Consider the following 72,089-nt stretch of genomic DNA (forward strand, 5'->3'; position numbering starts at 1 on the left):
GCCACAGCTCTTCCAATCAGGGTCTTCCCCGATCCCGGAGGACCATACAGGAGAATACCTTTTGGTGGTTTCACACCAATTGACTTGAATAGCTGAGGATGCCTCAGAGGGAGTTCAACGAGCTCACGAATCTGAGCCATCTGCTTCCTCACACCCCCAACATCATCATATCCAACTTCATTTAGTCTCTCCTCATCCTCACGCTTGATGGGTTCTCCCTCACAAAAGATCTCTGTATCAGGTGCAACAACACAATATTCTCCAGGCTCCGTCTCAACCACTTTAAATTCAACACTGCGCATACCACCTCTGACTACGAAGAGATCGCCCTTCCTGACAGGACGGTAAGACTCCAAGAAGTATGCTGGTGTGTCAAGAACGACAAATGCAAACAGATTTTATGACAGTGTTAACCAATAACTGAAATAATCTAGAGAATGAAAATGACAAGGATATTGAGTATAGAAGAGATTGCGGCCTTACGCTTCAAGTACGCATCAAACAGGTTGCCAGTCATACCCTCAATAGTGTCATCAATAGGAAGAATGTGAACACGCTTCGCATACTTAACATCAGGACACTGATATACAGATACAACATCCCCAAGACGAATCTTGAGATTAGCTCGAACTACTTTGTTCATTCTGATCTTAGGTTCTTCACATTGGTCATCCACAAGGACAACGCAAACAGTGTCCTTCCGTTTTTTACCCTACAATACAAGTTTCTCTTAGTTTTTTCACAAAGGTTGACGAAGAAGAAGGGGAATGATATACTAAACTTATCAGAGTGAAACAGAACAAATATATAAAGGAAAGACCAGAACTCAACAAAACCTTTAGCAAGACAGTATCTCCTCGAAATAGTTGCAGCTCTTCCATTTTAGCAGGGTGCATAGATACCACTGAATTGTCATCATTTAAGGCCTCATCAACAATAAGTCGGTTAGGGGATTTCTTCCTCTCCAAAATTGCAGTTGAAAAATCATTTTTACTACTTGTCCTACATTTTCACGTTATAGAAGATTTGAAACAGTTAGAAAATAGAAGCTCATTAAATAATAGAAACTTCAGAACCCACTAATTACTCCATTCATTGGCCACAAACACCAATGCACTGCTGTAGTTCTGGCATACAATTCATGACCCAAAAATGATCACAAATACTATATGAAATTGACATTAAAGAATAAGCAATATTGATTTCATGAAGTAAGAAAACTGGAAGCAAGGGTGAGGAATTCAAAAGCAACAATAAATCCAGATTTTGCATAGACCGACTCTAAATTTCCATCCCATCTCTTGTCAATTTTGCCTAAGACTGAAGGAGGGGTGGTGGAGGACTAAGAAAATGGTGCTTACAAATGAAATGCTAACAAAATTTGAAACATGTTTATGTTTTTTTACTTTATTTGATATTCCCTCCGTCCCAATTTATCTATACTTAAGCTTCTGGAGAGCAATTTGACTAATCTTCTAAGCTAAATTGGATTAAATCAAACTCATATTTTAATATAAAAATTTAAATATTAAACAATTATATAAAAGTACTACAAGTTACAATTTCTCGTGTCAATATAATGAGAAAATATATTTTAAAATATTGATCAAAGTTAACATAATTTAAATTTTGAGAAACAAAAAGTCTCACATAAATAAATTTGGAACGGAGGGAGTATTTAAAACCAGCTGCCAGAAACCTCCTTCAGTAAAACCTTTTCAACTGCTATACTAGCACGATCAGCAAACAAAACATAATATTTCACAAGTACAAATTATAAGTACAATAAGATATGCAACTACTTGGTATGAAGATGAGAGGGAACTAAGAAAAAGAAAACATACGGGTCGGAAGTGGAAGAAGTTGGATCCGCCATGTTCGTAAGTAAGTTGCGAAGAGGAAGAAAACTACTCTTACAAATATACTAATATAGATAGATACAAATAGCAGCAGTAGAAGAAGGGACAAAGTTGCAAACTTTCCAAAGTGTTGGATACTTGTCGTTTCAACAGACACTTTACCTGTCCTCTGATTTCCCGCGCGGGTCCCCTTATTTTCATTTTTTTTCATTTGATTCCTAGGACACGTCTATGTATTAGGATATTTTTTAATGGATAAGTATTTAGGGTAGCTTGGTTGCCGGTTAGAGTTATGCAGGTATTAGTTATACATATATTAGTTACGCAGATATTAGTTATATATGTACTAGTTACGCAAAAAAAAAAAAAATTAATTTGTTGTATTAGAAATTGATATACATTATATAAATTTTAAAGTAAAATACTTATTTACTGATTTTGTCTCTGATAGATTGAGAAGAGGAAGAGCCTAGTAGTGAGCCACCAGTATCTCTATGCTTGTTCTCCAAAGGGTTTGATACAAATCAATCTATAAAAGGAAGCCTTTATGTGTAAAATAATAGGGGTAAATTTATCATTTTAATATTTTATCCATATATTACTAATACATGTATTAGTTATTCTATCTTCTACCCCACATAAAATAATACACAGATTGACTCATAACTTATACATGTATTATTTATATAGAATTGTAAAATGACAACCAAACATGGTATTAGTTTTGCTGAATTTTGTACGAAGTAACTAATGGCTACCAAACATTGCATAAGTGATGTTACCCCCAATACATAGATATATTTTCTCCTAACTAAATACCAAACGACCACTAAGGTTATATGTTGTTGACAGTTGAGGGTTATGTATTGTTGATAGTTGACGCACCTCACATAATCATATTTATACTAACTCAATAAATATATGAGTATTTATAGTTAAATTATAATTAATTAATATATGTTTATATCAATTTATCACTTAACTTTTAAAATTATTGTAAATTGATATAAATACAGAGTGTGAATATATATTTTTTCATTTATATACTTTGATGATGGGATATGTTATGTAAAATAGTTTTTATGGTTGGGGTTTAACTAAACGCTAGGAAGTTTCGGAGAAAATAAAAAAGGAAAACAAACCATGAAGGTTTAGACGTATACAGAATTTCTTTATGCAAATCTTTCTTAAATGTTTGAGAAATATGGGGAGCTAGGTCTGCAATCACACAATTAAAATATCACGTCTTTGGGCGGTAAATGTTTTTTTGCAAAAAAAATTAAAAAAATAGATTAATCTAAATAGCCATTCATCTAATTTCTCAAACTAAAAATAGCCAGCAAATGTATATATATATATATATATATATATATATATATATATATATATATATATATATATATATATATATATATATATAATTTATGCACACTGGCTAGAAAAAATAAACAGTAAATCTGGCTGACGCTATTTGTGTAACAAAAAAAACTCGTTTGGGCAAAAATAATACCTTTTTATGAAAACAATGAAACTGAAGAAGATAGAAAAAATATTTATTCGACTATCTAAACAAGCCAATAATAGTTTATTCTCGAACAAATGTCAGTTTGAATAAAATACTAATTAATCTAATATTCTATCAATAAATTATATATTTTTAAAAATATCGTAATTAGTGATGGTGATGGCTAAGGATGGTACTTGTGAATGCCAACTAGAGGCGGTGGTTGGTGATGGTGGTTCTGAGTAGTAGCTAGTGGTAATTGGTAGTGATTGCGATTATGGTCGAGAATGGTGGTGGTAGGTGGTAATAATTAATAATGGTGGGTAGTGGTGGTGTGTCACGACCCAAACCGATGGGCCGTGACGAGTGCCCGAGTTCCACTTATCGAACACCCCTAAGCATTCGTCTAAGATATAAACATGAAATAAGTATAGGTCATGCATAAAGTCTAGAAATAAACTACTAATTTATATGAACAACCTACGTGAGAAAACATGCCCAAAAAACATATATACATACATATATATATATATATATATATATATATATATATATATATATATATATATATATATATAGAGAGAGAGAGAGAGAGAGAGAATACGGTAGGGCTAGCCGACAAGGCCACATACTATCTAACTATACATGACTGTCTACAGGCCTTTATTAGAGTGTACAACTGTATAAAGGACGACTGGGGCCCGTCGTACCCATATATATATGTAAACACATCGTATCAAAACTCAAAGCAATTCCGGATCAAATGGAGCACACCAACTCTCGCTGATCAAGGATCCTAAGAAGGGGGACCGTCAACCTGTCTACCTGCACCTGCGGGCATGAAACGCAGCGTCCCCAAGTAAAAAGGGACGTCGGTACGAATAATGTACTGAGTATGTAAAGCATGAAAATCAGTACATAAAAGACATAGATGAAACATGGGGTAAAGAATTCCACTTGTGAGTCTAAATAACTTTGTGAATCCTCAAATATTTATAATATCATGCACGTGCGTGTAAATGTCGTATCATACATAAGTATAGGTGTACATAACATCATCAAGCCTCTGAGCATGAAATATATCCCATCATATCATCTCGGCCACTGTGGGCAAAATCATCAACATATACCAGCTGATCAGGTGGTGGTATGTATATAACGCATTAACCTTTTTTTCATATCCCATATACATATAATATACGTGTATATAACACCTTCTAGTCATGGGTCAATGTACATGTATAAATGCATGAAATGCATAAGAAATACGTTAATAAGATTTCTCGAATATCATAAAATCAATATGCCTTTCGGACAAACTTTATCAAATACGTATTTTTCTGAGACCCATGAACAGAGGATATAATAATAATTCACATGGGGAATCAAGAATATAGACACCTCTAGTATTTCTATGAATAGAGTCATTTATGAACGTTGCATATTTTGCTCGTTTCGTTTGTATCATTTGGATCATGCCAAAAGGAAAAAAGGGATAGCCTTAACATACCTCAAGTCGTCAATGCAACTCAACAACAAGCTTATGACAACTAGCGCGCCAACCCTATAGCAAAAGAAATAAGTGTACAATTTAGATGGCGGTAGTATATTATGTATCTCAAACGATAACTCGATTCTAAAATAAAACGGGCAGCATTTCCCCTGATTTTACTGCTCCCTCAATCCTACTATAGGCGAGATACAAAAATAATACAATCAGCAACTCAAAACCAACCTAATTACAATCCGGGACCTTCAATATAACAAAAACCCCAAATATACCATAATACACCCAATCAACAAATTATCAATTAGCCTGCAACTACAACGATGAGCAACCAACCTACTACCCTACAATATGTGCCATTTCTCCACGCCATTTTTATCCTTCCAAACTCCATAAATCATCAGCACAATAGATATCCCAAAAGTAACACAAAACAGCCCACAAAATAGTCCATTACAAATCAAATAACTCGAACTCACGGCTTTCGATCACCGTCCCGTGAGGCCTAACTATTAGGAAACGAATTTATCAACTTTTCTTGATATTTTAAAGCTTAAATACAGAAATTAGGAATTTTTATTAACTATTAAATACATTCCAAAACTCAAACTACAAAGAAAAAGAGAGGCGATATAGCGATACTTACGTCGTAGGGATCGTTTTAATGTTATCGCTTCTTGATTTCGTGTCCGAGATGATAGTCTTGTTTGAAGAAATATTAGAGAGCACAAGGACCGTTTATGGTGTCCTCTGGTCATATGCTATGTAAAAATGAAGAGAGAGAGAGAGAGAGAGAGAGAGAGAGAGAGAGAGACGATTTAAAGAAAATATATCAACTTTTGAAAAGTCAAAAGGTGCTAGCTTGGCACCCTCTGATTCTCCCATCTTCCGACGCTTATATCTTTTTATAAAGATATCGTATGAACAAACGGTTAAGAGAGTTAGAAATTACATTTCAAGACCTTTAATTTTGTATATATATGTCCCAAAAAGACCTCATATAGCACACAAAATTTATTTCTCAAAAAGCTCTGTTATAGGGCAAATTCTTAGTTATTTTTTCGCAACTTTAATCCGATTTTTTCCAAACTTTATGTGTTTTATCCAAACATCATATATAGTCATATTATGACTTTAAACTCATTTAAATCATGATTAACAAGTCTCATATTCATTATACATCACCTTGGGACGTACAAGGTGTAACAATCTTCCCCTCTTAGAAACATTCATCCTCGAATGTTAAACTCCTAGAGATTTATAGAAATTTTGGCAGGGTCTCCTCTATAATGGTACCACTGCCAATCTGTCAGACAGAAAACCCCAATAATATAAAGCCACATAGGTCCACAAATATCAATAACACCAATTGTCTCACATTACCAATGATAATAACTAACATAAGAATCAAGTACCATATACGTACCTAAGGCTGTGATGTCTCAGTACGATCCTCCTCCGAAAGCGAAAAAAAGTGAGGATACCTAGACTTCATGTCTTTTTCATCTTCCCAAGTCATCTCCTCCACATTATTGTTCCTCTAAAGTACTTTAACCGAAGATACCTCTTTAGTTCTCAATCTCCGAACTTGTCTATCTAGTATAGCAATGGGAGCTTCCTCATATGATAGATGTTCTGTGACCTGAATATCGTCAACTGGAACGACTCTAGAAATATCTCCAATACACTTGCAGAGCATAGACACGTGAAAAACTGGATGTACTGACTCCAAGTTGGAAGGCAAGTCTAACTCATATGCTACATGGCCTACTCTGCGTATGATCTTATAAGGTTCAATGTACCGAGGGCTAAGCTTTCCTTTCTTACCGAATCTCATAACGCCTTTTATCGGTGATACCTTTAGGAATACCCAGTCATCTACCTGAAACTCCAAGTCTCGTCATCGATTATCTGCATATGACTTCTGATGACTCTGAGCTGCTAATAGCCTTTCCCGTATAAGCTTAATCTTCTCAACTGCCTGTTGTACCAACTCTGGTCCTACTAACTTAGTTTCCCCAACCTCGAACCATCCGATAGGTGACCTACACTTTCGTCCGTAAAGAGCTTCGTATGGAGCCATCTGAATGCTGGAATGATAACTATTATTATATACGAACTCAATAAGTGGAAGATGATCATCCCAGTTACCCGTGAAGTCCATCACACAAGCCCGTAGCATATCCTCCAGGGTCTGAATAGTACGCTCAGCCTGACCGTCTGTTTGGGGATGAAATGTTGTACTAAGACTTATTTGAGTCCCCAATCCTTTTTGGAAGGACCTCTAAAAATTAGCTATAAATTGGGCACCTCTATATGAGATAATAGATATATGGACACCATGAAGTCGTATTATCTCCTTAATGTAAATTCTTGCATAATCATTTGTTGAATACGTAGTCCTGACAGGCAGAAAATGGGCTGATTTTGTGAGTCTATCAATAATAACCCATATAGAATCGAACTTACGCTGGGTATGAGGTAAGCCTATGATGAAATCCATGTTAATCACTTCCCATTTCCAAGTCGGAATCTATATAGCCTGCAATAATCCACCGGGTTTCTAATGCTCAATCTTAACTTGCTGACAATTTGGGCACTAAGCAACAAACTATGCTATATCCTTCTTCATTCCATCCCACCAGTATATTACCCTGATATCATGATACATCTTCGTCGCTCCTGGATGAATGGAATAATGAGAATAGTGAGCTTCTCCCATAACCTGCTGGCTCAACCCTACTACATTAGGAACACATAATCGACCTCGATACCTGAGGACTCCATCTCCTGTAATCTCCAATGATGTCTTCTCCTTTTGAGGGGTTATATCTCTGTAGTGAGCTAGCATAGGATCTTCATACTGGCATTCCTTCACTTCAGTTACTAGAGAGGATGTTGTCGTGTCCTGAATAGTAACTCCGGCACCACCTGAATCTAATAATCGAACTCCAAGATTAGCTAGCTGATGAATATCATAAGTTATCTCACTCTTCTTTGGCTGTAAATATGATAAGCTACCCATAGATCTACGGCTGAAGGCGTCGGCTACTACATTCGCCTTTCCTGGATGGTATAAAATATCAATATCATAGTCTTTTAGTAGCTCCAACCATCGCCTCTAACGTAAATTCAATTCCTTTTTCTTGAATATATACTGAAGGCTCTTATGGTCCGTATAGATATCAACATGAATACCCTACAAATAGTGCCTCCACATCTTTAGTGCATGAATCACCGCGGCTAACTCTAAATCGTTGGTGGGGTAATTCTTCTCATGGTTTCTTAGTTGTCTAGAAGCATAAGCAATAACCTTACCATGCTGCATCAATACACAACCCAATCCAATGCCCGAAGCGTCACAATAGATAACATAACCATCGGTCCCTTCTGGAAGTGTCAGAACCAGTGCTGAAGTCAATATCTCCTTCAATGCCTGGAAACTCCGCTCACAAGCATCAGTCCACTGAAACATAGTTGCCTTCTGAGTCAACTTTGTCAATGGTGCTGAAAGGGAAGAAAACCCCTCTACAAATCTCCTGTAATAACTGCCAAACCCAGAAAGCTACGAACCTCTGTCGGTGTCGTGGGTCTAGGCCAAGTCTTCACTGCCTCAATCTTCTGTGTATCGACCCGAATACCCTCACCTGAAATAATATGACCAAGGAAGGCTACAAAATTCAACCAGAATTCACATTTAGAGAATTTTACATACAACTTCCTTTCTTGTAGATCTTTGAGTACAGTACGCAAATGATCTGCATGCTCAGCCTCTGAACGAGAATAAACCAAAATATCATCTATAAATATAATCACGAACAGATCTAGAAAGGGTCTAAACACACGGTTCATCAAGTCCATGAATACCGCTGGGGCATTAGTCAAACCGAATGACATAACACGAAACTCAAAGTGTCCGTATCTGGTCCTGAATGTTGTCTTCGGAATATCCTTTTCTCTAACCCTTACCTGATGGTACCCCGACTTCAAGTCTATCTTTGAGAAACACCTGGCACCCTGCAACTGATCAAATAAATCATCAATCCTCTGGAGTGGGTACTTATTCTTGATCGTCGCCTTATTCAACTGTCTGTAATCAATACACATCCGCAAGGAACCATCTTTCTTTCTCACAAATAACACAGGTGCTCCCCACGGTGATGTACTGGGTCTGATAAAGCCTTTTTCAAGCAAATCCCTCAGTTGTTCTTTCAACTCTCTCAGCTCACAGGTGCCATTCTATAAGGAGGAATAAATATCGGTTGAGTATCTGGTAATGTGTCAATAGCAAACTCAATCTACCGCTCTGGCGGAAGGCCTAGAAGCTCATCGGGAAACTCATTAACCACCGAAATAGATTGAAGGGTCGGTGACTCTGCTTTCACATCATGTACCCGAACTAAGTGATAAATATAGCCCTTTCTGATCATCTTCCTTGCCTTGAGATAGGAAATAAACCTACCTCTCAGCGATGCAGTATTACCTTTCCACTCTAGAATTGGCTCCCTTGGAAACTGGATCTACAATCAACGTTAGCATAACAAGAAGCCAACCAATCCATACCCATTATAACATCAAATTCTACCATATCTAGCTCAATCAAGTTTGTTACTGTAGAACGACTAAGAACTCCTACTATACAATCTTTATATACCCGTCTAGCTATCACTGGATCCCCAATAGGTGTAGACACCTCAAAAGATTTAATCAACTCAGGTTCTATCCCAAACTTGCTAGTAACCAACGGAGTGACATACGATAAAGTGGAACCTGGATCAATCAATGCATATACATCATATGAAGAGACTGATAATATACCTGTAACAACATCAAGTGACGACTCTTGATCTTGTCGACCCGCTAATGCATAAATGCGGTTCTGAGGATCGCTCGAGCTAGATGCTCCACTTCTGCCTCTACCACGACCAACGGGTGCCTGTGATCCTTGCCTAGGGGGCGTACTGATGATGACGAACCAGTTATACATCCCACTGACTGAACTATACTTGCACGACCTCTCGTCAGACAATCTCTCATAACGTGGCCTAGATAACCACAAGTATAACAAACACCCAACCCCACGAGATACTACCCGACATGATGCTTACCACACTGAGCACATCGTCGCAAGGGTGGCCTTATATGACTTGACTCACCCCTATACTGAGAATGAGAGGCCCTGGAACTCTAACTGGGCCCTGAATATGTGGAACGATCAAATCTCCTACCGAAAAACTGAGGGGGTGCACTAGCTGATGGCTGAGTTGTATACCTCGGGTACTACCGTCTCTAACCACCTCGAAACTCACTAGAAGGATCTGAAGATCTCGCTCTCTTACTCTGGCCCCTATCATGCTCACGATCGGCCCTGAGTGTATGCCTGAATACGAGAAATATCAATACATGGATGAAGTGAGACCGACATACAGTCATTGAGCAGGTGCGACTCCAACCCCATCACGAACCGGTGAACCCGATCCTCCATCTTAGCTACAATAGTGGGAGCATACCTCGCCAAAGAATCAAACTGAAGGTTGTACTCCCGAACACTCATATTACCCTGTCAAAGGGTCAAGAACCTATCAAATCTAGCCCGTCTAAGCTCTTGTGGCAAATAATGATGAAGAAAAGCCTCTGTAAAATCCTGTCATACTACTGTAAGGGTATCCTCACCTCTGGACAACTCCCAAGACTCGTACCAATTAATTGCAATATCCCGAAGTCTATAGGAAGCTAGCTCATCTGACTCAGTCGCAGTGGCCTTCATTACCCTCAAAGTCATCTGCATCCTATCGATAAATACCTGAGGGTCCTCATTTGGATCTGCTCCAGTGAATATCGGAGGGTCCAAATTAATGAAATCACAAACCCTCGCACTAATGGCCCTATCTGCATGACCAATACCAACCTCCTGACATCGAGCTTGTGCGGCCACTAACCGAGTTAATAACTGAATAGCATCTCTCATCTCCTGATCCGGTGCATCTGGATGAGGAGCTGGGGGTACTGGAGCGAGTGCTGGAGCTGGTACCCCTCGGATCTCCTCTGGAAAGGGTAGGGTATGTGAAGACTAAGATGGAGTCTCACTATGCGACTCTCCCCGAGATCAGGTAACTTGTGGCGCTCTACTTGTAGTCTCATCATCCATGGACTTGCCCTTCTGGGCAGCTGTAGCCTTCTTGGGCATCACTGAAAACATAACATGTCGTTAGGAAAATGAATTCTTATATCACACGATCTAAGATAAAAAAGAAGAGTAACCATCCTAAATATCTTGTAGCCTCATGTCTATAAGTGTGGTGCACAACACACCCATAAACAAGACTCTATTAGATATGGTCTGTAGACAACCTTAGGACAGAACTGCTCTGATACCACTTTTGTCACGACCCAAACCGATGGGCCGTGACGAGTGCCCGAGTTTTACCTATCGAACACCCCTAAGCATTCGTCTAAGATATAAGCATGAAATAAGTGTAGGTCATACATAAAGTCTGGAAATAAACTACTAATTCATATGAATAACCTACGTGAGAAAACATGCCCAAAAGACATATATATATATATATATATATATATATATATATATATATATATATATATATATGAAATACGGTAGGGCTAGCCGACAAGGCCACATACTATCTAACTATACATGACTGTCTACAGACCTCTATTAGAGTGTACAACTGTATAAAGGATGGGACTGGGGCCCGTCGTACCCATATATATATATATATATATATATATATGTAAACATATCGTACCAAAACTCAAAGCAGCTCCGGATTAAATGGATCACACCAACTCTCGTTGATCAAGGATCCTAAGAAGGGGGACCGCCAGCCTGTCTACCTGCACCTACGGGCATGAAATGCAGCGTCCCCAGGCAAAAGGGGACATCAGTACGAATAATGTACTGAGTATGTAAAGCATAAAAATCAGTACATAAAAGACATAGATGAAACATGGGGTAAAGAATTCCACCTGTGAGTCTAAATAACTTTGTGAATCCTGAAACATTTATAATATCATGCACGTGCGTGTAAATGTCATATCATGCATAGGTATAGGTGTACATAACATCATCAAGCCTCTGAGGGCATCCCATCATATCATCTCGGCCATTGTGGGCAAAATCATCAACATACACTAGTTGATCAGGTGGTGGTGCGTATATAATGCCTTAACCTTTTTCCATATCCCATATACATATAATATACGCGTATATAACGCCTTCAGGTCATGGGTCAAGGTACATATATAAATGCATGAAATTCATAAGAAATACGTTAATAAGATTTCTCGAATATCATAAAATCAATATACATTTCGGACAAACTTTATCAAATACGTATTTTTCTGAGACCCATGAACAGAGGATATAATAATAATTCACATGGGGAATCAAAAATATAGACACCTCTAGTATTTCTATGAATAGAGTTATTTATGAACGTTGCATATTTTGCTCGTTTTGTTTGTATCATTTGGATCATGCTAAAAAAAAAAGGGATAGCTTTAACATACCTCAAGTCTTCAATGCAACTAAACAACAAGCTTATGACAACTAGCGCGCCAACCCTATAGCAAAGAAAAACGTGTACAATTTATATGGCGGTAGTATATTACGTATCTCAAACGATAACTCGATTCTAAAATAAAACGGGCAGCATTTCCCCTGATTTTACTGCTACCTCAAGCCTACTATAGGTGAGATACAAACATAATACAATTAGCAACCCAAAACCAACCTAATTACAATCCGGGACCTTCAATACAACAAAACCCCCAAATATACCATAATACACCCAATCAACAAATTATCAACTAGCCTGCAACTATAACGACGATCGACCAACCTACTACTCTACCACATGTGGTATTTCTCTACGCCATTTTTATCCTTCCAAACTCCATAAATCAGCAGCACAATAGACAGCCCAAAAGCAACACAAAACAACCCACAAAACAGTCCATTACAAATCAAATAACTCGAACTCACGGCTTCCGATCACCGTCCCGTGAGGTCTAACTATTTGGAAACGAATTTATCAACCTTTTGTCACGACCCAAATCGATGGGCCATGACGGGCACCCGGTACCTTACTCAACCGAGTACCAACGTAACGTATCTCTCGTATCATACTATCATAGGTAAATGAGCCCGAGAGGCTGTTGTGAAATAACAAGAAATACCAACTTGGGCCTATAAGACCAAAATGATCACTCGTACACTAAACATAGGCCGACAAGGCCATACAATTTTTTACGTACGTGGCATATGTCTACAAGCCTCTAAGAGTAGATAAATACCATAAAGGTCGGAACAGGACCCCGCCATATTAAAAAATACACGTCTGAATCATACTGACCAAATAAGCAACTCCGGATTAAATGAAGCGCACCAACATCTTTCGCTAAGCTGATAGCCTACTTGGGTAACTCTCAACCTGTCTATCGGGACCTGCGGGCATGAAACGCAGCGTTCCCAGGCAAAAGGGACGTAAGTTCAAATAAAGTACCGAGTATGTTAAGGATATCCCTTCTTTCTTTTAGGCATAATCCAAATGATACAAACGAAACGAATAAAATACGCAACTTTCATAAATGACTTTATTCATAGAAATACTAGGGGTGGATTTGCCCTGTAATAGAGCTTTTTGAGAAATAAATTTTGTATGCTATATGAGGTCTTTTGGGACATATTATATACCAAATTAAAGGTCTTGGAATGTAGTTTATAACGTTACTAATCGTTTATTCATACGATATCCGGATAAAAAGATATAAGCGACGGAAGATGGGCGAATGAGAGGGTGCCAAGCTAGCACCTTTTGACTTTTCAAAAGTTGATATATATGTCTTAACTCGTCTCTTTATTCATTTCTACATATAACTTGACCAGAGAACACCATAAAAATAGTCCTTAAGCTCTCTAATAGTGTTTCAAAGAATAGTATCATCCCGGGCACGGAATCAAGAAGCGATAATATTAAAACGATCCCTACGATGTAAGTATCGCTATATCGCCTCTCTTTTTCTTTGTAGTTTGAGTTTTGGAATGTATTTAATAGTTAATAAAATTCCTAATTTCTGTATTTAAGTATTTAAATATCAAGGAATTTTGATAAATTTATTTTCTAATAGTTAGAACTCACGGAACGGTGATCGAAAGCCGTGAGTTCGAGTTATTTGACTTGTAGTGGACTGTTTTGTGTTGCCTTTGGGCTGTATATTTTTTCACTGTTTAATGGAGTTTTGGAGGATAAATAATGTGGAGAAATACCACATAATGACAGAATGGTGGGCTGGTGGTTCGTCATTACATTGTTTAAGTTGTTTGACACTACTTTGGTTGTCGTTTTACGTATGAAGTGATTAGGGTGTGTGGGCTATTTTGTGGTATATTGTGATAGAGATAAGGTTGAAAAATGATGCTTATATATTGGTATTGTTGTGATCTTGTTGTTGTTAGTATATGGTATTCGAGGAGGGCCTAGTTACAGGGGAGATGCTGCCCAAATTTACGTAAACGAGCTACTAGTTTAAGTTGCGGACTTAGCCTTTACTCAACACTGATTTTAAATCTCTTTATGCTATGGTAGATTGAGTTGAGTTGTTTGAAGAATTTATTAGAAGGTATTAAGGATTCAATGGAGTTAAGGTATGTTAAGGCTATCCCTTTTTTCTGTTTGGCATGATCCAAATGATATAAACGAAATGAGAGAAATACGCAACTTTCATAAATGACTCTATTCATAGAAATACTAGGGGTGTCTATATTCTTGATTCCCCGTATGAATTTTTATTATATCCTCTATTCATGGGTCTCAGAAAAATACGTATTTGATAAAGTTTGTTCGAAAGGCATATTGATTTTATGATATTTGAGAAATCTTATTAACGTATTTCTTATTCATTTCATGCATTTATACATGTACATTGACCCATGACCAGAAGACGTTATATACCCGTATATTATATGTATATGGGATATAAAAAAAGGTTACGGCGTTATATACGCACCACCACTTGATCATCTGGTATACGTTGATGATTTTGCCTATAGTGGCTGAGATGATACGATGGGATGCCCTCAGAGGCTTGATGATGTTATGTACGCATATACCTATGCATGGTATGGCATTTATATGCACATGCATGATATTATAAATTTTCATGATTCACAAAGCTATTCAGAATTACAGGTTGAGTTCTTTACTCCATGTTTCTTTCATGTCTTTTATATACTATTGTCATGCCTTACATACTCGGTACTTTATTTGTACTGACGTCCCTTTTGCCTGGGGACGCTGCGTTTTATGCCCGCAGGTTCCAATAGACAGGTCGAGAGTTACCCAAATAGGTTATCAACTCAGCGAAAGATGTTGGTGCGCTCCATTTGTTCCGAAGTTGCTTATTTGGTCAGTATGATTCAGACGTGTATTATCTAATATGGCAGGGCCATGTCCTGGCCTTTATGGTATTTATCTACTCTTAGAGCCTTGTAGACATATGCCATGTACGTAAAAAATTGTATGCCCTTGTCGGCCTATGTTTAGTGTACAAGTGATCATTTTGGTCTTATAGGCCCAAGTTGGTATTTCATGTTTTATTCTACTTATCTCACGACAGCCTCTCATACTCATTTACCTATGATAGTATGATACGAGAGATACGTTACATTGGTACTCGGTTGAGTAAAGTACCGGGTGCCCGTCGTGGCCCATCGGTTTGGGTCGTGACACTTTTTTTGATATTTTAAAGCTTAAATATAGAAATTAAATTTTTTTATTAATTGTTAAATACATTCCAAAACTCAAACTACAAAGAAAAAGAGAGACGATATAGCGATACTTACGTCGTAGGGATCGTTTTAATGTTATCGCTTCTTGATTTCGTGTCCGAGATAATAGTCTTGTTTGAAGCAATATTAGAGAGCTCAAGGACCGTTTATGGTGTACTCTGGTCATATGCTATGTAAAAATGAAGAGAGAGATATGAGTTAAAGAAAATATATCAACTTTTGAAAAGTCAAAAGGTGCTAGCTTGGCACCCTCTGATTTACCCATCTTCCGATGCTTATATCTTTTTATCCGAATATCGTATGAACAAACGGTTAAGAGCTTTGGAAACTACATTCCAAGACCTTCAATTTGGTATATAATATGTCCCAAAAAAACCTCATATAGCATACGAAATTTATTTATCAAAATACTCTATTATAGGGCAACTTTAATTCGATTTTTCCCAAACTTTATGTGTTTTATCCAAACATCATATATAGTCATATTATGACTTTAACCTCATTTAAATAATGATTAATAAGTCTCATATTCATTATACGTCACCTTGGGACGTACAAGGTGTAACATGGTGGTTGTGGTTGTGATTGAGGAAGGTGATAGTAGTTTATAATGGTGGGCAGTGCCAGCTATGGTCGTTGATGGTGATGGGGTGGTTAGTTGTGATAGTTGAGGTGGATCAGTTTGTGGTTGTGGTTGAGAATATGGTGGTGGGGGTAGTAGGGATTCTAGGTGGTGGTTGTCCATAATGGTGACGGCATTAAGAAGGTGGTAGTGGTGGTGGAGGTGGTAGTGAGTGGTATGGTAGTTGATAATAATAGACGGTGGTGACAATTTATATATATAATAAAGATGGAAAAATAAAAGATGATGTGACATGTTTCTTTGGCCAAGGTTCACATTTATCTTTTTTTCTTAGATTTTATACCTTTTCCCTTATTTTTACATTTAAATTTTGTTAACAATTAAGCATGCCTTATTCATTTCTTTCATCATTAATATACTACTAATCTTTTTTCCTAAAACGTTTTCTATTCCTTTTTTCCGTTATAATTTTTCCTCCACTTAAACATCATCATTGTTGCTATTTATTTATTTCCTTTAAATTTTCCTGCTTTCTTTCTATGCTTTAGTTTTTTCCCCATAATTCAAAAATAATTCCAATGCTCGAGGAGTGTTCCGATAGAAGTATTTTGCTCTCCAGATATCCAATTCTAATCCTATATTATTTTGTAACTTTGTTTGCTTTACTTGATAGCGTCTGAGATTATAGTTTGTGCAACGTTTTTATTCATGTTTGATTTCCTCAATTGAATTTGAATTTCGAAATAGTAGCTTCATGCTTTCTTTGTTTTACTGCCCTCCCTATGAGTGAAAATGAAAATGGAGAAGTATGGACTATGGCTAGCAAGAAATTGGTAGAAGAATACCAGGTATGTCACTATTTGTTTTTTTAAAACATGTCAGTTTCATGGACTCTGTTGAAATAGAGTTATAACTTGGGGTTTTTATGAAAATCCGAAAAATCGAACTAAACCGACCAAAAAAATCAATACTTTTTAGGTTTGGTTTGATTTTGGTTTTGAATTTTAAAAACCGATCAAATTTGATTTGGTTTTGGTTTTAATAAAAAAATAACCGAAAAAAATCAAACCAAACCAACTATAGAAGTAGGTATTTAAATTTGTTATTACACTTATATATATATGTATATTTTTATATAAAGTTTCTAAAATGTTATGGTACATATTAGTCGTTTGTATTTTAAGTATAGTTCTTTGGTATTACAATAATCTAATTCTTTGCCTTTACATTCTAGTTTGATTGATAGTTTGTTTTTGCTAAGTACAAGAATTATTTCATGTTAAAAATAATTAATTTTTAATTGAGTACTTAAATTATTCATCACTATTTGATTCAATTATCATCAATATATCATGGTAAATGATAGATTTCTCAAAGAGCAATTGGTTTGATAGTGTTACGTTGAAAATGTAGTCATCGGAATATGTGTTTGGTAGTGTATGTCTCATAATAAGAAAAAAACTGATAAATAACCGAAAAAATCGAAAAACCGATAAAAACCGACAAAAATCGAATCGCTAAAAAACCGACTTAATTGGTTTGGTTCCAACATTTTAAGAACCGACTTACGTGGTTTGGTTTCTTTTTAGAGAAAAATCGATCTAAACCGAACCATGAACACCCCTAGTTATAACTATGCACCAATAAATCGACTTCTTTACCATTCTTCTACTCTGAATTTTAATTCTAACTTCTCACAAGTTTTTTATCATATAATCCTTGAAGTTTATTGAAAGAATTAAAAGTTTCAACGGCACTTTATTTTTATCTTCCTTTCTACTGATTTACTTTTGATTGTTATAATGTAAGAAAATTACTACATAATTGAACATTGATATGATCTGCAAATTGCTTGGATGGAAATTTTGTTAATGTATAATCTTCAGAGGAGAATTGGAGTAGCATCAAGTAATTGACTTTATAGCTTGTGGTAAATTGTTCGGTAATTCCTTTTGAATTTCTCCATGGGAAGGGAGAAGCAAAAAAGATTTTGTAATTATGTAATAACATAAAAAAGTAATTACATGTGCTTCTTTGCTTTTTCTATCCAGTGTAATAGGTTTTTGAAGTTTTGTAAATGCCTATTTTAGTGAAAAGTAGTAAAATTAAAGAATTCACATTTCTTTAAAATTCTTTAGCTGATTATTTATAGATGTAAATATTATATATAAAAAATTTGTTAGCAGAAGTTTGTTAGTTGATTATCTATAAATGTAAATAGAATGGTTGTTATGGTTTCAACCTTTCATATTCCGTATTTTTGGACCGTGCTCTATCTGCAAGTTTCTTCCCTTATCCTCTAGCCATTCATACACCTTCTTCAATTCTCGCTTTCATTAAGAATATATTGAGTTAAGCTTTTGTATTGGCTATGTTTCAACGAAACTTATAGTCATTTTTATATTGGGAATTACAATATTTTTTTACTATTTTACAATTGATATTCTTGAAAAGAAAATTAACTAATTCAGTTTAGGTCCCGAATATGTGCTAATAGAAAGTACCAACAATAATTATTAAAATAAAATTATGAGAATGATATTGAAAAAAAATTAATTATACTACTAGGCATTAGCTGTGTTGCAAGATATATGAAGTCGAATAAAATGAATATCAAATTCGATGAGTTACTCATGTTTAACGATCAATTTTGTGAGGTTAGACATGTCCTTTGAAAAGCATAAGAAATGCATATTACGTACATGTGTATTATATGATTATGAAGATTTTGTGCTAGATATTATACATTAAAATCTAAAAAATGAGATTTAAATATTTGAGAAAGAACAATCAACCTTGAGAAATTATTTATTTCAAAGCTTATCGAAATATAAAAACAATAAAGTTGGTCAAAGAATACCACCTCGGCATCACCAATTGGAAGTCTTAAAGACATGCGACCATATAAACTTTTATATATTTAATTTTTTATAAACTTTTGTATATTTTATTTTATATATATTATTCTTGCATTGGGGTTTAATATTTTTAGAAATTTAGATGGAATGGAATACATATGTAATTAAAATATGACTTTAATGATATTTTTCATCACCGTGCGAAGCGCGGATAGATTCACTAGTTAATAATAAATGTGGATGATAGTATCTTAATGAAATTAAGTCTTTGTTATATATCTTAATTATACAGACCTATTAAGACTCACTAAGTGGTTGTGAAGTAAAAAAAACCTTAATGATTAAGATTCAAATTTTAAAAACAAACGTACTTAATATTTGAGATCTGAATGATTAAGATTCAGACCTACATTTAGTGCAAACTAACGAGACCTTATTAAACTATCGGAAAAGGGTCAAAACTACCCCTATTATTTATTAAATAGTTTAAAAATACCCTCCGTCCATGTACATCACGTTATTTTTATACCTAAATCCACCCCTTCTTTTAACGGTGCAGCATGTGGGCCTCACATTTAATGTGTTGTCATTTTTTTATATGGCCACATGGCTCTTTTGTTCAGAAATCAAATATCCACTTCATTAACCTAACCCGTCCCAATTATCTGACCCGCCTCATTATTTTCTTTCTTTTTTCTTAATCTTTTCTCTTTTCTTTTTTTGTTATCTCAGAACTCGAAATTTTTGCCTCGAATGGGGCAGACAAAAGGAGACTCCTAAAGCCAGAGAAGTTTTGGTTGGATGGGAATCAGATAGGTCAGAGAAAAGAGAGACGAACCTTCATGGGAAAGAAGAGGATTTGCTAGTCAACTCGTAAAGCTAGAGAAGTTTTGGTGGCTATTCCGACGAATCTGCCGGTGTCAGATTCTTTGTATTTGTCCATAGGTGTGTCTAAAACTCAAGAAAATAATCAAGGGGAGGTGGTGGAAGTGTCCAAGGCCTCGGGTAAGTCAGTTTCTGAGGTTGTCCCTTGTGATACAAATGCTCCGACAACTCTGTCGGTGTCGGAATTTTACCTACAGAACGGTGGGACGATTGTTTGGGTTAAACAAGACAAATAGACCTGCCAGAGAATTACCCAGTCCCTCCTAATTAGCTTTGACGGAGCTTTTACTCAATCACATTATATGAATCGTTCAATTTCTCAATCATCTTGTAGCGTCACACACTTGTGAATCTTTCTTCCATAAAAACCCAAGCACATTCAGTTGACTTCTGAAAGTTTAGAGTAGAAGAAGTAGGCTAGTATCATTGAAATGTCTGTTGCTTCTTTTTTTTATTTTTGAAACTTGAACGTAAACTCCATATTTTGCACAGTAAACCCAATTCTTTTGTTTTCTCCGGTGGATTAACACATTGAATTTCCGCTTGTTTGTTAAGTCAACGGAGGAAGAAAGAGAGAGAAAAAACCTTCAAAAAATAAAAGGTAAGAAAATGGGGCGGGTCAAATAAATGGGCAGATATTATTATACCCACATATCTTGTTTGATCCAAAGAGCTACGTGGCCCAATAAAAAATATGATAACGCATTAAATGTGAGGCCCACATGCTGCGCCGTTAAAAAGAAGGGTAGTTTTAGGTATAAAAATAAAGTTAGTGTATTTTTGGACTAATAGATGAACGGAGGTTAAACCATTTAGTAAAGGATGGGGATAGTTTTGACCATTTTCCGTTAAACTATCAGCACTAAAGCCCAGTTATCGACTTCTATTAGAACTAACTAAAGCCCATCACAGCCAAATAATAGAAGCTAGTAGGAAGCTATAGTATTAGTATAGTACTAGAGAATAACCAAGATTCCGCGTCGACCACTTTCACGGGTAAAACGGAGGACGAGGGAGAATCTGCAACTGAAACATACAGAAATGGGATTGAAAATTGGAGGAAAAGTTGAAAAGGTGAACGGAAGAGAAGTAAGTTACGGTGAGTTTATGGAGAAATATATGGCCCAAAACCAACCTGTGGTTCTTACTGGACTTATGGACGATTGGAGGGCTTGCAACGATTGGGTCTCTCCTAATGGAAAACCGAATCTTCACTTCTTCTCCTCCCATTTTGGGAAATCCAAGATTCAGGTAAGATATGATTTTTTTGAATTATATTTTTTTGGGTTTGTGGTCGCTGGTCACACCTGCTGGTGATTTGCAGGTTGCGGATTGTGGGACCAGAGAGTTCACTGATCAGAAGAGAATAGAAATGACTGTTTCTGAATTCGTTGATCATTGGCTTTGTCTTTCTTCTGCTAATAATGGTGGTAACAGTGATAGTGGTGCTGCTGCCAGGTCTTTGTTGTATCTGAAGGATTGGCATTTTGTAAAGGTATCAACTTTGGCTCCGCCTAGTAATAAATTATAGATAAATTAGACATTTCCTACCTTCATCCGCTTAAATAAAATTTTTAGTGTATCTTATGGTTGTTCCCTGTTGCTAAATGCGAAAAAGCAAAGGTCGTGAATCTTTTTTTTTTTTTGTATCTTGTTGCTTCAGTTAAAATTCATTCTTGGGGGAAAACTAGCCTTCTGGATGCATTTGATAATTGATTTCGTTAAGTTTGTTCAACCCCTATCGTGAAATAGTGCAATACTGATTTATTATTGAGAAAGAAAAATGGTGTCCAAATTAAAAGATTTGGCCTTTCAGACAACGAGGAATCATGCTAAATGCTATCAGCTTACCTGAAGTAGAATGATTTAAATAATGGTTTGTGGATAGTTATTATCTACACCCCCAATAATCGTAGTTGATATAGAAAACTAGCATATTGTTTAAATCCAGCACATAATATAGTGTCGAGGGTGTCTACTTTTTATACCAATCCCATCACTAGTTGTATTCCTTTTTCTTTTATTAAGGATTGTTTGTGTCGTACTCCTTTTCACCATGATAATGTTTGTTTTAGTATTTAAGTAATCGGATAAATCTCTTTTCAGCATTGTAGCAGAAAAGGATCGGTAGCTTGTTACTTTGCTCATTAGAAATACACTCTATATTAACGTGTTCGGTTTTGTGTCCGTGACCTTATATATTGGGATACTTTTATGTAGCATAAGATGAAAAATACACTCCATAGAAACTGAATGAGTTATTACATGTTATGTTGCAAGTTATCAATCATAACAGTGAGATTAAGAGTTGCATTTTTTCAGTCGCAACATTACACTGACATTATAAGGTAGGATTTTAATGTGTATCTCCGTCTTTTCTTTTGCCCATCTTTTGAAAGATGCATCTTACTCCAGCCTTCTTTGTCCATCCTATCAAAAAAATTCTTAACCTGTTTCTCTTGCTGATTTTGAAAAATTCTAACTTCTTTTTAGGAATATCCGGAGTATATTGCATACAGAACTCCCCTGGACTTTTCTGATGACTGGCTGAATTTCTATCTTGACAAATTTCGTATGCATAACGATCCTGATACATATAGTGAGGGAAATGAAATAAGTTGTTCTGACTATCGCTTTGTATACATGGGAGCAAAAGGTTTGACCATAGACGCGATAAATTCTTTATTGTAAGACACGGTTGTTATTTTCCATGGCTCTTGCTATGAATTGTAGTTTGTTTTCAAATCAAGTACCTAGTACTTTCGGCGAAGTGTTTGAATTTTTGAAATGGATGCAGGAACATGGACGCCTCTTCATGCTGATGTATTCAGATCATACAGTTGGTCGGCAAATGTATGTGGAAAAAAGCAGTGGTATTTTCTGCCTCCAAGTCAACATCACTTGGTTTTTGACAGGTGATAGTACATGTTTTTGTTTTCTATGGACTTTCTTCAGACCCTTTTCCTTTTCCTGCCAACATTGTTCCTTAGGCTTTGGAAATGAGATTAAGTTGAAACTGTGAATGTTTTGAAAACATTGTCCGAGTGACTCGGAAAGCGATGTACGCTGCTGAACTCTGAAAGTTTCTATTGTCCAGCTCCAGAACAGATGTCCCATATCAACTCAAACATGTAATCTCGAAAGAAGTTTGCCAATATTTTATGACGGTTTTCCATATATCACAATCTTATATAGATGGCTGTCACAGAATATGCAAATGACTATCAGTTTTCTTAGGTCAATGCATTACAAAAATAATGTGAAATTCAAATTCTTCACATTTGTGTGACAACTTTTATGTGAATTCCCTTTCATATTGCTGTTCATAGCTATTAACTTGTAATGCCACTTATGATTGGTTAGAAGCAAAAGCTTCCTTGTTTTGCTATACAATTTGCTGAAACAAGGAAAATGATGCTTAGTATTTTCTGTCAGTTCACATAATTTATACTCTTTGTTGACTCAGGAATATGAAAAGTACCGTATATAACATTTTTGCCGATGTTTCTCAATCAAAATTTCCTGGATTTGAAAAGGTAAGTTACTAATTACTTTTCCTATGTAGTATGTCTCTGCGGCAATTCTTTCTTGGGATTCAAAATGTTGTTTCAATTTTTTTAGTATTCAGTTTTTGACTTCCATCATGAGTTCAGGCTATCTGGTGGGAGTGCACCCAAGAGGAAAATGAAGTAATCTTCGTGCCCAGTGGTTGGTATCATCAAGTTCATAATCTGGTATTGTCGCTTTAATCATGGAGTACATGATTATCTCTTATTTGTTATGGCATGTGTTTCTTCATGGAGTATAAATTAATGTACAGTTTTTCATTCAACTGACAAACTTGAGTAGCTTACCTGGTATTAGAATAAAGTGTCATAACTACACTACTTTCTATAGAGCTGAACATATTGCGTATGGTGTTATAGTGCTAAAATTGAAACAAGTAAAGCTGTAATTCGCTCTGTGGGAAGGTTGTAATCTTGAGTTCCGGAAAGGGATCTAATAACAAGGTGGTTGCAGTCCTAGTTACATCATCACCCATTAGATGAGTATAAAGTGCTTGGATTCAGATGAAATGTCTTCCAAATATACTGGACGTTACTGTTTAAGATGGATAGGTTACCTACATATTATTGGTAAGCAGACACTCTGCAATAATTTGTTCTGGATCTGTTTATCATAGCATTTGACAGTAGATTCGGGGAAAAGAAGGATCTTTTTTATCGTATTTTTATGACTGTTGGAAGGAGATAAGATCCATCTAGGCATGTAATTAAGCTGAAAATGCATTTGAGAACAGCTTTCTCATATTTATTTCGAGGATCTATGGGTTGTATTTCTGCTAAATCCAAATATGTAACATGAATTGCAGGAGGATACCATATCCATAAATCATAACTGGTTCAATGGATATAATTTATCTTGGGTGGTAAGTAATGTTGTGTTCAATGCGCTCACAAGCCTTTTACACAGAGAGTGATTTTTTTTTCTTCTGAAACTAGTCATATCTATATGTGACATCAGTGGGATTTGCTTTTGAAAGACTACAATGAGGCTAGCGAATACATCGAAGACCTCAAGGGATGTGATGATTTTGAGGAGCTTTGCCAGCGAAACCTTGCAGCTAATACAGGTGCGCTCTAGTTAAAAACTTTATAGCATCTCCTTTCAGATAATGTGAGGTTGTGGGGGGTGTAACCCACTAAATAATCATGTGTGTAACTGAGTTTTAACAGGACAATTTGAAGAAATTCCTGTTTTGGTTTTGTTATCTTTTATTGGAACTCCCTTGTGAGCTCACTTAAAGAAAGGAGAACTTTAATTATCTTACTGTACGTAAATATTATATAAATCTAGCTGCATTCTCTTGGGTACGTTTCTCTTTCTAATTCCTAGGATAGTTCTAACAATTTTGATATCATGGTTTGAATTCTGATTGACTAACCTGGCTATCTTCCATTTCTATCGTAGGCATGAATTTCTACGACTTCTTCATTTTCATTGTGCGCTTTGCCTTTGCAAATGTAGTCCTACTTCATAAACTTGCACATGGAAAGAAAGAACCAAACCAGAAATCCTCAGAAATTATTCGGCACATATATTTCAACCTCGAGTCTATAAGAAGTGTTGCTGTGAAAATGAAACCTATAGATGCAGGTGACAGACAAGGTGTTTTACTTGATTTGAAGAAAAACCTGGAGGAGCACTCGTTTATAGAGCTCTGTGCTGCCGTTGGGAAAACATATGAATTGATACATGAGCAAAGTGAGGTGACCCAAGCATTATCGCAATGTAAAGACTTGACGTTTTCTAGTTTGATTAGATCCCAAGTTCAGAGTTCTGAAGACCTAGTTACCTTTATCGATGATGCTTTGACCAAGTTGGGTGCTGCTTTTTCTGGTTAGAAATGTCTGTATACATATATGAAATATGATTCTTTTTTTTTATTCATTCTGTCATTTGACTTGGGCATTGACATGTTGTATAACAAGGACATTAACCAAATCCATGCAACAAGTCTCTTGTCTTTGCATTTACGGTTATAGTAATAGTTTCTTGATAAAAACCATGTTCTTGATTAGTGAACTTTGATTGTTTCCATTGGTATTGGATGCTTTTGTTGGGTTGACTGGGCCTTGATAAGTTATATTAAAATCACAACAAACAACCTGTCTTGTTTTATTGATTATTAGCTTGATATAGCTACCATTTACTAAATTACTTCTATAGCTATGTTGCTGCGTAAGCTGCTACTGTACCAGATATAGATAATCTTCTACCAGAGGTCAATTATAACGCGATAGACTCCTAATATAATTCAACAAAGTCAATTATAACAAACAATTTGTATTTCTAGTTATAGAAAAATTTCTCATCAAACGAAAAATACCCCAAAACCAGAGCAATCTTTAGAGATTCAATCCATCCTTTCTTTTTTTAGTGGTATCTTTACAAATAGATTTATATATTGAAATTATATAATTATGTTGAATACCATACTGCAGATACATTTGAATACATATATACATATGAATACATAAATTATATTAATTAAAAAAATATATGAATACATTCATGGAAAGTGAGATAGTGAATACAATGAAATACATGGAATACAACGAGATACATTGAAATACAATGAAAAAAAAAGACAGTGAATACAATGGAATACATGGAATACAGCGAGATACATTTGAAATAAAATGAAAAAAAAAAAAAAGTAACAGACTCTTCAAGTTCCTCAGCCTCAAACTCCGTCCCCAATCCACCATTATCCAGGTCGCCATGTGGGGCGTCGCCGCCGGTTAAATGAAGACAGTTGTTGAAGAAGCACCAATTTAAAGGATCAAACGGAAATTAGAGACAGAACTTCTTCAGATCTCACAAGGCAAACATGAACAATCAATAAAAAATCTAAGAAAAATTTAGAATGTGTAACACAAGTATGGGAAAGAAATCGCCGGCCGGAGGAGGGGGTTAGGGGTGACACAACAAGGAAGGGGGAAAGTGGTCGCTGGCTGGATCTGTCGTTGGCGAAACATAGCCCCTCCTAGAGTTTCTAAAAGCAGGGGAGAAAAAAACCGGGGGAAAAAGAGAAAGAAAGAGGAAAGAGAAAGGAGGAGAGAGGGAAGAGAGAGGGAGAGTGAAAAATAATACATAGCGTATTTAATGGCTTAAAGATAGAAAGTGACCATAAATAAAAAATTTACTATAAAAATTAAAATGTAGCTATAGGACATATTTTATTAAAAATATATTTATTTATAATAAATAAGGTATCAACTTTTGCTACGATAAAATTTCAACTTTAATTGTCTGGAAGCTAGTTTTAAGTCTTGTAGATGATAGTATGTTATTATATTAATAAGATTCAAAAGTTGGACTTCTGTTCTGCCAGCTATGTTGTATTCTACCTATGCTTCCCACATGCAAATCTACATTAAACGTTACCATCAACATCTTACTAGAAAATTATTTGAAACTACGCCAAAATCTGTAATCTCACTGGCACAGATACAGACACATTGGGTAATTGAGATTCTCAAGATGCTGTTTTGGTCATTACACCTAGGACTTTGAACTCCCAAGTTCCTACGGTAGGTGTGGTTGTACAATTTTCTACACACCATTTCCATCAGTTGACAATAAAATAAATTAAAATAACAGACATGTAAATTGTAATCAATACAATAGGAACCAGGGTATACTATCAACTTCTTGCCAAAATTTACATGATCAGCTCATAATTGGTCAAATAAGTAATGGATGAGCTCTTTGGAGCAAAGCAAACTTGTTATCTTAAAAAATCTAAGAAATGACTCAAACCTTCTAAATCCTAGGTCAAAATAGGGACACAAAGAACTTAAAGAAAGAAAGAAAAAAAAAGGGAAATAGAGAAAAACAGGATACATACTCTACAAGGCCAAAATGAAATTATTTTTTCTTTACGGGCACCTTGAATTTCTTCCAGGACCACCATAATAAAAATAATTACCCCAAACATTATTTTTTCCAGCTCTAATGTCATAGCAATTAGGATGGTCAGCTAAGAGATGAAGATTTGACAAAGGAATCAAGTTATTATCCCAGTCAACTACTTGCAAGTTTCTGAAATAGGAAGCTTTGCCAAAACCTTCATCTGCAAAATGTCCACTTCCCATTTGTGTTGAAGTGTGATATCCAGTTGATCTTGAGTTCACTATTTCTCCTCCAAATTGTATCATACTTGCATGCCTTCTCAAATGGCTGAACAAGAAATCTGGCCAGTACCCTACTAAAAGACCCGACCCGAATTCCAGCCACCAGTGTCCATGCTTTGGGTCCTATATACAAGCCAAATTAGTTCTTGTAGTTATTTCAGCAGGTAAGGTTTTATCGTTTTGATTTAAAGAAAGACATTTATCTTGATAATTGAACAAGTTATATATATTTGAGTTTAACAATCTTAAATATTGACAGTTACTATATCAGTCACATAAAAAAGATAAAGACAAGTAACTGTCAAAAAAAACTGGGATAATATTCTTAAAAATAAGGCATATTGTCTATTATAACATGTTAAAATAAAATGATATAAATTAAATCCTATATATTTCTGTCGAAACTTGTTATGTTGCATAGGGAGAAAAAGATTGATGCAAAAGAAGAATACATTAGAAACAAGTGTGGAAACAAGAAGAGTAGTAGTTCCAAATTAAACTGTTAGCCCTAAAAGTTGTTAGGTGTCAGGTAGTAAGCAAATAGAATTTTAAATTGAAGTGGAAAATGGGAAGTTGACTCAGCGAAGGCTTCTCTTAGCAATGTAGAAGAGAATCTTGCAATTTAGAACTATTATTAAACCGTGAGGAAAAAACCATATCTAAGGAATATATTACTATAGCGTTTTTGTCAGGTAATGACAATGTCCCTACGCATGCCTCAACCCCACTAAGTTTTCAATTTCAATCCTCCCTTTCCCCACCCCTTAAAAGAAAAAAGAAACGTACTTGATAAACAATTTTGGGGGGGGGGGGGGTGTCGAGGAAGTGCAAAACAGCTATAAAAAATTCTTTTTTTTTAGGTTATAAAGGAGAATAAAAATGTTACAGCAAACAATAAAGTTAAAGGGGACTTAAATACTACCTTCCATATCATTATGCCAATATCAAATTGTCTGGCATTGACATTTGATCTTGGAGATATTGCTGCCCCCATAGCAATCCTGTTGTTTGTTTGAACGAAACCTGAGCATAATAAGTTGTAACATCCTGTGGCTTGGTATGCATCCGTCTGCGTTTCGAATTATATTACAAATTTAAATTTTATGCATTGACGATATAAAAAATATGTTTGCACATGTATGACATGAAGAAAATAAAACTCTTACCGTCCAATAAGTGAAGAACCTAGGATAGTTGTCTCCATACAGTTCTGGGCTGACCTGAAAAAGAACATGACACTTAATTAGTTTACCAAACTTAAAATCTCTGTTGACTCAGAAAGCAACCCAAAATATATAAAAATATTAGCTGTCATTGTGGTTTATGGATATATATATAGTTTGTTATGACAACTAAATTAGCTGATGTTTCACTTTCAAATGAAGCATTGTACTGATGATGTTACAGCTTAGCAGCAATAATGATATCTTTACTTGAAAGGGGAAAAGAAAAGACGAATAAAGTAGGTTGTAATTGGACTTCAAGGAATTTTTTTAAAAAAACTTTTCTTTTTCTTTTTATGAAAATAGTGATGATTTATGTCCACCTCAATTAATTAATCGAGTACTCACTATAAAAAACAATTCCCTAAATGTTAATAGTCAAACCTATTTATAATAGCATAGTTTGTTCTAATATTTTTTTGAATGTTATAGTATTGTTATAGAAAACATATATTATAACGTAACATCAAAATTTGATTTCAAAAATAACTTGATCATTATAAAGAAGTGTTGATATAGATGATAGATTGATATGGACAAGTTTGACTGTATTTTATTACTACTAAAAATTGCGCTCTTCTTTGATCAAAAGCTATTTCTTTTATAACCCTAATTTTCGTTTGGGAGAGAGACAGAGAAGTAAAACCATGTACTTGGGACATAAATTAATGGCTTGAATAAAGCATACCTGCCAACCAGCTTCAATGGTATTAAGATCATTGCCAAAGGTACCAGAGATGACCCAAAGTTGTGACAGACTAAATTCATATTGGTCTGTAACTCTGGGCGTCCACACATTAATGCTTGCCTTGGCTCCATAGTATTGATCTCCATTCACGAAAGCTACCGCATGCTGCCATTACAAGAAAACATTTTCACATTGTTGGAATTCAAATTATAAACCTTTAGACAGATTGTACACTCTTCTCTTTAAGTACATTAAAATTGTCATGTCCTAATCCTACGTTGCTTTTAAAGGCAATGTCTGTTGCTGTTTGCATCTTGAAAGTGACATTTTGACTCTTGTTTGACTGTTATCAACACTAGTTTATCTTGAAAGTGTTTAATTATAATTTTTATAAATATGAATTTTTACAATATCAAAGTTGATGTGCATATACTAATTATTACCTCATGATCATTGCTCAATGTGTCGTGTCTTACACCTCTTCTAATTTTTCTACCAAATCTTCGGAAAGAGCTAGTTCTTAGGACATCTTTCTCTGTTGTTCTCCTAATTGGAACAGTTCCTTCAGGGCATAATTCTCCAGAAACTGTCCAAAGTTGTAAGCTTTCTTTCATTTCATTCATAGAGTCATTAGCTTTAGGCCTCTTTGGAGGTTCCTGCATTGCATGAAACACATCAAATTAAACCCCACCTTCATTTCATGGTTTTGCAGAAAAAGAAAAAAAAATGTTCCTTTAACTTTGTGTTTCAATTAAAGAGAGAAATTAAAGTATTCTTTAGCAAAATACCAATGGCTTCATTCCTTTGAGTTGAGGATGGTCAAAAGCTGGTTGAAGATGAGATAAAACACAATCTATTAGATCCCCATCTGGACTCTGCATCAAATAAAACACAAAAAAAAAAAAATTGTAAGAAAACTTGAAAAGCTGCAATCTTGAAAAGATAAAGAGAAAAAAGAAGAGTACCTGAATTGTTTTGACTGCTGGTTTGTTGATTTTCTTGAGGTAAGACCTTATTTTCTTGAGTTTCAGCAATTCTTGCTTTGGCCGGAAAGTTTGATTTGCCGGCAGGTTTTGACTTGAACCCTTTAAAGTATGCTCCGAGAGAACAGTAGTACTAAAGGAGGAAATAAGAAGCAAGAAAGCAACAAAGGAGAAAATGATTGAATTTGAAGAAGAAGAAGAAGTAGAAGTCATGATTTTGGGATGTCCTTTTCTGATTGTTTCTTCTGTTAGCATTGCTTGTGTGTTTGTATGTATTGAGGTTGTCTTCTACTGTGATAAGAAGCAACACAACAAGAGTGTTTATTCCAGAATTTTGTCCATAGAAACACTTCCTGATCTTCCATACAAAATAAAAAGGAAAGAAGGAAGAAGACAGGAAGAAAGATTCAAAGAGTAAGTTAAAACACGGTTACTCACTCACCATTTTCAAAATTGTTTATGTTTTTTTAAAGGCTCAATTTGACAGAGAAAAATAACTCTACTCCTACAGATTCTTTATTTTTTGTGTGTGTGTGTGTCTTGGTTTTGTGTTCTGACACACAGAACCTTAGTTCAGGCTGAGTTTGTATTAAAATAGACCCATGATAAAGTAAGGGGTGTTAACCCCACTGTTAGTATTTCTAGTCAAAAGTAAGGACCAATTCTTTATTCTAATGCTATATTAACAAGCACTTAAAAGATAGCAGAAAAAACTTAGCTACCTTCGGATATAATTTGGTTGAAATTTGAAAAAAGTATTTTTTTTAAAATGGTGTTAAAAAATAATTTTTGGAAATTAGAAAATATTTGAACGTGCATTTTATTTGAGAAAAAAATTGAAGTTTTGTGATGGAAGAAAAAAATTCACCTAAAACTACCCTAAACCAAATTTTGGGAACTTGAAAAAATATTTTTTTTTTATTTCAAAATTTGATCATATTCCATAAATAAATAATTTTTTCAATTTTTTTTTTTTAATAAATAAGATATCAAAATCTGTGGCCAAACGGGAGCTTAGATTCTCGTGGTTTTCAAAACAACAACAACAACAACCGAGTGTAATCACACAAGTCGGGTCTAGGAAGGGTAGGATGTACGCACCCTTACGCCTACCCTGAAAGGGTAGAGAGACTGTTTTCGATAGACCCTCGGCTAAAGAAAAGACGAAAAGAGCAATGATAGCAAGTAATATCAAGACAATATATTTCGAAAACTAAATCCAAAGCAGCAATAGATAGTATGAAAGAAGTACTGATAGTAAGTAACAACAATAACATGTATGAAATAATAGTCACTAAGTGAGTACTAGTGGCAAGTAATAACAATACGAGATATGCAATACTAGCAAACTAAGGATAAAAGAGGTACCATACTTATACTAATACTAATAATCTAATAAAGTAAAGGGAAATGCTTGACTACCCACTAATTTTCTATCTTAATCCTCAACCTCCATACCCTTCTATCAAGAGTCATGTCCTCGGTCAGCTCAAGCTGCGCCATGTCCCGCCTGATTACCTTCCCCAAAACTCCTTTGGCTTACCTCTACCCTTCCTCTTACCCCTCAATGTTAACCTCTCACACCTCCTCACTATAGTGCTTATCCTTTAACATGCCCGAACAATCTCACCCTCGCCTCTGCCATTTTCTCCTCCACGGGGGTCACTCCTACCTTGTCCCGAATAACTTCATTCTTAATTCTATCTAACCTAGTGTGCCCACACATTCATCTCAACGTCCTTATTTCACTTACTTTCATCTGCTGTACATGGAAGTTCTTGACTGGCCAACACTCTACCCCGTACAACATAGTCGGTCTAACCACTACCTTGTAGATTTTACCTTTAAGTCTTTACGGCACATTCTTATCGCACAAGACATCGAAAGCGAGCTTCCACTTCATCCTATTAGGTGTTTGTTCTAGTTTTCTTACCATCTTTAGTTTTGATATCTATTGAGAAATGTCAATATATTTACAATCCTTGAGTTTTTCCTTTTCTTATAAGGTAAATATAATTCTTTCATGTTTAGCTAATCCTTTTTTGGAGAAAAAAAGGTTTGAATTTCTATAAATTGAGAATCTTTCTTTCTCATTCCGTGACATCTACAATGTAGCCATAAGGGGTTTGAGAGTCTTGTTTAGGAGGGGAACAGTACGGGACAAGTGTTAGTGTGTCACTTGTGTTTGCCTCTTTCTAAAATTGTTCTCTCGATATTTTGTACTTTCTTTTACATAGTGAATTGCTCATCTCCACCGTAGACGTAAGTTAATTGATTGAACCACGTTAAATATTTGTGTCTCTTTTGATATATTTCTTTTTTGTTGTCTCATTATCGTCATTCAAATATTGTTTTACTAGCTTACACATGACACCTGATTTTTTCGGTCCTAACAAGTGGTATCAGAACGAGGTCCAAGATAGGTTGATCTTGACGGGTTTAGTTCTAACCGCAACCTATTTCACGGTAATTATGATTTTTGTTTGAGAAATTTGACCGGAGTGCTACTTAAGTTGAGACAAACTTTGTAGTAAAGATTTGGAGATGCGATCTGTTGAAGGCTATATGAAGAAGGTGGATCAAATTTATTTTATTAGAAAATTCAAGCCACGGGGGAGCATTGTTAGATGTTTGTCCTAATTTTTTTACCATCTTTAGATTTGATATCTCTTGAAGGAAAGAGCAACACATTTACCATGGTTGAGTTTTTCTCTTCTTATAAGGTAAATACAATTCTTCCATGTTTGGCTAAATTGAGGATCTTTCCTTCTCATTCAGTAGAATCCACTAGAGGTGTACAAAGAAAACCGATAAAACGCACCAAACCGATAATTCGAGTAAAATCGGGGGAAAAAACCCGATGTTGTTTGGTATTGAAAAATAAAACTCGACCATAATTGATTTGGTTTGGTTTTAACTGAAAAAAGTCAAACTAAAACCAAACCAAGCCGATAGTATATTTATATAATTTTTAAAAATATTTTATACTTATAAATTATTATTGTAATGTAATTTATAAATATTTCTTAAAGTTTCACAGTTTTATCTTTTAATACCAATGCCAATGCTAGCAAAATAAATTCAATTCAATACTAGGAATGACGATAGTGTTGGATAATTATTTTAGTTTTGCACTGGTTTATAATGACCTATATAGTATTTTTAGATTATGTTAATTTTTATTATGGCTTATTAATTAGCAATATTTTTTTAATGTAATTTTATTATTTTATCTTTATTATTTAATATTTTAGTATAATGTTATGACTTATCTCATATTATTGTGTTAGTTTCTTGAAAAATACATTATATGTAGTTGTATTTTACCAGGATTTAAGAAATATTTAGAGCACAAGTTACATATTTTATGTTATGAAGACTATACTGGAAAAAACCCCGAAAAATCTGAGAAACCAGAGAAAAATCAAGATTTAAAACCTTGACTTTGTTGGTTTGGTTAGGTTTATAAATTTAAAAATCCAACACCATTGATTTGGTTTGATAATTGAAAAATTCGATCAACCCAACCTATGCCCTAGCATCCACAATGTAGTCATAAGGGGTTTGAGAGTCTTGTTTAGGGGGAAAATTTTACGGGACAAGTGTTAGTGTGCTACTTCGGTGTTCTCTCGATATTTTGTACTATCTTTTATATTGTGAATTGCTTATCTCCGCCGTGGACGTAGGTCAATTGACCGAACCACGTTAAATGTTTGTGTCTCTTTTGGCATATTTCTCTTTTGTTGTCTCATTTATCGTCATTCAAGTGTTGATTTACTAGCTTGCACATGACACCTGATTTTTTCTGTCCTAACACATCCACCCTGCTCTGATACGATATGTGAGATCCTCACCAATCTCCTCATCATTGTGAATTATAGACCCAAGGTATTTGAAACTCTCTCTCGTAGGAATGACTTGCGTATCAAGCCTCACATCTCCGTCCGCTTCCTGGGTAACACCACTGAACTTGCACCCCTAGTATTTTATCTTGGTCTTGCTCAACTTGAAACTCTTAGACTTAAGGGTATGTGTCTAGACCTGTAACCTCTCGTCAACATCACCTCGCATCTCATCAATCACGACTATATCATTTGCAAATAACATGCACAAGGCACCTCCCATTGAATGTGTCGCGTCAATGCGTCCATTGCCAAGGAAAATAAAAATGGGCTAAGTGTTGATCCCCGATGCAACCTCATCTCAACCGGGAAGTTTTTTGTGGGGAAGGGGGGACTCACTACTACTGGTGCTACCCGTCGCTTCTCAAGCTCAAATAAATTAAGTTGAGATGGGTTATATGAAATTATGGATTATTATAGACCTAAGTTTTTCCATTTAAATTCATCATGGATTAATAAAGTACCAAAATAAAAATAAAAGACTCTGCACTTTACTTTGTTTAGTTATTTATTTAAGTATACGCTGTCTGGAAAGACAACCTACCGTACTAAGAACCAGTAAAAAATAACAGGAGTTTAACCATAGCGTCAGAAATTGTTGGATCATTTTTCATTCTGGTGCAAGTATGTTGACTGTAAAGAGTAAAATTGGGGGTCACTTTCAAATGGACCAACTTTGGTATGCAATGATACGATATTACAAACATAATTATGATCCACATTAATACCTCACGCTAGTATGAGTATGACATGGCATATCTCACACATATATATGATGAATAAAAGAAAATATTTTGTCTTGCTTTGACATTAATTCGTACCTACTTTCAATATTTTCCATCAATTATTATCAGTTTGATTTCTTGTTACACCAAATTAACGAACTTTTATCTAAACTTTGAAATAATTATTTATTTAGTGTGCAACATGTGGAGTGCAGTAATTTGTATGTTCGCAATGCGCAAGGTTCTTGTTTGTTTCGTAGGTAGGCAGGCAAATGTTTTTGTCCTTTTTACCAGTGAGGAGAAATTTATTGTGCAGTAAACAAGGTAAAATCTTATGCATATCTCACTTATCAACCCTGCTCTTGCTTTGAGAACGCTAAGCACCAAAATGATTAAGTAAAAAAATGTTACTAGCTTCTTTTGATGACTGATAGTATTTGTTTTTTGCCTAACATTGACACATTGTAATATTCTGCAAATTGACTTGCAGCGTTATCTGAAATTTTTCAGAAACTTGAATGACCTTGACCAAAAATGATCATTCCTTAACTATAGCCCGGTATATCATTCCCACAATAAATTATAAATTATTTTTATACACTAAAGTTGGTGGCCTTTTTTTTTTGGTAAATAAAGTTGGTGGCCTTTATCGCTGAAAATAAGGTGATGTGAACTTCTTAGAACTGGACGACTACTTAGTCTTAGAATTGGTGGTCTTAGCTCCGTTAAATTCGAGGTTTATGTGTAAACATATTTCATGCGTTAATTGGTTCGGTATAAATATTTTGTTAAAAGGGAAGCCAGTAGCTATCCTATATACAGTGTCCTACAAATTTTTATTCAAAAAAAAAAATTATAATAAAGTACATTAGACTCTCAAATTTGGCGCCGACACTTCGGATTTTTTTGGGGTCAAAGTTGACTTAAACTGCTAAATAGTGATATTAATACTTCCATTAAGCTTCATCAATCTTGCCTAATGGATGAACATTTGAATTACATAAATCTTTATTTTTTGTGTGTGGCCCAATATCCATGTGCCATTTAGGTTTCTTTTGGTAATTCTATGTGAGAATTGAATATCGTGGTACCAAATTTTGAGGTAGGTGAAGTTTATATACATTCCATTGGATGCTTTTATACATATAAACTCAATTGGATGTTTTAATACATTCACTGTCAAATATTGTAATATTTTAACATCCACTTGAATGCGCAACTTGATTTAAGGTTCATATATAAACGGAAATTGGACTTGAATGTGAGACCCAAGCGTGTAGCTTTATTTTACTGCTCTCAGGTGGATTGAAAACTTGATTCCAACGTAGAGATTTGGCTTACTAAAAATTGATTTAAATAGTACCATGGATTTAAAAACAAATCCAAAAGTTATCGAAAATATATGGAGTAGCTCACAACTTCCAAAACCTTTTTGAAAAAATAATAATTCTGGCAATCATATATAATTAGCAGTCTTGGTTATTTATTGGCTACTCATTGCATTTTAAACAATTAAAATTGGATAACAGATAAGGGATTCATTTGATTATGTTATAAGTTTAATATTGTGAATCAGTTGTCAATCAATCGAATTTTTCCCTTTTTGAGCCGAGAAAAAAAGAGAAAAGAATACAAAGATAGGGCATCTAGACTTTATTTAGGCTGCTGGAATCATATAAAGAAATATTGAAACTAACCAGTCCCTTTGTCAAAGATGTTCCAATATTAACTAAACTGGACAGAATCAAGTATTAATATTACTCCATAAAAATTAATTCAAGGACTAACACGCCAAGTTGGATACAGTTTTTAAGGACTTCTAATACAGTACTGTTCCTATATACATTGAGAGTGCATGCGATATTCAAAATACTACCCATAGTAATTCTATTTAGTTTAATTTTTATACACTAACATTATAAAAGAATTTGTACACTATGAGATATAATTATTAATCCATAAAAATAGAATTAGTAAGCTGAAAAATAAATCAAATCACCTATCAGTGTGTACAAGCTAAATATATTCTTCTACGTATTAATTTGGTTGTTAGAGTATTATTCTTTTACCCAATGATAAATAAATAAATTTTTGGATATAACTCAACTTCAAAACATAACTCATGAGCTGATCGATAATGTTCAAAATCATATAAGTAGATTAATTTCGTATTTCACAACCGATATGCGACTTCTAACCACCAAAGAAATAGTATTTCTCAATCTTAATTTAATTACTTGAAATATGGGATCCCAATTAGCCCACTTGTCAAACAAAGAAATATCTTAGAATAAAATTTCTCAACAAAGAGCCTATCATAAGCCTAACATGATCATCCTAATTATGGCTAGTTTTGTTGCCAATATATTTAGGGAAAACAAAGGAAATTAAAAAGAAGAAGAAAAGTGAGGATTGAAGATGATGGGCAGGAGTGCACAAAGAGGTGATGATAGTTTAAAGAGGTAATGAATATACTGTCCTAGTAATTCCCATAGCATGTGGTATGCCACTATTTGGTAGCACAAAGGTATGGGACACATTGAACTCCTTTTTTCACAAAGCAATTTACACTTTAATATCTTTATGGGTTTTTGGGGCACACTGCTGCTTCCCACTTCTCCCCCTTTTATTTTAAAATCACTATATCTCTTCTTTTCACAAAGAAAAAAGAAAGAGAGACCCACTGTCAACTTAGCTGCAAAGGCAAACAATGAGAACTGTGTGTTACAACTTACAAGGGAGAATATTGTCTTTGGTCCATAGAAAGTGTCACCTCTCAAATTCAAAAACATTAAGCTGAGTATTTAAGCAATCTTATTATTAGTGGACATCATGATTCCACACCTTTTCTAAAGTTGCCCTGCATTAGATTCCCCACTCACTGATGCCTTGATATTAGACTTCATTTACTTAATTAAAAAGTAATTTCAAATTCATGAGAATGGTTTATGTATATCTTCTTAGAATATGTGCAGTATGGTTTAGATATTCCAACGAATTTAAATTATATGAATTAATGTCGGAAATAAATTTCTAAAGCATTGGTACGAATGAGTTATATTGGAATAAAACAAGTTTAGATAGAGCAAAATATATAATAGAAATTCATATAGTCGAATTCAACTTGGTATATAATATAATTTTTAAAGATTTACCCATCCCACACTTGCAATTAGCCGTTGCGTGTAGTTAGCTTCAATAGCCTGATAGCGGTATAAAATAATGTATAAAAATTAAACACATATACAAAAACCAGATAAGTGGTGGGAATGTGAGTTTGAACTAATGTTTGAAGAAAAAATATAGATATTAGTTCAACTAATTAAATTTATACAAATGAGTGTTAATCTTAACTAACAATAATATCCCAAAGATAGAGTTCTCAAAAGTGCAATAAATACTAATAGATATATTTCGGTAGACAACAGCAACATACAATCAATATTCAAGGAATTAAAAAAATTAACGTAGCATTAAATATTGACGAATAGCAATAAATGATACTTAAGTAAATAGAATGAATGAGTCACCCAAAAAAAGATGGAATCAGTGAATGTTTTTTCTTACAATAATGAATGATGGACAATCCTTTGAATATTTGAGTTACTCTCGGATCCGGTGGAAAGAGTAGATAAGAATCTTAAAGAAAATGTGATGTTTGTATGCTTGCATTAAAATCTGATTCTCTTTATAAAGTCAAAATGTATTTTTACAAATGAATATCATGTCTCATATTATTGTGTCTCTTTCTATTTATAGGGAACAAATTCTAAAAACCCTAACAGTACAAGTGTGGAGAATACTCACTAGAATATTCTCTTTTGTGTCATATCTCGAAACTCGCTGTTATTGGTCTGCCAAGGGCGCTCGACCTCGGCCTCGATGGCAACTCCTCGACTTCAGTCTTGCCGACTCTTATATCGCGGCCTTCGCTGATAATTAGATTACTTCGACGTGTGGCATCGTAGGAATGTTTTATTGATACCATTTCGACTAAAGATGGATTTTGACCCATACAGTTAGTTCCTCCACTTATCGAGGTTGTTCCCGCGGGCGAGGTCGGTGAGCGGACAATGTCATTCATGATACAATTCTATAGATTGGTTGAGGTCGTGGTCGTTGAGACATAACTATGTGGCCTTCTGAGGTCCGCATATTTTGAATTTTTTGAATTACCCGGGAAGCTTGTTGGAGCCATCTGGTCCAAGAGAAGAAGTGACGTCATGAGATCATGCGTCATAATGACGTCGTTTCCCGACGCATTGCATCGATTTAGGTGTGACCCTTGATTGGCTCTGTCGTTTCGATTTCCAAGCTAATCATGACTCGCCGTCTCGATTCTGGTGCCTCTCAAGCCTTATAAATAAAGGAAGGTTTGTTGATTTTGAAACTTTTTCCAAACTCTTCCTTCTCTTTAAGCAATATCTTCTTCTTCATCTTCTTTGCAGAATCCTTGCTGCTATCTCTTTCAGCGACTTACATCGTTCCTCGTTCCCTCTTGCTTGATATTCATCTTCTTTACATTGAATCACATCTAACGTACCTTCTGAGGCTGGCGAGGGGAGTCGTGTTGCTCCATTGGCAGTGGTGTTCCCCTCACGTGACGAGAGTGTTCCTGCCACCATTGAGGATGGAACCTTCCCATCGGTGGAGGAGATAATCCCACGCAACCCTGATTCCAGATCTGATTTCACCGAATCACGAGAGTCCGAACCTGGAGCCTTTCGGTCAGTAATGACCGTAAAGGAATTGGCGGAGCTTAAGGATAAATTAGGCCTCCCCGATCATATCGAGTTGATCCCAGTCGGGTGGGATACGGTACAGGTCCACCATCCTGGGTATTGCACCCTCTACGCTTACCCCTTCCAAGTCGACTATTCTTTCCCTCTCCTTCCGATGGTGGATGAATTTTGTCATTACTGCGACATTTGCCCTGCTCAGCTCACTTCGTACGTCTATAAAGATATAAAGATGCTCACCAAGTTTGCTGAACTGGTCGGGATCGAATTGACACTGCGACATTTAATCCATTTGTTCGCTCTTAGCTTTTATAGGGGGACGATGCTAAACCTTCGCCATTGAGGGGTAAAATGCTTGGAGGTGAAGATGGACGACAAAGACAATCGTCAATTCTGGTTCAACTTCTTTTATGTCAGGACCGAGGAAGTTGTGACCAATGTTGATGGCTTTCCCGAGGCTTGGAACTATACTCATAAGTACTTTGGTTTCTTTCTGGTGTTTGGTCCTAAATTTTGACTTCTCACCTTCTTCTTTTACATCCAATACCTCGCCTCCTCCTTTGGGTGCTCATATTTCTGAGTGGGTCATCCCACACATCGTAGGGATTCTTGAATGGCCAAGTTTTTTCAAGAAGTTCAGGCCTGCTCTCCCTTCGACTGGTAATTTTCTTTTTACCATCAGTTTCTTAAAGATTTTTTTTTCCTTTGCTAATTTTCCCTTTTCCTGTTTCTTCTTAGCTTCGGCGAGGGGGTCTACGAGGAGGTCGAGAGCTCCCGCTCCTTTGTTTCGGAAGATGAAAGCTACCGTGTCCTCAGTTTCTGTCATTGTTTTTACCGCGACTAATCCTAACTTTGTTCTAGTTCCCTATGTTGTTGCGTTCGAAGTTGTTTCCACTTCGGCCGTGGAGACTTCGGTTTCTTCTCTATATTCTCTCATCGACAAGGACGACGAACCTTTGCCTAGTGATGGAGATCTCCTGCCTCTAAAGAGGAGGTCCGTGGATGTTGGTGACGGAGTCACCCGGGCCGTTGATGCGATTAAAGGTGACTTTATGTTGTGTGAGACGACGACCATTATCATGGGAGATGATATTGAGACGAGTTCTAAGGTTCCGAGGTTGGTGGGAGCCGATGTGGATGTGTCTTTTCCTTCTGCGGTGATGGAGACTCAAGGGACGACTGTTGATGTTCTTGACACTTCGTGGCGAAAGGAGGCATCGACCTCGCGAACAGTTGCAAATACCCCATTTTACGGCTAATGAGAGGGTCAAAGGCATCGATGAGGAAGGCGATGAGTCAGGTTCTGACGTTGATGCGGACGACCTGAGGATGATGGAGGAAAGGCTTACCCAACTTGAGATAAGGTTAGAGGGGTCTACGAGGACTATCGTGATCCCTACGGATTGTGACCTGTTGAAGAACACCGAGGACATAGTCCCTGCCCTCGGCCCTCTCTGTTCCGATATAGAGAGTAAGACCCATAAAGAGATAGACAATGGTACTTTGTCGAGGAGCATTGTTGGATTTCCTTTTATGTTGAGTGTTTGTGCTTCGACCTCATCTCTTTCTATTTTTTATTTTTCACGGCATCTTTGGTCCCGAGTTCTTTCTTCTCTTTCCTTTTTATGTTTACAGACGGTGATTTTGGAGATCGAGAGCGCCCGGTGGGAGAAGAGGCGTAAAGAGATCTTTGTGAAATTGAAAGACAAGTATTTGAGTATCGTGGCAAGTATCGAAATCTCCGCAAGCGATTTCACGAAGGCGTCGATATGTAGGCCCTTCGGAACGAGTTAAAGGAGAAAGATGATGAGTTGGTGAAGGCCATCGAGAAATGTAGCGTCCTCAAGGGGATGTTGGGGAGTAGGGAAGAGGAGCTTGAGGTCAGTAGGGGCGTGGAGGCCTAATGCAGCGACCTTCAAGCTCAGCTGGAGGCCTTCAATAGTGAGATCGCCGATAAGTAAAAGGAGCTTGAAAAGGCAGAGTCCTCCCGTTTGGATGCTCGAAGAATGATGGAGATGCTTGAGTTGGAGAATAGGACTCTCCGAGCCGAATGGGAGAACATTCAATCAACGAGGAGAGCTAAGGAAGATCGACTTAGGGAGAGGATCGGAGAGCTGGAGAAAGATAACTCCATTCTTCATGATCGAGCGCCCGCTTTGGAGGCCGAGAAGGCCAAATTACTTGCACATCCATCCTCTTCCCGCACTTCAAATTTCCCAATGTTCCTCGGGATTTATATGAGGAATGGATTCATGTCGATACCTAGTTAGATGTCTTTCGATATTTACATGCGATGGGATCCGTTTTTTAGGCTGACCTCGAAAATGCTCATGTTAAGGCTCGTGAAGCTCGAGCTTGTGGATTTGATCATCCTACGCCCGAGGCTGATGAGGAGGAGAGGGACGAGGGTGTAGACCGGCTTGACGAGAACGCCTGGTACAATACCGCTTATCCTGAGGGCAAATATGGCGATGGTGAGGGCATCGATGGTGAGGGTGGCGACGCTATTGAGGACCAAGTAGGCGAGGGCACTGAAGGTCATGATGGTAGCGATCAGTAGTTTTCTTTTTGACTTTCTTATGTATTTTTGTCGGCGTCTGCATGAGCCTTTGTAAACACTTTAAGTATGAAATATCAAAGTTGTTCCTTGCATCTTTTTCCCTTCTTGTGGTTTATTTTCTGTACTTGTATGTTTTTTGCTTCTATTGTTTTCTCGTTTCTCTTTTGTCCTTCTTATTGTTGTTGTCTTTTAGCTGGTCGTGGCCTTGGAGCCGAATATTGATAGGTTGCATGCGTTGCTTTGTTGAGATATGGCCGAGGGTCTATACGTGCTTGCTCGAGCGGGGTCGAACATAACCTTACATTAAATTGTGACCGAGGGCCGGTAGGTGTTTGTTCGAGCTTAGTCGAACATAAACTTTCATTAAATCACGGCTGAGGGCGGTAGGTGTTTGTTCGAGAGAGGTCGAACATAACATTTCGTTAAATCGCGGTCGAGGGCTGGTAGGTATTTATTCGAGCTTAGTCGAACATAATTTCTTGTTAAATCGCGGACGAGGGCTGGTAGGCGTTTGTTCGAGCGGGGTCGAACATAACATTTCGTTAAATCGTGACCGAGGGGCGGTAGGTGTTTGTTCGAGCTTATTCGGGCATAACCTTTCATTGAATCGCAGCCGAGGGCCGGTAGGTGTTTGTTCGAGCGGGGCTGAACATAATCTTTTGTTAAATAGCAGCCGAGGGCCGGTAGGTGTTTGTTCGAGCGGGGTCGAACATATTCCTTTGTTAAATCACGGCCGAGGGCCGGTAAGTGTTTGTTCGAGCAAGGTCGAAAATAACCTTAATACGAAAAAGATGTTCTAATAAACATAAGTTTCTTATTGCTTTGACATTGTTGCTTTGGTTACATACTTGGAGAAAATAACAGATTTCGGGTCTTGGCTGGTATTCCAGTCCTAGTCTACCTAGTCCCTTCATTGTTTGACTTGGAAAGTATTGAGAAGTCGAGCAATGAAATAGTAACAATGGTCCTACCCTCACGTACTTCGACCCAAAGTGTTCCCTTCGCCGCCTTGTTAAAAACCTCTTTGAGAAAACCCAAATGGGAAAAAACTCAAGTGAGGGAAAAAGAGTACGACTTGGGGGACACGTTTTCTCTCAGAAGTTGAAGTATTTGATGTGGCTGATGTCCTAGTTGTTTGATAGTTGCTTTACTTCCATTGTCTTTAGTTGGAATGAACACTTATTCGCTTTGGCTGTGATTTTGTACGGACCATCCCAGTTTGTTCCTAGCTTGCCTTCCCGGGGGTCTTTGCTCGCTTGAGTTTTGGCTTTAAGTACGTAGTCCTCGACTTTAAGTGACCGGACCTTTGCTTTATTATTGTTATAGCGTCCTGCTTGTTGTTTTTGGGTGACCATTCTTATGTAAGCCATATCTCTTCATTCGTCGAGTTCCTGCCTTCTACTTTTATCGTTACTCGTGCCGCTTTCGTAGGAGTACCTTAGCCTGGGTTTTTCGACCGCGACTGGTATTACTGCCTCAGTCCCGTAGACCAAAGAGTAGGTCGTTTCTCCTGTGCTCGTCTTCGGAGTTGTTCGGTAGGCCTATAATACTTCTAGTACTATTTTCGGCCACGGTCCCTTAGCGTCTTCGAGTTTTTGTTCATGATGTTTATTATGGATTTATTGGAGGATTCTGCTTTCCCATTACCCGCTGGGTGATATGGGGTTGAGAGTATCCTCTTGATACGCCATTTCTTGAAGACGGTTTTCTTTCGGGTGAACCGGTGTCCGTTGTTATAACTGATTTCCTTGGGTAAGCCGAATCGACTAATGATGTTTCTCCATATAAAGGTGATTACCTCATGTTCCCGTATTTAGGCGAATGCTCCTGCTTCCACCCATTTTGAGAAATAGTCAGTTAAAATCAAAAGAAATCGTACATTCCCTCGCCTTGCTGGGAGGGGGTCCACGCTATCCATTCCCCATTTGATGAACGACCAAAGGGAGGTGAATGAGTGGAGGTGTTCTCCTGCTTGGTGAATCATTGGGGCGTACTTTTGGCACTATTCGTATTTCCTCACGAAGTCTGCGGCGTTTTCATGGTGGGTCAATAGTATCCCACCCGTATAAGGCATCTGACCAGTACTCGATTGCGGAAGTGAGCATCGCAATGTCCTTCATGGACTTCTTCGAGGACGCACTGTGTTTGGTTCAGGCACAAACATTTCGCCAGAGGGCCACCGTAAGTAATCTTGTATAGGTCTCTATGAAAGAGACTATATCTAGCTGCTTGCATTCTTAGTTTCTTGGATTTTTTTTGTCGGTTGTGAGTATGTCATCTTGCAAATATGCGATAATACGATTGCGCCAGTCCCAAGTTAAGTTTATGGTTTTTACTCGATTTGGTCTAGTGATGAGTTGAGGATATGGACTACGCTTTGATCTCTGGTCATGATACATTTGGTAGTTGCGACTATTTATGGCAAGCCCATATGCTTCAGCATTTTGCGCCTATGGGGTTATGATCGAGCTGTCATTCATTGAACTTAGGCAATAGCTTGCAAATTTCGGTCTGGTATTTTGCAAACTTTGTTCCTTGATTTGGAAAGTCCCTATAACTTGGTTGACTACGAGCTGGGAATCACAGCAGAGTTTCAACTGTTTCACCCCATACTTGAGTGCTAGCCTCAATCTTATAATTACGGCCTCATACTCGGACTCATTGTTAGTCATATATAGACACCTTATGGGCTGACGAATTACTTCGCCTATAGGGACCTCGAGTACGAGTCCCAATTCGAACCCTGATGCGTTGGATGCGCCATCGGTGTCCGGATTGGGCGGCGATTCAACCAGTCAACCTTTGGACTTGCTTTTTGGTGGTTAATAGTTTCGGTATACCCTCGATAGCTTTGATTTGGTCTGGGTTGACCTCAATCCCTCGCTGCAACACCAAAAAACCCAAGACTTTTCCCGAGCTTACGCCAAAAATGCATTTCTCCGGGTTCAGCTTATGTAACGACCTGACAAGTTATTTTGAGTATTATAACCCCTTTCACCCATTTACTGCTCAATTTATGCTTTACAATTATTTTATAACTTACCGGGTTAGTTAGTTCGGGTCCAGAAGGATTTCAAAATAAAATGAGACACGTAGCCTCATAATTGAAAACTTAAGTTGGAAAAGTTGACCGGATATTGACTTATGTGTAAACAACCTCGAAATTTAATTCTGATGATTCCAATAGCTCTGTATGATGATTTTGGACTAAGAAGCGTGTCCGAAAAATTATTTGGAGGTCCGTAGTGGAATTAGGCTTGAAATGGCGAAAATCGAATTTTTTGAAAGTTTGACCGTGGGGTTTACTTTTTGATATCGGGGTTGGAATTTGATTCTGAAAATTGAAATACCTCTGTTATGTCATTTATGACTTGTGTGCTAAATTTGAGGTCAATCGAACATGATTTGATAAGTTCCGTCGTCGTTTGTAGAAATTAAAAAATTTAAAGTTCATTAGGCTTGAATTGGGATATGATTCGTGGTTTTAGCGTTGTTGGATGTGATTTGAGGTTTCAAATAAGTTCGTATAATATTTTAGGAGTTGTTGGTATATTTGGTTGAGGTCTCGGGGGCCTCGGGCAAGTTTCGGACAGCTAACGGATCTATTTTGGATTTGGCATTCTAGCTGAAGAATGCTGGTTTTCTGCCACTAGTTTCCTTTTACGCGATCGCGTAGGCTAAGTTGGAGCAGTGAGATTTTGTGCTATGCTCGCGTGAAGGCATCCGCGATCACGAAGAGGAATGAGGCAGAAAGCTCGGGCACGCGTTTGCTCTATGCGATCACGTGTGGCTGTCCGCGATCGCGTAGGGCTGAGGATCATGTGCTTCGCGATCGCGTGAAGGACATCGCGATCGCGTAGGTTAAATATGGGCAGTGGAAATTTGTGCTTCACGATCGCGTGTGGTTGTCCGCGATCGCGTAGAGAAAATGACTGGGCAGAGAGTTTAAGTTCATATTTCCCATTTTTTCCGATTTGGAGCTCGGAGAGAGATCATTTTCGGTAGATTTTCAAGGAAAATAATGGGTTATATTTTCCTAACTCAATATTGGTTTAAATTACCCGAATCCATGGTTGATTTTGACATTTAATTAGTGAATTAAATTGGAAGATTTAGAAAACCCTCTTGGTTTAAATTGAAGATTTGAGGGTCGAGTTGTGGTCGGCTTTTGGTAAAATTGGTATGGTTAGACTCGTGGTTGAATGAGCTTTCGGATTCTGTAACTTTTTTCGGGTTCCGAGACGTGGGCCCCACGGGCGATGTTTTGAGCTAAATTTTGAATTTTGTTGGAAAATTAGTATTTTCTTATGGAATTAATTTCAATAAATTTTATTGACTGAATCAAATTATCTGTGGCTAGATTCGAGGCGTTTGGAGGCCAATTCACGAGGAAAAGACATTGCAGAATAAAGAATTACACGGCTTGAGGTAAGTAACAGTTCTAAATTTGGTTCTATGGGTATGAAACCCCAGATTATGTATTATGTGATTGGTTTAGAGGTGGCACACATGCTAGGTGACGGGCGTGTGGGCATGCACCGTAAGAATTATGACTTGGTCAATTCCATGGAACTGTGTAGTTGAAAAATATGTTGATATTCGTATATTTTTCCCCGTATTAGAGAAATTGATCTATGAATCATGTTTAAATCATATGTTTACACTCTTAGGATCCACATAGGTCGTGTACTTGTGAAATTATTTGATAAATTACTTTTTTGCACTCAGTCACAATTCTATTTGTACATTTATTTTACCTCAGTCTCTCTTATTCATTATTGATGCATCATATCATTGTTATTGGGCTGCTTATCATGATTTCTGAGAGTCCGAAAGACTGGAGAGGTTGATGACTGAGTGAGGCCGAGGGCCTAATTATGAGGATATTTATGGATCGGGCTGCACGCCGCAACATGTTTCATTAATTTATGCCATGATTGTCTTGATATAGCGCTTGGGCTAAAGGAACCCCTCCGGAGTCTGTACATACCCCTAGTGAGTACTGGTACCTACTGAGTGTGAGTGCCGAGCGCGAGTACCGAGTGCCGAGTGATGAGTGACTGTGAGGAAAATAGCGACTGTGATGAAAGAGTGACTGTGAGGAAAGAGTGATTGTGAGGTTGGAGTGAATGGGATGACTGACTGACTATTACTCTGAGAGGATGCATCGATTTCATTATTTACTGCATTTCAGCTGTCATATATCACTATTTTTAAAATTTTGAAAAAAATATTATTTTCTGTTTCGGTCAAACTTGATATGAAATTTCAGTGAAATCTTAAATATTGAACTTGAGAGCATGCCTACCCTTTTATATTGGAAAGTACTGTATTTGGACTTAGCTACCTCGGAGATTCAGAGGTAGCTGGCATGTTTCGCAGACCTTGTTTCTCCTTCCTTATACTTTTGTTTATTGTATTTGGTCTCAGATTATTATAGACCACGTTTTCCAGACTCGTATTGTATAGATGCTCATGTACTCAGTGACACCAGATTTTGGGAGTGTTTGTATCGGTAATTGCGAGATTTGTTGATTCTGTTTAAATATTATATTTTCAAACTTAAAAAAATTATGGTTTATCGAGGTTGTTGGCTTTCCTAGTATCGAGATAAGCGTCATCACTACATGTTGGGATTTTGGGTAGTGACAAATTGGTATCAAAATCTAGGTTATATAGGTCTCACAAGTCATGAGCATATTTAGTAGAGTCTTGATAATAGGTACGGAGATTCTGTACTTATCTTGGAGAGGTTGTCGAACCCTTAGGAAAATTTTACTTTCTTTTATTCTATCTTGCAGAATTGATTCAGCTTGAAATATAATTCTTTGAATTCCTTCCAAGCATTTTTGTGCGCATGTGAGCGCCCAGTATCAGCAGTGTATCGCTGGTTTATGATTTCATGAATGAGGTTCAAGATGAGTATTCTGTGTTTTGTTGATGGGTCAGTATGGAGGACTTGAGGCCGTAGTTAGACCGCAGCTTAAGCTCGATAGTTTTGGATGTGAGAACTTGTGCGTTTGGACTTATGCGTCAGTAGTATCCTTATGAGTGGAATTTGTGGCTCGATAGTCGGTTGAATGACTATATGATGAGTATGATGTGAATGCGGGATGTGTTCAAGTGGGTTGAATGAGACGAATAAAGTTTACTTGTGACTCAATAGACTGTAATTGGGTACTTGATTCATGTATTGATGTGACATACAGTCTTGAGTTGTGAGTGCATTGAGGGATGTGTCATGCTGTTTAATTGTGGAGCGAAGTAGATTTTCAAGTCGTGTTGATGAGTTCAAACTCATAAATATTAAGTGGTTCCGTGGTAATTGTAGATGCGAAAGGGTATAGCAAGATGCCAATTTGAGGCTAAGCATGTGGGTTATCTCCTGCGGAGTAATCTACGTAGGTGTGTTCCTTATAATGTTGAGTGGAGAGTTTATTTTCTACTAGCGGGGCGTATGTGTTGGGATCTGAATTTGAATCTGGTTGAGAAAGTTAACTTGACTGTCACGAGAATAAATGCGAACTTAGCGGATGATTGAGGTATTTTATTGTGGGTGTTGCATAAGCTTGAGAAGAATTTTCATTGAATTGACTGCAGTATTATGGTAATAATAAAGTATGGGTATTGTGAGTTATCGAGTGTTTTGTTCTATGACTTTGAGCCAAGTGGGGGATCCTGCTATTGACAATTCAATTTCATAGATATATGTTAAATTTTAGTTTTGGTCTGAGGCATACTTGTGGGTTAGTTATGACTTGCAGAGGTGGAGATCGAATATGACTCGAGTAAGAAAATTCTTGGATACAGGTTATATTGCACTTTATTAGTATATTGAAATTATGGGATGAGTGAGTTGTTATTGTGAAGGATATAGTACGAACGGAGTATGAATTTGATCGATGGTGTTAAGACAGGGTTATTTCTTTGGGTGTTGTTGTGCTAAAGGGGCATGTGTCTTTCTTCCCGTTTGGGCAATACAATTTGGATTTGAGCAAAGTGGATAACTCTCGCTAGAATCAGTTATTTACATTGGATGGTATCAGGACTTGCGGTAAGTCTGTATGACAATGGATTCTACATTTTAGTATAAAAAGGAAAGAGAAAAAATTCTAAAATTCACATAAGGTCCTTTAGAGTGGGTGTCTCAGTTGTGGTACTTTGTGGTACTTAAGAAGAATATAATGGCTTATGGGCCTTAGGGCAGTGTCGTTTTATGTTAGGATGTCTTGTAGTGATCTTTGAGTAAGGATGGTAGTATTCTGACAAGGAGAAGTGTCAACTTGAGGGTAATTATGATGTGGTGAGGCTCTACAGATATTTTGGTGGCAATATTCTTGGGTTTGATGACCTGCGTGGCTTGGTCGAATTAGAGGAATTTAGTTCTGATAGCTTGATTAGGTGCAAATGGATTTTAAAGTGTTCTTGATGGTTTCTATCATGGTTGGAACCGGATATTTTCTACCGGTATGGGGAACGTGTTGTGTATAATAATTTCCTCCTGGAAGGAAGTAAGAGGAAGGTTTCTAACTAACTGGGTATGCAAATTACTGGTGACTCAAAGTTAATAATGAGATTCTTGTGCTTGTCACATGATTGCATGATAGATGTGGTGTATTGTGCGGGATTAAGATTTACATGTACACGGTGGCAGTTCATTCTTGAAGGGAAGGTCACGAATTATGGACAGAATGGTCAGTTTTATATATTTAGATGAATGTTATAATTGCTCGGTAATCCCTGAGAAGGGTGCGTATTTCAAAAGGCGCATTGTGTTTTGACTTTCGGATGTCATCGGTATTGTGATACTCACCTAGTTAATAGACTGTTGATATTCAAATTATTGATATGTGGCACGGAAGAAATTATAAAAATATTCCTAGTGGGATGATCGTGCATGAAGGGTGTGATAGTCATTCGAGCGCTGGAGTTGTGATCAGTTATGATGGTTCATATGTTCTATGAATTTGGGGAACTAAGAGTTCTCAAAAGCATATTGTTTCAGGGTTGCGGCCTGTTTGAGGTGAGTATTTTATTTTAACTCAGTGGAGTCACTAGTTGCCTTTGTGATAACTACGCGCTACGAGTGCATATATATATATATATATATATATATATATATATATATGTATGTGTGTGTGTGTGTGTGTGTGTGAGGTTTGAGCCCATATGCGGGCATCGGGCAAGTATTCAGACTCGGGAAAATGTTCAAACTATGATATGCCTAGAGTTGATGGTTAAGCGTAAAGTTATGCCGTTTCTCATATTCGTACCTTTGTTGAGAACTATCTGGGCTATACTTAAGGTTACAAAGAGGCTAATTCCCCGAGTAAACTGGGTAGTTACTATTCTGCATTCACTTGCCGATTTGAGTTATGATGACGCACTTTGCACATGCCTACTCTATGGCGTGTTATTTATACCTGTCCAGGAGCATATGAATTTTATTTCATTTATCATAAATATGTGTACTTATTTGATTTCTCATATATGATATGCTTGGACTGGAGGCCGGTGACCATGCCAGGCGGATTATGTTATTGGCACGTGAGTTGTCCGTGTGGATCCATATATTGATATTATTGGTACGTGAGTTATCCGTGCGGGTCCAGATATTGATACGATAGCACGGGAGTTGTCCGTGCGGGTTGATCTTAATGTGAGCTCTAGGAGAGCTGGTTACCGTTATTAAATTCATGTGTCTTGGTTTTACCATGTATAGTGAGCTCAAAGCATGTCAGTTGTAGAAGTGCTTGTTGAACTTGCGAAACATTTCTCTTCTTTGAAATATTTTTTATTTTTGGGTACACGGATTGCGCAGTTTGTGGCTTGAATTAGATTGGTGTGGCATGTTTGTGGGATAATTGTGTTTAATAATATATGGTCATTGGACCTAGAAGGGGTACTATGAGGTTTGATTATGGTATATTTGGTAGGATGACATTGAAAGTCGGCTTAGAAAGTAATTATGGTTCTGGTTGGGGCAAGATAACTCCTTGACTTGTTGATGTGATAAGGGGTTATGAGATTCCACGTGTTTCTTTTATTATCAGCAGTGTACGAAAGTTTTGGAATGAGGTTTTTCGGGATGTGGGGTTTAATATAGTACTTGGTTGGTTTGGAGTAGTTACCGAGATCGGAAATGGTGCTGCGAGTATGCGAGTTATGTGGTATGTTATGTTATTATATCTGGGATTATTGTTATGGCTTGATACAGCTTGTTCACACTTATACAATGTGTGGATGGGAGATTCAGGTCTTGAAAAGAATTCTAGATGTTAGAAATTGGGCTCCAAGGTTTTTGGGCTAAGGTTAAATTAATGATTTTCAATTATGTTGTGTTGTCAGGCCTATATAGAATAGGGTGACGTGGGATCACCCTGTGGTATGTACGTGGTAAGGTGGAATAGTGATTCGAAGGTTTAGGAACAACTCTTAGTACGCAGTTTACATTACAGTTTTGGAGAGCAGTGCAACGAGAATTGGGCACACAGGTTCAATTGAGTAGACCATTTCACCCTCAGACAGACGGATAGTCCGAGCGCACTATTCAGATATTGGATGATATACTATGCGCTTGTGTCATTGATTTTGGGGGTTCTTGGGATCAATTTTTGCCACTCGCGGAGTTTGCTTACAATAATAGATACCAGTCAAGCATTCAGATGGCTCCGTATGAGGCTTTGTATTGGAGACGGTGCCGGTCTCCGGTGGGTTGGTTTGAGCCGGGTGAGACTAGGCTATTGGGTACTGACTTGGTTTAGGGTGCTTTAGAGAAAGTCAAAGTGATTCAGAAATGGCTTCGCACGACACAGTCTAGGCAGAAGAGTTATGCCGACAGGAAGGTTCGTGATGTTGCTTACATGGTTGGGGAGAAGGTTCTGCTCAAGATTTCACCCATGAAAGGTGTGTTGAGGTTCGGGAAGAAGGGCAAGTTGAGCCCTCGATATATTGGGCCTTTTAAAATACTTAAGAAGATTTGGAGAGGTGGCTTATGAACTTGCATTGCCGCCTAGTCTATCGAGTGTTCATCGAGTGTTCCATGTATCTATGCTCTGGAAGTATGTCGAGGATCCGTCTCATGTTTTGGATTTCAGCACAGTGTAGTTGGATGGTAATTTGACTTATGATGTGGAGCCGGTGGTCATTTTAGACCAGCAGGTTCGAAAGTTGAGATCAAAGAACATAGCTTCAGCGAAAGTGCAGTGGAGAGGCCAGTTAGTCGGAGAAGCTACTTGGGAGACTGAGCAGGAGATACAGAGCAAATATCTACACCTATTTGAAACTCCATGTATGATTATAAACCCGTTCGAGGACGAACGTTTGTTTAAGTAGGGGAGAATATAACGACCCGACTAGTCATTTTGAGTATTATAACTCCGTTCCCCCATTTACTACTCAAGTTATGCTTTACAGTTGTTTTATGACTTACCGGGTTAGTTAGTTCGGATACGGAAGAATTTCGGAGTGAAATGAAATACTTAGCCTCATAATTGAAAACTTATGTTGGAAAAGTTGACCGAAAAATTATTTGGAGGTCCGTAGTGGAATTAGGCTTGAAATGACGAAAGCCGAATTTTTGGAAAGTTTGACCGGGGGGTTGACTTTTTGATATCGGGGTCGGAATCTAATTCTGAAAATTAGAATACTTTAGTTATGTCATTTATGACTTGTGTGCAAAATTTAAGGTTAATCGGACTTGATTTGATAAGTTCCGTCGTCGTTTGTATAAATTAGAAATTTCAAAATTCATTAAGCTTGAATTAGGGTATGATTCGTGGTTTTAGCATTGTTGGGTGTGATTTGAGGTTTTGACTAAGTTCGTTTCATGTTTAGGATTTGTTGGTATATTTGGTTGAGGTCTCGAGGGCCTCGGGCGAGTTTCGGATGGCTAACAGATCAATTTTGGACTTGGCATTCTAGCTGAAGAATGCTGGTTTTCTGTCAACGGTTTCCTTCTATGCGATCGCATGAGAGTGTCCGCGATCGTGTAGGCTAAGTTGGAGCAGTGAGATTTTGTGCTATGCGATCGCGTGAAGGCATCCGCGATCGCGTAGGTTTGGTCACGCTGTGCTACGCGAACGCGTGGGAAATGCCGCGTTCGCGAAGAGGAATGAGGCAGAAGACTGGGCCACGCGTTTGCTCTATGGGATCGCGTGTGGCTGTCAGTGATCGCGTAGGGCTGAGGATCATGTGCTTCGCGATCGCGTGAAGGACACCGCGATCACGTAGAGCAAATGACTGGGCAGAGAGTTTAAGTTCCCATTTTCCATTTTTACCGATTTGGAGCTCGGAGAGATAGAATGTTCGGGAAATTTTCAAGGAAAACAACGGGTTAAGTGTTCCTAACTCAATATTGGTAAAATTACCCGAATCCATGGTTGATTTTGACATATTATTAGTGAATTAAGTTGGAAGATTTAGAAAACCCTCTTGGTTTAAATTGAAGATTTGAGGGTCGAGTTGTGGTCGGCTTTTGGTAAAATTGGTATGGTTAGACTCGTGGTTGAATGAGCTTTCGGATTCTGTAACTTTTTTCGTGTTCCGAGACGTGGGCCCCACGGGCGATGTTTTGAGCTAAATTTTAAATTTTGTTGGAAAATTAGTATTTTCTTATGGAATTAATCCCAATAAATTTTATTGACTGAATCGAATTATCTGTGGCTAGATTCGAGGCGTTTGGAGGCCAATTCACGAGGAAAAGACATTGCAGAATAAAGAATTACACGACTTGAGGTAAGTAACAGTTCTAAATTTGGTCCTGAGGGTATGAACCCCCGTAATAAGTATTACGTGATTAGTTTTGCGGTGACGCACATGCTAGGTGACTGACGTGTAGGCGTGCACCGTAGGAATTATGACTTGGTCGATTCCATGGAATTGTGTAGTTGAAAAATCTATTGATATCCATACATTTTTCCCCGTATTAGAGAAATTGATCTATGAATCATGTTTAAATCATATGTTTACACTGTTGGGATCCACAGAGATCGTGTACTTGTGAAATTATTTCCTAAATTGCTGTTTTGCACCAAGTCACAGTTCTATTTGCACTTTTTTTTTTACCTCAGTCTCTCTTATTCATTATTGATGCATCATATCATTGTTGTTGGGATGCTTATCATGATTTCTGAGAGCCCGAGAGACTGGAAAGGTTGATGACTGAGTGAGTCTGAGGGCCTAATTATGAGGATATTTATGGATCGGGTTGTACGTCGCTACATGTTTCATTGATTTATGCCATGATTGGCTTGATATAGCGCTTGGGCTGATGGAGCCCCTCCGGAGTTTGTACACACCCCAGTGAGCGCAGGTACCTGCCGAGTGCGAGTTCCGAGTGCCGAGTGATGAGTGACTGTGAGGAATGAGCAACTGTGAGGAAAGAGTGACTGTGAGAAAAGAGTGACTTTGAGGAAAGAATGACTGTGAGGTTGGAGTGAATGGTAGGAATGAGTGACTGTTACTCTGAGAGGATGCATTGATTTTATTATTTGCTACATTTCAATTGTCATATATCACTATTTTGAAAATTTCGGAAAATACATTATTTTCTGATTCGGTCAAACTTGATATGAAATTTGAGTGAAATCTTAAATGTTGAACTTGAGAGCATGCCTATCCTTTTATATTGGAAAGTACTATATTTGGACTTAGCTGAGAAGCTCGTCACTATTTTCAGTTCTTTATTTATTATTCTTACTTACTGAGTTGGTTGTACTCATACTACACCCTGCACTTCGTGTGCAGATCTAGGTGATCCCGGATACATTGGGTGTTGATTCTTTCACACAGTCAATTTTTCGGAGATTCAGAGGTAGCTGCCATGTTTCGTAGACCTTGTCTCTCCTTCCCTATCCCTTTGTTTATTGTATTTGGTCTGAGATTATTATAGACCACATTTTGTAGACTTATAATGTATAGATGCTCATGTACTTAGTGACACCAGATTTTGGGAGTGTTTGTATCGGTAATTGCGAGCTTTTTGGATTGTGTTTAAATATTATATTTTCAAACTTTAAAGAAATTATGGTTTATCGAGGTTGTTGGCTTGTCTAGTATCGAGATAGGCGCTATCACGACATGTTGGAATTTTGGGTCGTGACAACTTCATTCTATATTGTCTTAGTATGTCGAAAGTTTTTTCAAATGGTCGATGTGCTCCTCTGCCTTTTCGGACTTGACCAACATATACCTCCATGGACTTACCGAGCTGGTCTTTGAACATCTTTGTTACCAATCTTTAATATGTAGCCCCTGCGTTCTTTAGCCCAAATTGTATGACCCTATAACAATATGTTCCTTGATGGGTGATGAGCGTGGTCTTCTCCTGGTCCTCTTCCTCCATATGAATTTGGTTATAGCCAGAGTAAGCATCCAAGAAACTCAATAGTTCGTGCCCGGTTGTTGCGTCGATGAGTCGGTCGATGTGGGGCAATGGGAACGAGTCCTTCGGACATGCTTTATTCAAATCTGTGTAATCCATGCACATCCGCCATTTCCTATTTATCTTTTTGACCATCACTACATTGGCGATCCATTTAGGGTACTTCGACTCCCTGATGGAGCCGTTCTCTAAACAGTTTTTCCATTTCTTCGCGAAATGCCTCCTTGATAGCGGAGTTGAATTTGTGCCTGACCTGTCTCACTATGGGGTGGAATGGGTCGACGTTTAATTTGGGTGTGGCGATTTCCCTTGGGATGCCTTGCATATCTGCATGGTTGAAGGCAAACAAATTTGAACTAGATATTAAGAATTGAGTGAATTTATCTAGTTCCTACAGTTTGCAGCCGATATAGGCGTTTTTGATATGGTCGCTGAGGTCCAATTGAACGGGGCTGAGGTCTTCTATGGTCTAATCTACATCATCGACCATGTCGGGATCCATGACGACGTCCCCGATCTCTTCTTGCGTTGACCTCGACCCTGTTGATTGCTATGCCTCTTTTTCTTTGTCTTGTTTTTGTTTGGTTGTCGTGTTGTCTAAGGCAATGCGGTAGCATTCCCGGGATGTGCGTTGTTCCTCGCATATGCTGAATATTTCCCATGGTGTTGGGACTTTAATTACTTGGTATAGGCTGGAAGGGAAGGCTCTTATGGGATGTATCCATGGTCGTTCCACTATGGGGTTGTACGCAATGGAGTGGTCCATGACATGGAATATCGTCTCTAGAGTCATGTCACCGGCCAAGATGGGGAGTGTACTTCCCCGGATGTCCGCTCAATAACATTATTAAAACTGGTTAGCGTGATGCAGCGCAGCACTATCTTATCCCCGAGTCTCATTTGGGTAAGGACTCGGGGATGGATAATGCATGTGTCACTTCCGTCGTCCACCATGATGAGTTTGACATCAGTATCTAAAATGCGCAAAGTAATAAAGAGGGCATCATTATGAGAAAAAGTCAAACCGTCAGCATCTCACTCGTCGAATATGATACTTTCTTCAAGTCCATCGTACCGTTTATAGGTGATAGACCGCTTGAGCTTGTGGGTGGTGGTGAACTTCACACCGTTGATAGAGGCGTCATCGTCGTCGCTGATGATCACGTTAATGGTACGAGCTGGCGATGGCAGCTTTGGTGGGCCTTGATGTTCACGTCCTCTGGCGAAGTTGGTTCTCCCCGTATCGCTTAAAAACTCTTTGAGGTGCCCTTGCCGTAACATGTTTACGACTTCTTGTTTGAGGGCGATGCGATATTCTGTTTTGTGCCCACGTTCCTGGTGGAACTCACATAGGGCGTCAGATTTTCTGGTATTCGGGTCTGATCTCATCTTCGGCGGCCACTTCACCTTTGTTCCGAGTTTCTCAAGAGCGTAAACTATTTCTGTAGGTGACACACAAAAATAATGAGCAAATAATAAGCGGGGCATACCTCTTTCGTTCTGGTGAGTTACCGTCCTTAGCCAGGATGGACCTTCTTCATAACGAGGGGGAGGCGCGACGGTCATCCTGACGTATGGTTGGTACCGTTCCCTATTAGGTCGCGGAACCGGGTGATCTCTTCTGGTGCTGTCTCATTGTTCTTTTCTGGATTTGGCTTGTGCCGAGGTTAGACGATGAGTTGGTCCGTTGAGATTGCCCTCATCTGCTCAGACCTCGGCACAATAAGAATTATGAATTTTTGTCCCGAGTGGTTGAAGGATACTTCATCTATCGACTCAACAGTTTTCTAGTTTCTCTTGAACCATCCCTACTCAGCCTGTTCTGGAAAGTTGCGACCGCCATCCTTTCGGACACGTTCGACAGAGTCATCCTTACTCTGTTGAAACAGGTGAGGAAGTCCCTTAGTCCTTTCCTAAGGATTTCTTAATTGCGAATATGTCGTTTACTCTTGCTTCAGCCTTCTTGGCTCCGGCATGGGCGGTTACGAACTTATTGGCTATTTCCTCGAAAGTTTATGTGGAGCATGCTGGTAGCTGTGAATACCATGTTAATGCCCCTCCCGTAAGGGTTTTGCCATGCTTCTTCAGCAAAATAGAGGATACTTGTTCTTTAGCGAGGTCATTGCCTTTCACGGCGGTGACATAGTGAGTCACATGATCCTCAGGGGCGGCCATTCCGTCGTATATCCTGAGGTAGGGCGGCATTTTGAAGGTCTTTGGTATGTCATGCGGGGTTGCGTCATCGTTGTATGACTGCTCTACGAACCTGACGGCGTCCCTTTTTGGCAGCAACTCGTTCTTGGTGTTCTTTCATCTGGTCTCGGATCACTTTGTTTTCATTCCCCATTTCTTTCATTCTTTTTAGAACGGCGTCGAGGGCGCTATCACCTGCACTGTTAGTAATAGTATGAGTTATACCTGCCGTTTGAGGGTTTGGTCGGTTGCACTGCTCGTCTGTTTGTTGCATCATGCATGCTCTTGCGATTTATGCAGTCATGCCTCGGGCAAGTTTGTTGAGGACGCTCGTTAGCGTATCGGTCAGCCACGCCTCGATGAGTTTTTTCATATTTGGGGGTGTCCTTTCTTCTGCAGACGCGGAGGCCCCTTTTTCGCTGGGTTTTGTTATGCTGCAGTGTAGGGGAGGCGACCTTTCTCGCTTAAGGGATGCATTGGGCGCCACGTCCTCGCCTACTATTTCGCAGCTTTCGTTGATAACATTATGAGGTTGGTTGGGAAGTCATTTGTTATTTTTGTCATTTCTCCTTGGTCTCCTGCTATGTAGAGTTTTGTATGCATAAAAAAGGAGATCTAGAGGAAACTAAAAATTTAATTAAGAAATTCCCACAGACAGCGCTAAATTATTTGACCAAAAAATATAGATCTTGGTTTAACTAATTAAATTTATATAAATAAGAGTTAATCTTAGCTAATTATAATATCCAAAAGATGAAGTTCTCAAAAGTGTAATAAATACTACGTAGATATATTTCGGTAGCAGCGGCAACATACAATCAATATTCAAGGAATCAAAAGAAATAGTGTAGCATTAAATATTGACGAATAGAAATAAATGACATTTAAGTAAATAGAATGAATGAGTCACCCAAGAAATGTTAGAATTAGTGAATGTTCTTTGTGACAATGATGAGTGATGGACAAATCCTTTGAATATCTTAGTTACTCTCGGATCCACCGGAAAAGAGTAGATATGAATCTTAGTGAAAATGTGATGTTTGTATACTTGCAATAAAATCTTATTCTCTATATAAAGTTAAAAGTGTATTTTTTACAAATGAATATCATAAGTTCCCTATCATTGTGTCTCTTTCTATTTATAGGGAACATGTACAGGTGCAAAGAATATTCACTAGAATATTCTTTTTTGTATCATATCTCGAAATTAGCCGTTATTGCTCTGTCAAGGATGCTCGACCTCAGCCTCGATGACAACTCCTCGACTTCAGTCTTGCTGATTCTTCGAATACGGCCTTCGCTGATAATTAGATTACTTCGACGCGTGGCATCGTAGGAATATTTTATTAATACCATTTCAACTAAAAATGGATTTTGACCCATACAAGAACCGACGCATATCCTCAACGGTTAATTAATTTAAACGTAGCTGGGCTACGGTTAACCTTTTCTCTCTCTTTTTTTGGGAGGCCGACATGAATATAAGAACCAAGAATTGATACATTATCGAATTAAACCCCCAAGGAAGTAATATCTATACCCACTTATAATTTAAATAGAAATATTAATCCTATAGAGATCTCATATATTTTTGTGTTATTTTCCACTTTTCTATGAAAAGAGTCTATAACTAAACAATATTTATAACGAATAAACAAAACCAAATCTTCCAGTGAGTAGCACAATTCACATTTTTTACGCAAAAAGAAAGAAAGAAAGAAAAAGTATTACCATGCTCGGATATGATTTAAGGTGCCACATTTATGGAAAGTGATGTTTAAGCTCTAAACTTAAATCCGAAACAAGGCCAAGTTAACGTGTGTATCTGATATTCTAATTATACTCTCCAAGTTTTTTGCTTGTAGAAATTTACCAGACAGCAAAGTTTCTAATAAACGAGCCCCATATATAGGGGCCATTAGAACTAACGAAAGGACAAATTGGGTAAAAAGTAAAGTATGGTCAATTAAGTTAGCTATGCATAAGTACATATCGCCCCACCCCCGTGAGTTATTTGGCAGAAAATAATGGAAACAAATACAGCACTAACACCACCAAAACCATTGCTGTCTAGCTTTAAGGGAAGAAACTAAATGTGGTGACCATGTGACAATTTCAATTCTTTTTGGTATGTAAAGTTGTTGTATAGTTTTTTCAACAGTCTTCACTGAAATGAAAACTAACATATTGGCAAAAGTCCCACTGTCCCACTGTCCCACTGAAAAACCTCATTACTTTGTGTGTTCTGGCTAGTCATGGCACAGTGAAAATAGAGCGAAGTATTGGAGCGAGGTGATCAGGTAGGATATGTGGTGACTCCAAATTTCCGAGGACATGCTCTTGATAGGAAGGTGTGGAGATCGAGTATTAAGGTTGTAGGTTAGGGGTAATCGAGCATTTTTTCCCTTTGTACCGGCTTGTCTGATAGTGTTTTGTCTAGGACTGCTAGCGGTTTATGTTGTGTTTCACACTCTTGAATAGTATTTGTGTTATTGCCCTTCCATTATTTGCTGTCTCTCACGTTGCTGATAATATTTTTCTGCTTTCTGCTGTTGTTACAGATCTTTTGTCTCTGAGCCAAGGGTTTCCCGGAAATAGTCTCTTTACCCATCAGGGGTAGGGGTATAAGGTTTGCGTACACTTTACCCTTCCCACATCCCATTAGTGAGATTCTACTGGGTTGTTGTTGTTGTTTTGTTAAAACAACGCTCCCCACTCTTTTTATACAAAAAGGGATTTGACTTTATATACGTTGGTATTCTGTTAATGCTTCACAAATATTACACAGATGTTTATATCAAATTAATAGAAGAATTGTATGTGTTTACATATAAAATTCTTTCACTTAATCATGATTAATTAATTAATATGTTCTTCGATCAGTATATTAATATAATTTAATGAAATATCGAATAAGTCTTCCCCTCCTCTCCCTAGGCTCCAACTGGCCAACCAGGTGCAAAACCCACATGACAGAGAAAAGAAGACAATTAATAAAAACTATTTACTCCTAAGCTTTCCATAATTCAAAGATCCTAAGCCAAGAGCTTAAGAAAGCACGTTCAAAATGGAGATGACCGTGAGTAAAGGGATTAAAGATGTGAATCATTTGCTTTTAATCGATAAAATCGAACAAATATACTTTCAGGATTTTTTATTTTTTTTTTCGGTGATTTGGTTTATTTTGGTTTTCAGTTTAAAATCTTTTTTATTTTTTGGTCTTTTACACTTTAAGTAAAAAGGTTTTGAAAAACCTCTTTATTTCTTTTTCTTAAAAGAATATTGTTGTTCAAATATTTTTAGATATCATCTGAATACTGTAAGATAAAGGCCTTTTTAATTTAAGCTTAATTTCTAGAAATTTAAATAAAAAAATTGTAATTAAAGCATTCAATTAAGAGACAAAGTGAACTATGAACCAGCAACAAAATCTATTTTGATCCTGTAATTAATTTACCTATTGATAGATTAGGAATTAAGACCGACCAAATTAAACAAACGTCATGGCATCACTGTGCTTTCTGGTGTTTATTCCGTAACAAGAATTAACCTAAATAGTCGCCACCCAACCATTAAACTAAGTATAACAAAAAATGTATAATATAGGTATAATTCATATATAATAGGTACTCCTATATAATTGTGTGTATAATCTATGTTTGATGGCTAGAAAAAATAAATAGTGAATCAAATGTGCTGTTTATGTAAAAGTCCATTCTCGTAGAGGAGCCTATTCGGCCCTTGGGCTAATCTAACTTTTTTGGGCCTTCAATTAATCTGCTTAAAAAAGACTCAAACGGATCTTCGGGCTTGACTAACTCGCAAGCCCAAACACTTAAGATGAAATTCAAAAATATCCAATAGTAATTGAAAAATAACCACTGTTTCAAAAGTAATCGAAATTTAACCATTTTTCATGTAAAGATAAATCTGAACGAGAATACTGTTCAAAATTCGGAAAAAATTCCAGCATAATATATTGGAGATTGGAGCACCTGTGTATGAACTTCCAACATATTATGCTGGACCAGTATATTATGCGGGAACTCCAGTATATTATGATGGAGTTCCCGCATAATATACTCGTCCAGCATAATATGCTGGAAGTTCATACACATGTGCTCCAATCTCCAGTATATTATGCTGGAACTTTCCGTGTGATGGAGTTCCAGCATAATATGCTAGAAGTTCATACACAGGTGCACCAATCTCCAATATATTATGCTGGTACTTTCTGTATTGCAGCAAAATAGTGGTAATTTTTCAATGACTTTGCAAACACTGACTATTTTTCAATTACTAGTCCGAAAACTAGCTAGCCCGTGCTATTTTTACACATTCTTCTCTCTTAAAAAGATGACGCCGATTCCCATTTAAAAGCAGCTAAAAGAATTTTCAGTACATCAAAGATACGTATAAATATGACTTTAAGTTTGTTGGTTATAAGCCCAAAATCATATATTATTTTTGGGTTTAGACTCAAAATTATGTATATTTTTTTTATTTGGAGCACTAATAGTCCATTTACTTTAACCAAATGGTGTACTTTTAGTCGTAAGCCTAAACACTCGTTAGTGTTTTAACGGTAACCTCTCACATGCCCTTTTATTCCCTACAAACGGCTAGCTATCTTTATCTTCCATCATTTTTTGTCAAGAGAGTAATACCAAGAGCAGCTGAAATTTCTGAAAACCAAAATTGCTTTTGGAAAATCCGAGATATCGCCAAATTTTTCTTCACTAAGTTTTCTTCACCTTTCAATGGTGGCTCTCACCTGATTTTCGAGCTCTTTGACTCTATTGGCAACAATCAACCTTCTTTAATTATATTTGTCTCTACGTGCAGCTTGGCTTGATCCAAGAGCTTATCAAGATTGATAGATATCCTCAACTTTGTATACTAGATTAATACAGCTTTTTTTGACAAGCTTTTTCCAGTGCTTGTTGTTGCTTTGAGTTTTCGCAGCATCCTCTTAGTTAGAAAAGTATTGAGGTTTTTAACCTTTTTCACAAGATGTTCAAGCTCTCCCCTTTGCACCAACAATTAGCTTCACATTTTAACTTATTGTCTGCAATAGTTTATGCAGTAAAAGATTGAGCACTGCACCTGTTATCTTTCTTTCTTTATTTTCAGAATTGTTCTAATAGTTTCTTTATAGATGTGTACTCTCTTTTCAAAAACAATTGAAGACAAAGAGACATAGTAACGATTCGCTTGGAGGGAACAAAAATTATGTGACAGAAACGTGAGGAGGTATCATGAAAAATTAACGTGTTTAGGCTTATGACTAAAAGTGTAACATTTACTTCTATTTTGTTAAAGTAAATGAATTATTAGTGTTTTATGTGAAAAAATATATATGATTTTGAGTCTAAAGCTAAATATAATGTATGATTTTGGACATTTCACGTATAATCATATATTCTAGTTATTTTGTGAAAGCTAAGTTGCGAAATTGAATCATCTTTTTCTTCACTATTTTCTTGAAAAGTTTTTAAGTGTATTCCAAACTTCACACTATTCATCGAAAATCTTATACCAAAACGGAATTAAAACTAGTAAAACTTCAATCATAATGCTAGATTTTCTCTAAAATCGTTAGCAGTCACTTATAATCTATGCTCCTCATCCTAGATAAATAGGTGGATTGGTATGTCCTTTCTGGCCTGGCTTTGATGACTGTTCTGAATTAATGGTTGCTATTCTAGTAATTTTTCCTACTGTTACACGTGTAAAGTATTCCAAGTGACACACAACCCCATCTTCCCAGACAATTCCAAAGAGAATAAGGTGGCAAAAAACAACAAACTAAAATGAAAAATGCATAGTCAATGTGTCAGGCAAGTACCAGAGCCTATTTCCTTTTCGATATTTTTTCTCTCCACTTATCTTCTACAGTACTATTCTTTTTCTCACTAATGTATACTTCTTTTTCATACACTTCCGCAAAGAACCTTCATACTTTAAAGAAAGTTTTATGCATAAACACTTTTAGCTAGGAACATTAGTCAATCTAAACTCTTGTAGATCATTTTGACTCCATTTAAACTATTCGGCACGCTCAACTTTCCACCAGTCTATAATACTTGTACAAGTAAAAATAGTGAAAATATGTATAAGTCGCCATACCTATCCTCACCATAAAGGATGAAAATATGTGTCAAATTTCTGCCACTCTTGGTAAATGAGAACACTTTTTGGTAACCATCTTATAGATAAGTTAAAGATCAGGGGAGTTAAAAAGAAAAAGATTATAGTCTTCTTTAATGGTCTTTTAGTTGTGGTTGTTGATCGAGAAAAGAGAATAGTGAACTAACTTTAGAATCTAATCTTGATATGGAGACCAAAAAAATGTCATATTCTTTATTTATTCTCTGGAGGCATTATTTTCCTCCTCAACAGCTTTAACACTATATATCCACCACTCTCCTTGTGACAAAATATCACCACTAGATCTATTCTCTGTACAGTGTATCCTTCTTGAACTATGTAGAATAGGACAAAGATGAAAAATTCCTGAGACTATATTCCCAAATTTACTTTTGTTAAAGTCTGATAAAGAGAAAAATTTCCAAAAGTGATTTTGATAGGATAATTTTGACTAACATCAACAAGTTCTGTCCCTTTAACTGATTCTATTTCTTGGATTCCCCTCAAAAAACGCAGCTTTGTTTCACACTTACAAGACTCACTCTTGCCAATAGAGAATCAAGATTCGACCCTTTTCATATTCATAAGCACACAACAATATTTTTTGGAATAGTGATAATCTTATTCAATGATAAGGGGAAGTGGAAGAGCTACAGGACAATCCTACAATGGGATTGTAAGAAGAATGGTGAGTCTTCCTCGTAACATTATGGGTGGATTTTCAAGAGTAATGGATCAAGGAATGGACCTAATGGGAATTGGAGGAAGAAGAAACCAACACCAATTACCACATCCAAATTTCCCATACCAACAACCTTATGAATTTCCCTTTCAAGATCCATTTGATTTCCCTGCACAAAATTACCCAAATGACCATTCAAATGTCCAAGAAGAATGGGCATTTTTGACTAGTTTTGAGCAGCAATATGGTACTGAACATCCCTTTTTCTATGCCTGTCGGTTTATGGATGCATTAAAGATAGCCAAAGATGAGGACAAGTTCTTGTTTGTGTACCTTCACTCCCCACAACACCCTTTCACCCCTTGTTTCTGCAGTGAGACTTTGTGTTGTGAGGTTGTGGTAGAGTTCCTTGATGCAAATTATGTATGTTGGGGTGCACTTGCAGATAGAGGGGAGGGTTTGCAGATGGCTACTACTCTAAAAGCTTCAAGCTTTCCTTTTTGTGCCCTTGTGGCTCCTGCTCCTGGAGATAGCATAGCTGTGCTGCAACAGGTTAGTTGGAGTTTATTATTTTGCCATTTCAATCTATTTCTTATTGCATTGTCCACCAATTTGTACAAATATTATGTCAAACCTTATAAATAAAAACATAAAGGAGACACAGCTTCTCGCTTTGGCGCAAAAGTAAGAGTTGTTGCATGTGACTACGATATCAAAGGTTCAAGTTTTGGAAGTGCAAGGTAAGACTGCAGACAATAGGCCTAATGTGGTCCAACCATTCCCTGACCTGTATCAGCCTACCCTTTAGACACAACTAAAAGGGCAGCTCGGTCATCCGGTATTCACGCAGGGTCTAGGTAAGGGCCGCATTCTAAGGGATGTTAGGCCTAATGTGGTCCAACCATTCCCCGACCCCGTGCATAGCGGGATCTTAGTGTATCAGCCTACCCTTTAGACACAACTAAAAGGGCAGCTTGGTATCCCGTATTCATGCAGGGTCTAGGTAAGGGCCGCACCCTAAGGAATGTGACGTAGGCAGCCTACTGAATAAACAGAAAGGCATGAATAAAAGTTTCCTGTGCTTCAGGATTGTTGAAATAAGACCTAGATTTCTACTATAAGACCCATGCAAATAGAACATTTCAAATAGAATTTAGGGAAAGCACCTAAACATATTGTAGGAGACAAAACTTTGGGAAGTAATAATATGAGTTGCAAAACCTACTACCAGGCACTCTTCTGAGATTTGTGCTCATAATGTATTGATTCTGAATAAGCTATTAGCCGGTTATATTACATGACTTAGCACTGAACAAAACCACTGGTATTCAGTTTAGTGATCAAGTTTTATGAAGTAGGGGAATGTTTAGATGGTACTTAATCTTTCTTTTGACTTCCGTTTGAGTAGTTGGAGGGTCCAGTCTCCCCAGCTGAATTAGTGGAGATATTACAAAGAACAATGGAAGAACAAGGGTTGGCTTTTGGAAGTGGAAGGGCCAAAGAGCAAGAAAAGTTAAGGGCAGATCGTCGACTGAGGGAAGAACAAGATGTAGCTTACATTGCATCTCTCCAAATTGATCAGGTCCATTTCTGTTTATGTATATTACTTGCTCTATATTTCTTCTTATCAAGAGAAAGCTGGAGATCAAACTAAGTTCCTTGACATTTCAGGAGCAAGAGAGAGTCGAGAACATAATGCCCTTACGGCGAAATTCAAAACCAGAACATGCCCCAAATAAATCAAATCAAGAGAAACCGAAACAAAATCCAACACAGTCCCAATCCAGTAAGCAAAAAGAAGCTACTTCTGCCATAGCAACTATGCAAAACCCTACACTATCCCAATCTAGCAAGAAGAAAGAAGCTACTTTTGCCAAAGCAACTATGCAAAACCCTTCACTATCCAAATCTAGTAAGAACAAAGAGTCTACCAATGCAAGTGCTGGGAAAAATGCTCAAATGACTCAGGTAATTTGTACAACACTATATTTCTTGATGTTGCGTGACTATAGTTTCTATACATTTACACTCAAAAAATATTTACACAAAGGTAATAACAGGTGACCTAGAATAAATGGTAAGTAACATGTTATAACTGGTTGAATTATACTAATATCAGTGTATACAACATAAATCCATTGAGTACTGTACCATTTTCTTGATAAATTTGTGCAGATTGCAATTCGGTTTCCAAATGGGGAGAGGAGAGAGCAGAGCTTCTCATCTACAGACAAGATTCAAGCAATTTTTAGGTACATTGATTCACTGGGGTTGCCTGGAGTTGGGAATTACAGATTGATATCAAACTTTCCAAGGAAAGTGTATGGTGTGGATCAAATGGGAGTGACACTCAAAGATGCAGGCCTTCATCCTAAAGCAAGCCTCTTCCTGGAACTTATTTGAAGTTATAAGCATGCAAACATTTTTATATCATTGCCCTGTACCATGCCGTATATGACTATACTTGTGCAACAAATATATTATGATTAGTATGTTTTATATTACTAGTATCTATAAACGTGCGTTGCACGTTAATAATGACACATGATTATTTAAATATTTATTTATATGAAGCAATAATAAAATTTAATTAATGAGAGAAATTTTATATATAATACTACAACAATCATCTAAATGCCGAAAAATATTATTACATTAACATAATACGTGAATTCAAAATGAAAGGACATCATCAGAACTTACATAAATAATCAATTTTAGTGATGCTAAGTAGATAATTATGTATTGTAATTTAAAGCCATCTAATGTGATGATATCTTACCGAACACTTCTTTATAGATGGTATTTTTTTTTATATGTTTCCTCTAATGCTTTGGTTACTTTGCCATAACTAGGACTCTTGTTGTCGATATTGATATCTCTCTTAAAAATCATATAGTTATTCGTGTAAGAAAATATATTGTGGTAAATATTGTAACGATCCGACTTGTCGTTTTAAGAATTAACGTCCCGTTCAGTGACTTAAGGTCTCGAGCAACTTCGTAATGTGTATTATAACCCACAGGAGTGGTCGAATTTGATTTTCGAAAGATTCGGGATTAAATTGAAAGAACAATTCTTATTTTTGAAGTTTAAATGAAAAGAGTTGACCATAGTTGGACTATTGAGTAAACGACCCCGGAATAGAGTTTTGATTATTCCAATAGTTTCGTATGGTGATTTTGGACTTAGGAGTGTATCTGAAAAATTATTTGGAAGCCCATAGTTAAATTAGGCTTGAAATCACGAAAATATGAAGTTTAAGTTGGAAGTTTGACCGGGGAGTTGACTTTTTGATATCGGGGTCGGAATCCAGTTCTGAAAATTTTCATAGGTCTGTTATGTCATTTATGACTTGTGTGCAAAATTTGAGGTCAATCGGACTTGATTTGATAGGTTTCGACGTCGAGTGTAGAAGTTGAAATTTTTTAGTTTTATTAAACTTGAATTGGGGTGCGATTCGTGGTTTTGATGTTGTTTGATGTGATTTGAGGCATCGAGCAGGTTTGTGTTATGTATTGGGACTGGTTGGTACGATTGGACAGGGTCCCGGGGGCCTCGAGTTTGATTCAGGGTGGTTCTGGACCAAGTTTAGGTGTTTTGATGCTATTGGTTGCTGGTTCTGTTGTTGTTCTTTGCGTTCGCGAGGAGCCTCTCGCGTTCGCGAAGAAGGATTTTGCTGTTGGGACTTTGTTTTTCGCGTTCGCGAAAAGGAATTTTTGTTGTCCGTCATATGATTTTGGAGGCTCATATCTTACAATCTATAAGGCATTTGGAGATGATCCAAAAATGAAAGTTGTAGCCCTTTGTGTCTAGTTTTCAGAAAGGTAAACCATTAGTCATTTGGAGTTGTGTACAAAAAGTTATAGTGGATATGCTAAAGGCTGTCTGGGAAGAGTTGGGAAATCTCTGTTGCATATGGCTGACTTTGGAAGCTTATATCTGGCAATATATAAGGAATTGGGAGATGAGCAATATATAAAAGTTATAGCTCTTGGAGTCTAGGTTTCAGAAAGTTAAACCATTCATATTTTGGAGTTTTGTACAAAACGTTATGGCCATTATACTAGAGGTTATCTGAGAAGAGTTTGAAAATGGCTGTTGAAGAATTTGTTCATCGCGAACGCGAGGGGAGGGTCGCGAACGCGAAGAACAAACCCCTGGGCAGCAGAATAAAGTCCAAATTCGTCTCATTCTTCCATTTTTGGACCAAGGAAGCTCGGGTGAGGCGATTTTTCGAGAGTTTTTTAAGGAAAATATTGGGGGTAAGAATTCCTAACTTGATTTTGGTTAAATTACATGTATCTATTGTTGTTTTTATCACTAAATTAGTGAATTGGATTGAAAATGGTAGAAATCCTCTAGACTTTAATTTAAGATTTGAAGGTCGATCCGTTATCGGAATTTGATAATTTTGGTATGGTTGAACTCGTATCGGAATGGGTGTTCGGATTTCGTAAAACTTTTGTCGAGTTTCGAGGGGCAGGCCCCACACTGACTTTTTAGAATAAAATTTTAAGTCGGTATTTTATTATCCGGAATTATTTTTGATGAATTTTAATGAAGTTATACAATTAATTTGGATAGATTTGAGTTGTCCGGAGGTCAATTCAAGCAAGAAGGCTATTTTAGAATACCGGCCTAACTTCAAAAAGCTAAGTATCTTACTTAACCTTGAGTGGGAGAATTACCCCTTAGGCATCGAGTCTTATGTGCCATTTGTGAAATATAAAAAGCCGTGTACGCGAGGTGACGAGTACGTACTCGGGCTTATATGTGCAAAATATATTGGATTAAGGTCTTAGGCGTATTGTGTAGTAAATTGGATAATTGTTGACATTTATTAAATCATCTATTTTGCCATGCCTCAATTCGTGTTTGTTGAATCTATTTTTATATGACAATTTGATGTGATTATTACTTGTATATTTATGTGGATTCTGTGAATTGATGATTTGATGTTTTTTGGAAATTAATTTCATTATGAATTTTTCATCTGCAAATAATTAATTAAATAAGTTTAAGAGGAGGTGTTTATATAATTATTAAGAATTTAGATTAATGAAGGCGTTGCCCATCTACAAATAATTAATTAAATAAGTTTAAGAAGAGGTGTTTATATAATTATTAAGAATTTAGATTAATGAAAGCGTTGCCCTATACTGAGTATTTTCCATCTCTGTTGATTGTTTGAGGTTTTATATACGTTGCGTGGAGCCTTGGGCTATTTGTTGAGAAATTTATTGATTTTGCTACATATTTGGAATTTGGTTGTGGTCAGTGAAAAATTGTGATATGAATTATTGTATTGTGTTGTGGTTTAAACACTCTCCTTGATGTTATTTATGCTTCCTACCTTGCTTTTTAATGATATACATGTGCATGGTAAGGAAGAGTGTAAAGCACGAAGGGTGATGCCGTGCCATTTGAGAGTGTAAAGCACGAAGGGTAATGCCGTGCCATTTGAATTATATTATCATGTGAGGGAGAGTGTAAAGCACGAAGTGTGATGCCGTGCCATTTGAGAGTGTAAAGCACGAAGGGTGATGCCGTGCCATTGAGAGTATAAATCACGAATGGTGATGCCGTTCCATTTCATTTATATTATCAGGTGAGGAGGAGAGTAAAAGTACGAAGGGTGATGCCGTGTAATTATTTTTATATTATCATATATTCATGGCACGAAGGGTGTTTCTGTGCAGGCGAGGACGAGAGACATACATTATATTGTGATATCGTTTTGTTGTGTATACATTCATGCCTTTATCTTGAGATGTTATTGTGCACCTATATTTTCTATGCTACTTGTAGTTGTTGTTGCTTACTGTGTGCCTCCCACTTTATTTCTTTTATTGTTATTGACTTTTCTCCCACCTAGTTGGTATTGTTATATGTATGCACGGTGACAAAGAGATAAATACATGAAGGGTGTTGGCATGCCAATTGATTTGGTCTACATATGTGTGTGTGTGTGTGTGTGTGTGTGTATATATATATATATATATATATATATATATATATATATATATATATATATATATATATATGGGTGAGAATGAGACAAGTGCACGAAGGTATTGTCGTGCCATTTGATGTGATATGTTGAATATATTTATCATGTGAGAAAAGTTAAATAAGGTATCACATGGTGACTTTTATTTCAAAGAATTATACTTGAAAGATATTTACTTGAAAGAATTATATTTGAAAGATATTTACTTGAAAGAATTATATTTGAAAGATATTTACTTGAATAAATTATATTTGAAAAATATTTACTTGAAAGAATTATATTCGGAAGATATTTATTTGAAAGAATTATATTCGGAAGATATTTATTTGAAAGAATTATAATGGAAAGATATTTATTTGAAGGAAGTATATTCGAAATATACTATAGAAAATGATTATATTCTAGAGACTTTTATTGAAAAATTTATAGATAAAAGATATATATCTTGAAGGATTTAATTAATTGGCTGTACTTGTATTTATTATTCGTTTGAGCAATATTTATGGTGTTCCTGTTGCCTTGGAGTTTAAATCACTAGTTGATTTGGTGTTGCTATCACTGCTATTAGTTTTCTATTATTTTTGTATGCTATATTGCACAGGTTATTTGACTAGTGAGTGTCTTGACTGTACCTCGTCACTACTCTACTGAGGTTAGTCTTGATACTTACTGGGTACCGACAGTGGTGTACTCATACTACACTTCTACACATTTTTGGCAGAGCCAGATATTGAAGATATCGGATTCGGACAGAGATTTGAGTATGATCGCAAGGATTCAAGGTAGGACTGCTTGGTCATCGCAGTCCCTTGGAGTCTTTCCATTTTATTGTATTGTTAATTTCTTATTCGAACAGTATCGTACATTCGGTCCTCGAGATCATTCCATGTATTCAGTTAGAGTTCGTGACTCAGTACTACCAGTCTTGGGAGGTTCTATTAAATTATATGTTTTTTTTTTTAAAAAAAAATGGCTTGAATTATGATTATAATCGGCTTACTTAGTCTTAGAGACTAAGTGCCATCACGACGCCTGTGGTGGGATTTTTGGGTCATGATAAGTTGGTATTAGAGCTCTAGGTTCATAGGTTTTACGAGTCACGAACGAGTCTAGTAGAGTCTTGTGGATCGGTACAGAGACG

General features: G+C 37.0%; 4 protein-coding genes across 4 annotated transcripts in view; 2 read left to right on the plus strand and 2 right to left on the minus strand.

Annotated features, from left to right (window-relative positions):
• The window catches only part of LOC104116359 (cell division cycle protein 48 homolog), a 4,848-nt gene extending 2,862 nt beyond the window's left edge, over positions 1–1,986 (minus strand). Inside the window, exons 1-4 of the mRNA XM_009627197.4 lie at positions 1,845–1,986; positions 837–1,002; positions 484–712; positions 1–364 (exon numbers count right to left, since the gene is read on the minus strand). The exon at positions 1–364 is cut by the window's left edge and continues 403 nt beyond it. Of these exons, the coding sequence (XP_009625492.1) occupies positions 1–364; positions 484–712; positions 837–1,002; positions 1,845–1,876 (791 nt within the window). The 5' untranslated portion in view covers positions 1,877–1,986. The remainder of the gene's footprint in view (positions 365–483; positions 713–836; positions 1,003–1,844) is intronic.
• Positions 1,987–19,798: 17,812 nt separating this feature from the next.
• On the plus strand, positions 19,799–25,607 carry LOC104110876 (arginine-specific demethylase JMJ20). Its single transcript, XM_009620435.4, has 9 exons — positions 19,799–21,257; positions 21,331–21,501; positions 22,500–22,662; positions 22,804–22,921; positions 23,473–23,542; positions 23,660–23,740; positions 24,379–24,435; positions 24,531–24,639; positions 24,978–25,607. Exons 1-9 carry the CDS (start codon positions 21,048–21,050, stop codon positions 25,409–25,411), a joined length of 1,413 nt encoding a protein of 470 aa, XP_009618730.1. The 5' UTR covers positions 19,799–21,047; the 3' UTR covers positions 25,412–25,607.
• A 1,575-nt stretch (positions 25,608–27,182) lies between these two features.
• On the minus strand, positions 27,183–31,163 carry LOC104110875 (protein neprosin-like). The gene is made up of 7 exons (XM_009620434.4): positions 30,583–31,163; positions 30,406–30,492; positions 30,061–30,273; positions 29,618–29,782; positions 28,873–28,926; positions 28,629–28,775; positions 27,183–27,829 (listed from the first exon to the last, which is right to left on the minus strand). Exons 1-7 carry the CDS (start codon positions 30,853–30,855, stop codon positions 27,452–27,454), a joined length of 1,317 nt encoding a protein of 438 aa, XP_009618729.1. The 5' UTR covers positions 30,856–31,163; the 3' UTR covers positions 27,183–27,451.
• Positions 31,164–64,545: 33,382 nt separating this feature from the next.
• Positions 64,546–67,478, plus strand: LOC104110874 (plant UBX domain-containing protein 10-like). Its single transcript, XM_009620433.4, has 4 exons — positions 64,546–65,487; positions 66,344–66,517; positions 66,607–66,903; positions 67,111–67,478. The coding sequence occupies exons 1-4, from the start codon at positions 64,882–64,884 to the stop codon at positions 67,336–67,338; spliced, it is 1,305 nt and encodes a 434-aa protein (XP_009618728.2). The 5' UTR covers positions 64,546–64,881; the 3' UTR covers positions 67,339–67,478.
• Positions 67,479–72,089: the final 4,611 nt, after the last annotated feature.

Source organism: Nicotiana tomentosiformis, chromosome 3, assembly GCF_000390325.3.
Source record: "Nicotiana tomentosiformis chromosome 3, ASM39032v3, whole genome shotgun sequence".
Classification (NCBI taxonomy): domain Eukaryota; kingdom Viridiplantae; phylum Streptophyta; class Magnoliopsida; order Solanales; family Solanaceae; genus Nicotiana; species Nicotiana tomentosiformis.

Coding starts and splice junctions, on each gene's coding strand:
- LOC104110875 (XM_009620434.4), bottom strand. CDS start 30,855: ATGCTAACAGAAGAAACAATCAGAAAAGGACATCCCAAAATCATGACT. Junction 30,493..30,582: donor CAGCAGTCAAAACAATTCAG/GTACTCTTCTTT, acceptor TATTTGATGCAG/AGTCCAGATGGGGATCTAAT. Junction 28,776..28,872: donor GGTTCTTCACTTATTGGACG/GTAAGAGTTTTA, acceptor TTCGAAACGCAG/ACGGATGCATACCAAGCCAC.
- LOC104110876 (XM_009620435.4), top strand. CDS start 21,048: ATGGGATTGAAAATTGGAGGAAAAGTTGAAAAGGTGAACGGAAGAGAA. Junction 22,663..22,803: donor TGTATACATGGGAGCAAAAG/GTTTGACCATAG, acceptor AAATGGATGCAG/GAACATGGACGCCTCTTCAT. Junction 23,741..24,378: donor ATCATCAAGTTCATAATCTG/GTATTGTCGCTT, acceptor CATGAATTGCAG/GAGGATACCATATCCATAAA.
- LOC104110874 (XM_009620433.4), top strand. CDS start 64,882: ATGATAAGGGGAAGTGGAAGAGCTACAGGACAATCCTACAATGGGATT. Junction 65,488..66,343: donor GCATAGCTGTGCTGCAACAG/GTTAGTTGGAGT, acceptor CCGTTTGAGTAG/TTGGAGGGTCCAGTCTCCCC. Junction 66,904..67,110: donor AAAATGCTCAAATGACTCAG/GTAATTTGTACA, acceptor AAATTTGTGCAG/ATTGCAATTCGGTTTCCAAA.